A 69,070-nucleotide genomic window follows, 5' to 3' on the forward strand; every position below is an offset into this window, starting at 1 on the left:
TGACTGGGTCCAAGAGAGGCCTCCTGACCCAGGGAAGGGGAGTCGGGAGTGGGGGCGGGGGGAGGTCTCCGAGGCTGCAACCAGCCTATTTCGAGCTCCGAGAGGTTAGGGGTGCGGTGGTCGAGCGAAAAACCCCATCTATGACCTGAAGGGAGGTGGGGGAAGAGGGCAAACGCGGCTGAAATGGAAAGGGGATAAAGCCTGGCTAGGTCCCCTCTCTGGACCCAAGAAATAGGTGCGCCCCGGCACGAACCTCGCGTTCCTTCCCCAGGCTGGTCCGGAGAGGGGCCATCAAGCTGCGCGGGGACGCAAGGGCAGGGTTGCGTTCCCGGTGCACCCTGCGCCCAGCCTCGGGGAACCAAGGAGTGTTTCTTGTAAAAGCCACAGGGATGGACCAGGAAAGGGGGGTGCGGCGTCCTCCCCTGAGGCCCGGACCCCAACAGTGGCGGTTCATTCCATCCACGGCACTTTCCGGGGGAACAACTCGGGTCTGCAGGCGCCGGGCCACCCGGTCTGCGACGCTCGCTGGGGCTGAGGCAACCCTCGGAACCTCGCCACGCGATGGGGAGGTGCCCCCGGCCAGGGACACGCGCCAGCGCCAGGTGGCTGGCCCTGGGGGAACCGCGTGTGCTGCTGCGCTCCTGGCTGTCCGCGGCTCCTCTGCTCGTGTTCTCCACTCTCCTCTGGATCTCTCCTCTCTCTTAAGCCGCCCGTCTGCATTCTCGGGGTGAATTCCCTTTCCTCCTCTAGCCCCGGGTCCCTCAAACTCTCCGCCCCGCGTGGCTGCGCGCGCTCTCAGGAAGCCGGGCTTCAAGGACCCAAGCAGCCGCCTTAGTCTTCCCATCCCCCGCCGCTGAAACCTGCTGGTGGCTCCGCCCCCACCCTCACTCCGGAGACACCCAGTCCTCCGCTCGCCTCCGCCCCCTCGCGCGGCACCCACCGCCCCTCCTGGGCTCCCTCCGCGTGCGCCCCGCGCCGCGCTCGCTCTGCTGCCGGAGCTGCCGCGGCTGCCTCGCCAGCTGGCGGCGGACCAGGAGGGAGGTGGCGCGCCCGGGAGGCTGCGGGAGGGAGTGAAGAAGAGAGGGAGGAAGGCCGGGCCTCCGCGTAGCCCGGCCCCCGCCCCCCACGGCCCTCCCGCCGGAGCGGGGCTGCCACGCGCGCGCACACGCACACACATACACACGCACACACACTCGGGCTCCCTCCGGCGCGCACGCACGCAGCGCCCTGGGCAGACCAGCGCCGCAGCCGCCTCCCCAGACGCCCGGACGCCGGAGGGCCCCGACCCCGGCGCGGCTGATGCGCCCGCGCCCGCCCCGCAGCTCCGCGAGGCCCGCGGGACCCCTCCCGCCGCCGCCGCCGCCGCGCCCGCCGCCCTCGGAGGATCGGGCTGGACGACCGCCACCTCGCGGTCCCCCGGCCGCCCCCGAGGCCGCTCCGCCGCGGGCTCTGCCACCGGGAGGCCGCGCCCCGCTCCCGCGCCTCGGGGGCTGAGAGGAGCAAACTTCGTGGACCGGCCGACGCCCGGCAGGGACCCCGCCGCGTCCCTGCGCGCCCTGGTGGGCCCCGGGCGCTCGGACCTTCGGGCGTCTGGCTGCCCCGCTCGCTGCACCTGCTCGGGCCCCTCCCCGCTTACTGGGGACTCCAGAGACGCCGCCACTTCGAAAACTTTTACGCACCCCCTCGGGGGGGGGGTGAAGAGGGGTAAAAGGAGAAGGTGGTCCCACCCGGCGCACGAAAACCTGTGGGCTCCTAGCGGGGCGCCACCGCCCGGGAGCCGGACCCCAAGGGGCGCGGGCCCCGGCGGCCGCCCTCGGGCCTCGCGCCCGCTCCTGCTCCTGCTTTTCTGGCGGGAGCGGGGGGCGGGGTGCGGAGGGCAGCGCGGTGCCCGGCGGCGCCGCCGTGCATGGCCCTGCGCAGTGGGGCGGGCTGCTTCGGCCGGGTCTGGCGCAGGGTGTCGGGGCTCCCGGACGCCTGGCCTCGGCGCTCGAGCAGCCTCCTGTGCCTGTCCGCCTTCTCGCCCGAGCCCGGGCCCGGGCTCGCGCCGCCCCTGCCCCGCCAGCCGCCTCGCGGTGGCGGCGGCTGTGGCGGCCGCGGCGGAGGGGGGCCCCCCCAGCCTCCCCGCCCCCCGCCTCCCCGCTGCTGCTGCTGCTGCTGCTGCCGCCGCCGCTTACAACTTGGAGGCGGCGGCGGCGGCGGCGGCGGAGGAGGCGGCGGCCGCCGGGCGCTGCAGTGGGACGCGCGCGGCTGCGAGCCTGCGGGACATGCCCCCCGCGCCGGCTCCTTGCTGGCGGCCATGAAGAGGCAGAACGTGCGGACTCTGTCCCTCATCGTCTGCACCTTCACCTACCTGCTGGTGGGCGCCGCTGTCTTCGACGCCCTGGAGTCGGACCACGAGATGCGCGAGGAGGAGAAACTCCGGGCCGAGGAGACCCGGATCAAGGGGAAGTACAACATCAGCGGCGAGGACTATCGGCAGCTGGAGCTGGTGATCCTGCAGGCGGAGCCGCACCGCGCCGGCGTCCAGTGGAGGTTCGCCGGCTCCTTCTACTTTGCCATCACAGTCATCACCACCATAGGTAAGGGCTGGGCGCGCCGCCGGCTGCCTGCGCCCGGGAGGCGTCCGGGAAGGCGGCCGAGCGCGCGGTGCGGGGCTGGGTGCGGGGCGCCGGGGGGTGGTCCGCGCAGCCAGTCGCTGGGGCTCCTCTCGCAGCGCCTCCTCCTTCCTCGGGAGCCCCCTCCTCTCCGGCGCCTCCGCACCTCACCCCGCGTGGACCCCACCCGCGGCTTCTCTGCGCCGGTGTCTGTGTCTGGGCCGGGCGTGCGAGCCCCGAGCGAGCGTGCCGGATCCCGGAGGGCGGAGGCGCCACTTTTGCGAAGAGAGTGGAGCGCTAAGAATAATCCTATAGCAGACACCCACCCACCCACCGCCCCGGCGCGGCTGGGCTGCACGGGGCTCCAAGCCTGCAGTTACTACCTCTCTGGGACTTGCAGGGGGCTGGCCTGCCGCCCGCGGCGTGGACAGGGGCTCAGGTGGCCAACGGCTGCTTCTGGAGCGTGGGGGGCGCTGACCCTCAACAGCTCTCAGCGTCTCTGAGGCCGATCTCAGCCATCCTCTCTGCTGGCTCCTCTTCCTGCCGTTCTGGGGCCCGTCACGCCAGGCCTGGAGGGGGGAGAGAGTTTGCTGTCTGGTGATGGAAGGGGGTGGCCACCCAGAAACTGGGCTGGAAGCAAGGTCGAGGACAGAGGGCCATCGGGACCCGCCCACCCCCAGTCTGAGACAGGGGGCAGGATGGGTCTGCATGTTGCCTGGAAATGGGAGAAGTTCGGCCCCAACTGGGGAGAGTCCTGTTGGGACGCCCTGGGGACTCCCGTGGGTTCCCCAAAGGGTGCTGTGCAGTGAGCTTTCAATCTCTAGTGGGTGTCAAGGGCAGCACCCCCACTGCGGCCTGGGGTAGGGGGGATTGCAGATGTTATACTTTGAGAAAGACCTTTGGGGACTCCAGCAGGGCGCTTCATCCCAGTGGATGAGGGGTGCTCTCAGCACAGGAGGCAGGCCGTGTCTCTGCCCCTTGTCTGCCCGCCACAGCCCTCCCCAGGGTCCAGCCAGGGCCCCGCGTTGGCTTGGGGTGGCCTCTTTCCTGCTCCCCACAGTCCTGTCTGTGCCCGGTGGAGGCGAGGCCTCCTCCCCCCCCCCCCCCCCCGCCCTGCATTCGTTCGCCTCCCTGAGCTGGCAGAGCCGGCTCCTCCGTGCCATATGCAACAGGAAGTCCTGGGCAGGACGGCCTGTGTTCCCTTCTGGGGTGAAGATACTTCTGGAGAGTCATCTTGTTTGCAGTGTTTAATTCATTGCTGCAGGTTCTCATGGTTTGGGAAGGAAATTGGCCTTCTGTCGCCTCCATAACCAGCTCCGCTCCTGCTTGCCCCAGGCTGAGGCCCAGTGGCCAAAGCCCAGAAAGTCCTTCCTTTGCCGCCATGTGTTTCCAGGGCCCGGAAGGGCCAGTTGGTCGTCACTGCCCTTCTGTCTTTACACTTCCAGGGTGAGCTGTGCTCATAACACGCAGCTGCACAGGGACAATAGGGGTGGGGGCGCCTGTGTGCCGGGGAGCTGGGGCGTGCCTCCCGAGCTGCCCACCCTGGGCATGGGAACAGCGGTGACCCTGGCATTGGTGACCCTGACCCCAGACAGGGGACGTTTGGCGGGCCCTGGGGTTGGACTCCGATAGGAAAGGACTGGAGTTCAAGTCCAACCCAGGGACGTTCCAATTTGCCTGCAAAAAGAAACTGTGAGCCTGTTGATAAAGTTCCTGTGGAGAGGTGTGGGTTCTGATCCGTGGTTCTGGGCGCAGGCCTGGGCCGGCGGGAATGAGTGGCCCCCTGAGGGTTCTCAGCAGGGGCGGTGCGGGTGCCGCTCGAGGCAGCCCAGGACGCAGGGGCATCTGAGGTCTGCACTGCTTACTCTCACTGCCTCTGCTGAGTGGTCAGCTGGTTGGGGGGAGAAGGCCGAGTAGCCGGCAGGGACGGGAAGGAAGGTTGTTCTCACTCGGCTGCCCGCCAATGGAAGACCCTGGAAGAGCCTGAGGGGGTCAGTTTGCAGCTCCAGGCCTCAGTTTCCCCACCGGGGGGAAAGGGGCGCTGCACAGGAACCACCTGCCAGTTTGACCCTGAGCTGGGGGGTGGGGCTGGCTCCTGCAGCTGCCAGGTACCCGAAGTGCTTAGTGGGTGCGCCTCCTGCTCTCTGCCCCAGGAAGCAGTTTAGCAGAAGCCCTTGAATTTACAGGAAATAACGCACCTTTCTAGTTAATTATGTTTGTTTTCTTCTTTTTTTAAATATAAATGCAAATGAAGGGGCTCTTAGGCCTAGAACAAAACCCAGCCCCAGGCTGGGCCCTCCGTGGACTTGTCTCTTATTGGACCTCGATATTAATGAGGCAGGTGCATCTTCTCCGTGTTCTTCTGTCGACCCTAACCCCGAGTGCTGTCCCTCTGTCCCTCCGTCCCTCCGTCCCTCTGGCGTGCGTGCCTCAGCTTCCGGCTCAGGCATCGAGGTGAGGCAGGAGCCCCGGGCGCTCTGGTCCGCGGGTGAACACGGGTCTCCGAGGCAGCTGTGAGCTCCGTCTGTGAAGTGGATTTCAAACGTGTGTAATTAATTACCACTTCGTGTCCGGTCTGCGGCCGCACCTTCACGAAAGGCCTTGGAGGGACGTCACTCTGAGGCCTGCTCAGCTCTCCTGGGAGTGCTGGGCCCGGCCACCCCTGCTCAGGATGAGGGAGGACCTGGGGTGTGGGGTCTGGGGTGGGGGTTCTGTGAAAGGGCGGGTCCAGCCCCATCGGGAAGCTAGTGGCCCAGGGTGCCTCTCGTCCTCTCCTGCTTCTGTGACATCTGCACCACTTGTCACCACTCTCCGGGGATGACGTTGTGGGGTTCTGAGGGGGCTTGGGGATCCTTAGACCTTCGGGGACTCTCCACCGTGTTAGGGGCGGGAAACTCTCACATCCACACCCTTCCGTGCTTGTCTGGTCAGCAGGACGCTGGAAGCCGCCCGCTGCCCCCGCCCCGCTGTGGGTTGGTGTGGGGACACCAGGGCATCAGCTGTGCTCCCTGGGGCCTGGTGGGGCTGTGCAAGGCTGGACTTGAGTTTCTCTGCCTGGGACCCCCCAGCACACTGGTCACTCCCCTGCAGGAAGCTCTCGAGGCCAGAATTGGGCCCCATCATGAGCTGCCCTCAGGACAGCAGCGCAAGTCTCCACAACACTTCTTTTTTGAATCCAGCATCTGTGACCGAAGTTGTTTTGAAAAAGAAACCACGCTTAGAATTCAGAGCTCGCCTGCCAGGGCCAGGGGGGCGAGCTGCGGTTTCGGGGTGGGGATGGGGGGAGACTTCCGCCTGGGCCCGGTTTCCCCAGGTCCTGCTGGGCCCATCTGAAGCCGGGGGTGGGGGCAGTGGTAGCTGCTGCGGGACTGAGCTAACTGGCTTAGGAGGCAGGCTCTGCTGGTTGGGGCGGGCTCACCCCGAGGAAGGGATTTGGGGCTTCCGTGGTTTCCTGGATCAGATTCTGTACCTGCTTGAGTCCGTAATTTAGACGACGCCTCCCTTATCTTGTCCTGGCACAGACCGGGAGAGCTTCCCACTGCCCTGCATGCAGGGGTGTAGTTTTCCACCCGTGCTTTACGCTCTGGCTGCACGGCACCAGCCCCTGCCGCGTCCCCGCTGCTGCGGAGGCTCTGGGGAGAGTCTAGATGACAAGATAAGGCCCAAAGGCAGGAGGGGAGCTGGAGACCAAGCACTCGGTCGCAGTCCAGTCCAGCGTGAACAGCAGCAGGGACAGCTAAGCCCAGTTAACCCCTCCCCTGCCGCCCTCCAGGAAGCCTCCTTGGCTTTCCTCTCTGCGCCTCCCTGGGCTGTGCCCCCCTTCCCTGTCTCCCTCGGTTCCAGCATCGCTGACGACAAACTGGGTCTCCTCCCTGCACCTGCTGGCTCAGCACAGAGCCCGGCACCGAGCCCTCCCGCCTTCTGCCGCCAGGCCAGAGAGTGTACAGCCCCCCGGACGGACAGATGGGAAACCGAGACTCAGGCGGCAGGCAGTGGGCCTTGAACTCAGGATCTCCTGTCCTCAGGCACCCATGCAAGACGCGTGCATTCGTCTGCGGTCCTGCGCAGGCCTCCGCTCACCGCTTCATCCCGCCCTCCCTCCAGCGGTTTCGCCTGCTCCTGCCCTGTGTTCAGGCGGGGCTCCCAGTGCAGGCGCCCCATCTGCATCTCAGGGCCCTGCTGGGAGGCCCTGCAGGGCGTCCCAACCTCCTCTCCTCCCTGCCAAATGGTCAGCAGCTCCCAGTCACTTCCACTTAGGAAATTATTAACGAGCTGTCACGTTCATGCGGAAAAGCGCTCGCGTCACAAGTGCAGTGGTCAGTGGTTCTCGAAAACAAACCATTCCCATGTGACTGCGTTCAGGTCACAAACAGAACAGTGCCCGCAGCCCAGGACCTCCCTCCTCAGTCAGTGTCTTCTTGAATGTCTCTAGAGACAGGGAGCTCATCACCTCACATGTGGCGAAGGCGGTGTATGTTTGGGTGAATGTTGAGATTATCTCGTGAGGTTCTGACCTGGTGGAAAGGAGGGGTGGGGGGGTCGTCTCTTACAGAGGCATTGTGTGTTCCCCTGAGGGGCGGGGACAGAGGGGCTCCATTTCTAAACTGGAAATGGGGCCCAGGCCTGGGAGAGGAGAGGGAACTCAGCACACTGATGTGAGGTGGGTCTGCAGAGGGAGGGTCTGGCGAGGTGTCCCGGGCATGGCTGGTTGTGGGCACCTAAGACAGACTGGCTGCCAGCCCTGGGGACCTGTCCCTCTGGTCAGAGCCCAGAGCAGCCCCGTGCCCTGTTGACACCGGCCTTGCAGGAGCATTGGGGAGAACATGGGCGACAGAAATGTCATGCCTGGTCCCAGTGGAGCCTGGGGAATAGGAGGCGGGGACCCCGACTGGCCGGCCTCAGGGAGGGGGACAGGGGCTCTCCTGAGAGTCTGCAGGCAGGGAATTCTGGGACGTGAGGATGCTCGTGAGGGGTTCTGTTAGAGGGTCCCTTTACCGGTCTCTCCGAACTCTGGGACTCCTGCCTGTGGAACCTCCTCCTTTTTGGCTGAGCCGACCCACCCTGTACTGTGGCACATTCACAGGAAGGGCCGGTGGCGGTGGCCCCGCGTGCTGTCACGGCCTGGGCCCCCGAGTCTGTTCAGCAATGCCCCTCGTGAGCCGGTCCCCTCTCCTCTGGGCGTTTTTTGGTCTGTGGGTGCTCTCCAAGTCTGGGCTGGCGTGCGTCGTCACTGTGCCCTGAGCGGGGTCACACGGCCAGCTGCGGGGTGCTCCTGAGCTGGGGGCCCCGTCTCGGGTGGGCGGAAATCGAAGCGCAGGCCCTAGATGTGTTCTCTGAGCACAGAGCAGAATGACGTGCCATGGACGCAGGGCAGGAGGGATGGCGACGGATGGAACATTTGCAGCTGGGGAAGACGAGAGAGTCAGGGAGCGTCTGTGAGCACGTTGGCCTGGTCGGGGGACATTGTGCACGGATCGCAGCCTCTGAGCCTGGGGAGACCGGGGTTCCCAAGCTGGGCACAGCTCTCGGCACTCCCCCAGCACTACCCCTTCCTGGGCGCTGGCTGAGTGCAGGGGCTTGTGAGGCGGTGCTGGCCTAGAGGGGGGTGGGGGGTGTGCCCCAGCCCTGGGAGGAGCCAGCGAGTGGCCGTGGGTGAGGGGCGCGGCCACATTAGAGGAGGCCGAGCCGTGGCTGGCGTGGGGGCTGGGGCTGGAGGTGATGTCAGTGTGACACGGTGTGAGAGGGGCGCTGGGCCACACGGTGTCTGGAGCGTGGAGGGGGCGGGGCCAGGCCTGGCCACTGGCCTCTGGCTTGTGACCCCAGGGACTCAGGGGAGCCGGCGGATCGCAGGGCCCCCAGCCCTGGGCAGGGCTGCTGACATCCTGGGGCAGTCCGAGTCTGGGCTCGTCCTGCAGAGCTGATTCCAGGTGCAGTCCTTAAGCCTTGGCATCCTCGTCTGTGAAATAGGGACGTGGAGTGGGGTGGCCGTGGCATCAGGGAACGTGCGGGGGAAGGGCCCCTCCCCTCACGCCCGCCCTTTGTTGTCGAGAGGACCATGGAGGGGTGGGTGCCGTTGGGACCCCGTTGGCTCCTGGGAGAGTTGGAAAGTTGTTTTTCTCGGCTTCCCAGCCCTGCTCTCCTGCCCCCACTCTGGGGGCATCTGTGCCCTGCTTCTCCCCAGTGCCCACCCCCAGTGCCCCTGCAGCGTCTCCCTGCACTTAGGAAGCGTCCTCAGAGGTGGGACAGTTCTGTCGTCAGGCGGAAGGACGCTGTCGCAGTGGGAGCCAGGCCGGGGCCCTCGGGGCTGCCGGTCCAAGCCTGGCTGGTAGATCTCCTCAACCTGGCCCTGCCGGGAAAGCATGGCTTCCCGGGACACCATCCTCCACTCTGCCACCATGGTGCCATTTCCGAGGCCCACGCCGCCATCTTCCCCTGCCATCCCCCACCCTGGGGGCCTCCGTGCCCTCCTGAATCCGAGTTCACGCCTGTCTGCCTGGCCCCCTGCAGCCACTCCTGCCTCTTCCCCTGTGGGTGAGGACTGGGCCCAGCCTGCCAAGTGGCTCTGTCCTGAAGCAACTTTTGCATGACAGCCCAGTTTTGTGTCTAGGCAGCAGCCTCCCCAGAAGACACCTGAGTCCCCAGGACTGGATGCTCACTGGCCTCCAGCCCCAGGGCCCAGCCACACTCCCTGTGGTGAGGGGGTCGGGAAATGAGAGCTCAGGTGGGGCTGGCTGGACCACTCAGGTGGGATGGGGGAGAGTTTGCTCAGGGGGCTTGGGGAGAGCTGCGGTGACACTCTTGCCTCGGAGACAGAGGCTCTTGGTGGCATTGCACGTGGAGGTGGCGGGCCTGCCGCAGCTCGGTTGCGGGGCTCAGTGTCCGCACCAGCAGCCTGCGCCTGCCGAGTCCAAGTCTTGGTGTCTCTTGGCCTCTGTGTGGAGTGACTGCAGGGGACACAGTCCTGCCTGGGCCCCAGGGACACTGTGGGCTTGACACATTCTTGCCGAGTCTGGTCACAAGGAGGAGTCTGCTGAGGTGAGTGCTGTTTCTGGGGTGGTAACCACCCCTCTGGTGGCACCCCGAGTGCTGAGGGACGCTGGTGGCTGCCAAGGAGGCCTAACACCCAGTGGGGACAGTGTTCGGGCCGGAGGGACTCCCGCACTGGTGGAGTGGACGCCGCTGTGTGTGGGCCCGCAGAGAGGAATGTCCTTCAGGAAAGTGTCTTTTACCTGCTGTACCTCCACTAAAGGGACATGCAGTCAGCTCCGTAACAGTTCCTCTGTTTGTGATGATTTAAAGGGTTCCCCCCCCTTCTTTTTTTTTTGCCAGGAGAGTTGGGCCTCTCAGTGTGTGGAATCCGCCGGGTTTTTACTTCAGCAACTCTCGATGATGTTGGGGATGTTTTTGGTGTCCTTACGTTTCAGAAGGTTTTCTTTGCAATCAGGGCTGGAAGGCTGGTTCAAGGGGTCTGTGCGTGCAGTTCTAGGCACCTGGAACCCACAACCTCCCGGGCACCATGGAACCAGGTGGGGTGGGGAGCCCTTGGGTCTTGGTCTAGCTCCAGGGATGGAGAGGTTTCCCCTGGTCTGTCCGATCCGGACAATTGGCTATGGCCACCGGAATACTGAACCGAGGAGCAGCCCTGGTAGGGAGGAGTGCTGTGTGTGATTGATTAGTCATGTCTGCTTTGGCTATACAATAGGAAGTGTGCTGCATGTGATTGATCGGTCATGTCTGCCCTGGGTGGACATTGGGCAGTATAGCACTCTTGCCACACACTTGCCCACCCATGGGCAAGTGAAAGAGAGAACTTCAGAGGGGAGACCCTTCTGTCAACATCCGGGAGGGATGTCATTATGGACTGCATACGGATAGTGCTTGTTTATTGTCTGGTCTGGCTTGCAGGCCAGCTCCCATCCACTTCCATCGTCCACCCAGGTGCCAACCCTGTGAAGCAGGCAGGGCCCGGGACTAACCCAGTTATGCTGGCCAGGCTCAGAGCTCCGGTGGCTGGCCCAGGGTCCGCAGTGCAGCTGGGGCTTGAACCCAAGCCTTCACTTTCTAGCCCAGCGTTCTGGCCATCATACCTGCGGCCTCTCCCTGTGCTGCCCCGACGCCGTCCACCTACCTGGGGTGTTGGGGTGGAGACAGGGAGCATCAGTCTCAAGAGAACCGAGAGGTCATCTGTTTCTGCTCTCTTAGGGTGGCACTGTGGCTTGCCCCTCCAGTGACAGGGTGCTCCCTACCTCGCAAAATTAGTAGGGAAAGGCCAATGTGGCATCAGCGTTAAAACAAAAGAAGAAGACGACGGGCCTCATCTGCTTCTCCCGGCCGTGCTGCCTGGCACTCCCTGGACAAGTCAGCCTCCCTTCTCCACCCCACAGCAGAGCCCTCGCTCGTGGGCTGTCCCTGGGCTTCGGTTTCCACAGACACATTTCCCATTCACTTCCTCCTCTCACTCACCCTGTCAGGTAGCTATGCACATGTGTTTCCATTTTACAGAGGACATGGCAGATCAGAGGGGGGAAGCAGCTTGCCCAAGGTTGCACAGCAACCTCGTGGCAGAGCCGGGAGTCAGGCCAGGCAGGCTAACGTCAGAGCCTGTGCTCGTAACCGAATCGTTACATGCTGCTTCTTTGACCTTCTGTAGCAGCTAGCTAGTGACGGGTAACAAATCACCCGCTGACACCGAGGCTGAAAGAACCATTTATTATGGCTCAGTGTCTCAGGCTCAGCTGGACTTGGCTGCTCCAGACAGCTCAGCGGGTGGCTTTTTTCTGCTACTGGTCTGCGGGCTGCCTGGGGCAGCTCTGTCCAAACCATTGTGTGATTTTCTCTCGGCAAAGGCGGAGGCGCAAGAGGGCAGGGGAAGCAAGCGAGGTCTCCGGCCAAGCCTCCTGTTAGGCTGTATTTCACCCACATGCCATTGGCCGAAGCAAGCGACATGACCAAAGCCAGAGTCAAGGCCTGGGAACTGTCCCGGCCCACAATGAGGCCAAGGCCGTGGCACAGGCTAGTCATGCTGCTGCTGACCCAGCACCTGTCCACTCCCTGGCCCCACTTCGTCTGCTCCGTGTGGTCAGCTGCCTGCCGCAGTGGCCGGGGCACAGGTTGGGACTCTCTCTTGGGCTCCAGTGTGGTGCGTTTCTGAGCTGTTTTCTCATTCGTAAAACAGACAGGGCACTGCCCGTCCGCCTCCATACAGTCAGCCCAGGCTGGATAGCGAAGCACAGCGTCCACGCGGCGTCCATGACGGGCGTTGGTTTTCTCACCGTTCTGAGACTGGACGCCCCAGGCCCGGGAGTCTGCAGGGCGGCCTCTCTCCTGGGTGTGCAGACGGCCGACTTCTCCCTGTGCGCTCACACGGTCCTCCCTCTGTGTGTGTCTGTGTCCTTCTTCTAAGGACACCACCAGTCCTGTGGAATCAGGGCCCTCCCCAGGGACCTCTTTTTAACTTGATCGCGTCTTTAAAGACCCTTCTCCAAGTGCACTCACTGGCTGGGTGCTGGGGGTTTGGACTCCAACACAGGAATTGGGGGGAGCAGAGCTCAGCTCCAAACAGCCGCCTAGGGCTGCCGTGAACATCTCGTGAGAAATGGAAGTGAAAACACCTTGTCCAGGGCTTGTCACGCAGAAGTCACCCCGCAAATGTCCCTTCTCTGCTGGGCCGTGCGTGTGAGTGTGAGGCCATCAAATTATGGCCAGGGGCATTTTGTGCCCCCCATGTGCTCAGCCTTCTGTCGTTATTCTCAAACTCTGGCTGTACGTTGGGTCAGCAGGCTGCCCTGGTGGCGTGGACTCCACCCGGGCTGTGTCACTGGGAGACTCGAGCTCAAGTCCCTGCAGCTTGCTGTCCAGGGATGGTGGCCAGGCCCCTTCCCTGGGTGGGGACCATGGGTGCTCCTGCCTCGGGCAGCGCGTTTTGGGGAGTATGTGCCTCTTTCAGTCTTTCTCGACGGGGTTTTCCAGCGGCGAGCGCGCCATCCTCCTTAATTTAAAACACGCATGCGTCTCTGTGAAGTCCTCGGTGCTGTTGTTTTACCGTCGCCGCACGTAGTGACCGAGCCCTTACATCCTAGAGCGATCGATACGCTAAATCTCAGAGACGAGATGGAATCACCCAAATTGCGGGGGATGTGGGTAGGGGTTCAGACGAAACGAGATTGGCCATGGACTGTTAATTATTGAAGTTTAATTATTTGTCTCTGGGGTCTTTCATACTTTTTTTCTATATTAGTATGGATTTGAAAATTTGCATAGTACAAAGTGGAGAAAATCAGACCAGTCGAGGTGGCATTCTCCGGGTGCCGTCCAGCCACCTGGCCCCGCTTCTGGGAGGTGACAGTTGGAGCAGGTGGAGGAGACACGTGGCCCCAGGCAGACTCTGGCCTGGGCCTCCGTTTCTCTTTGGCCCGCCCATGGCCTGAAAATATTTGGCATTAGTTTCTGACGTACATGCATCTTTTAGAAGAACTAGCTCCTGGCTTCATTGTATTAAGTTCTCTAGCTTACCAATTTTGCTTTTATGTTCGTTAAATACTTATTTCACTCTGTTTAGGTTTATTGTCCTTTCTGTACATCAGTGCACTGACTTTCTGTTTTTAATACGGGTGTGAAAGCCTGTACGTTAGGGCCCTCGTTATCACTTATTTGCAAATACTTTGCAAGTGAGTTCATTTTTTCTGTAATGAAAGAGTTAATCAAAGTGTGCATTTTAAAAGTGTGGTGATACATGTGCACACACACATGCACACTTTTGTTAGCACAGGGATTAGGAGCACACACTTTGGGTCTCGACTACCTGGAGGTTACCCTGTCTTGCTGTTGACTGTGTGACCACAGGCACGTAATGCAGCCTCTCTCTGCCTGGGCTTTGACCCCTGGAAAAATAGGGATAGTCACAGTGATGACAATAACATCATGGGAATGGCAATGAGAATAGCCCTCTTGCCCTCACCGGTGTGGCTCAGTGGGCTGGGCATCATTCTGCACAGTGAAAGGTCACCAGTTAGATCCCCAGTCAGGACAGGTCCCTGGGTGCGGGTTCAGTCCCCAGCTGGGGCCAGAGGCAGCCAGTAGCTGTTTCTCGTTTGCATCAATGTTTCTCTCCCTCCCTTCTCTCTAAAAATAAATAAATAATTAATAAAAAAGGTAATAGCTCTCAAAGTTTTCTCATCGGAAAAATTAAAAATAGCTAATAGTCCCCGTGCGTTTGCTGTCTGTGAGCATGTCTCGAACACCCAGTTTCTGTATTTCAGAACTGAACGGGTTCTTTCCTTGCAGCTCGGTGCTCCCTTTTGTAGAGTTCCACGGATGTTCGGAAAGAATGCTCACCTCTTTGCTGTGCGTGCACACTCACACATAAAGTTTTATTTACATCTATTATATCTAATGGGTCTATTATACGTACCTATCATTTTGTCACTTAAATCCTTTCCACGGGTGGAACACATGACTGCTGGCTAGACCGCCCTGCACACGTGTTGGATTAAGCACGTGTGTGTGTAGTCTTAAGTGGTCATTGCTCAGTTAACGGTTACGCCTTTAAGGGGCCTGTCCTCCACTCAGTCCACTGCGGCCACCACCGCGGCACCACCCCACTCGCCCACTCAGCGCTGCTGCCCACGTCCATGTCTTTCACTGATGCCCTCGCTTTATGATGATCTGATTCTCGTTTCTATTTCTACTTAACTTCCAGGGGAGATCTAGAGCCTCTTTCTGTGCTTCATCACTTCGGTTTGCCGTGTTCCTTGCATTTCGGACCCTTTCAGTTGCAGACATATTGAAGGTCCGTGGTCAGATGCAGAAGGTTCCTGTGTGCTGTCCCCTCTTGGCAGAGACACGTTTCGTCCTTACAGAACAAGCTTCTTCATCGTTGCCTGGAGTCCTTTCTTTCCTGATGTTTCCGCACCTCCTTTCTTTTATCAGCATTTGTTACACACGCGTCTTTATGTTTTTAGCTTATTTTTCCCCTTTCTGTTCTAGGGAGATTTTGAGACAGCTTATCACAAAAGTCATAAAAATAAGGTATAAAGCCCAGCTCCCCGAATCCGGGCTGTCCGTGTGTGTGGTTCACACGTATTAACCTTCCTGGTGGCAGTGCCGGAAGCTCACCGTGACTGGGGGTTTCCTAGGAGAGAGGACAAATGAGAACGTGTCAAATGTTGTGGCTCGTTATCGGAAGTGCTTGCCCTCACACCTTCGGTGGGGACGTCATGAGCACCGCAGCGTCCGGCATCTCCGAGACCCACGCCGAGGCGTGGCTGACCTGGAGGCACCCAGAGGTTGTGAGCTCCCAGGGGACCTCTGGGTGGACTGTCCAGGGGTGACAGTAGTTGTCTCGGGGTGTGGTGTCCAGGGCCACCGGGGGGCCCAGGCTCCTTCGGCTTCCAGCTTCATCTTCCTTCGTATGTTGGCATTTGTACTCCTGTGGGTCACATCTCTGGTCCAGGCCGGGAGCGAGATGGGGCAAAGGTCAGAGGGTTGTGTGGGATTGTCCTTTAACACATTCCTGGAAGCCCCGCCCAGCAACTTCTGCTTCTCCCTCATTGGCCAGAAGTGGGTCACATGGCCACGCTTAGACCTGTCATTGGAAGATGATGGAGATGGGGGATGTGGCTGCGTGCCTGGGGGCCTAGGAGACGTGGAGCCTGGACTCCTGGGGCCTGAAGGGCCCCCGGCAGCCTGTTCAGGGGCTGCAGGCTCTGCTTGCACACGCTCTGTGACCGGGACAGCCCTCAGCCATGGCCAGGTCCCGGGTGTCAGGCCGTGGGACTGGCTGCCACTTGGTCTGCTCCAGCCCCTTGGGCAGGTCTCCCTTCCTGTCCTGCCTTCATCGCCCACGTGGGGAGTAGTCCCAAGGATGAAGCTGGCTCCAAGGTCTCCAGTGGCTGCCAGCGGACGGCCACCTTGGACCTGCTGCCGAACTGTACACGGCCACCAGCTGCTTTATTTGGCATCTCAGGGTGTCCCAAGAGTCCCTTGGAAAACACTCAGAGGAGAAGACGGGGCCGGAACGGGGGCTGCTCTCGGCCAGGAGGGAGCCGCCAGCAGGGCTGGTCTCTTCCCGCAGGTTCTGGACTCTGACTCCCCACCTGCGGCAGCTGGTGCTGGTGCCACAGGGCCTCACCTCCTCACACGTGCCCGCCAGCGCCCAGCAGAGCCCTGACAGGAGGCCGCCCAGGGCTCGGTGCCTTTCCCCTCCTTCCCCAGGTGCGCGTTGGCCGGCTGTCAGACCTTGCCCTCACCCATGGGGGCTCGGTCCCCAGCGTGCCGCCCCAGCCTCGGGAGTCACGCCCTGGGACATGCTCTGAGTTTCTCCTTCAGGTGCTGTGTTCCAGCCCAGCCCGGCCGAGGCCCTTTCCAGCTTGGCTTCCCCTGGCAGTGAGATGATCTCAGCGTTTGTTTTCAAAGGGCTGGCGGGGGGCCACGTGCCTGATGCGTGCCTTTCTGGGGGGTGCTGGGCCGAGCTGCTGCACACCCCACTGCCCAGGGCGCCCCCCGTTAGACCAAGTCACTCTCCGACTCCGAAGCCCCCAGTGGCACCCGGGGGCCTACGGCAGAGGAGCCCCGACGTCTGTGCCCTTGGCTGCCACCGCACTGCACCTGCTCCATGCAGACCCAGCCACCCCACCACCAGAGCCCCTTCTGAGAATCCCCTCTGGTTGGTCCGGTGCCCCTCCTGGGTGCCTCCAGCTCCAGGGCCCCCGCCAGCTCAGCGCCTGTCACCCCGTGTTGTGCCCAGCTCCCCCTGAGCCCCCAGGGCCGGGACTGCCTTCCGGTCCTCGCTGTGGCCCAGACGTTGGTCCACACGCATCTGGCACATAGCAGGGCCTCGGAGAGTGTTTGTTGAATGAACACAGGCATGTAAGTGGAACAGCTTCACGGGAGCTATATTTAATTGTTCTGGAATATTCTCCAGCTCTTTCTGAAAAGCAAACGCTTGAAAAGCAACAGCCCACAAATCAGAACAGCAGGTGTTCGGGAGAAGTGGTGGGCACCCCAGTCGGGAGGGCAGTCCCGCTGCGTGGGAGTCGGGGTTCTCCCGCACCCGCAGCCGCCCGCTCCCTCCCTGGGGCCTGCCCAGTTGGCTGTTTTTCTCCCAGATTCCAGGGCGCCCACAGGGCCTGACCTGATTTCCCCTGGGCTGCCGGGAGCTGTTTTATGAGCGGGCCTTGGAGAGGGAGCCCTCCCTCCCACCTGCGGCTGGTCCCGGCACAGGGACCCCTCTCCTGAGCCCCACGCCAGCCCTGGGCAGGTGTGCAGAGTTCTTCGGGCTGACCTCTCTCAGCAGGTGGGTCCAGGCGTCTATTCCAGGTTGCCCGCCCCCCATCCCTCGAGGCAGGATTTACCCACTGCTGCCACGCGAGGGAAAGTTCTGGACTGTCCTTCACTCCAACAAAGGGAGTGGTGCAGCCTGTGCTCCAGCTGTGCCGTCTGAGGCCTTGTGGAGCTGGTCACCTTCCTAGAGTCAGCAGCCCTTGTCCCAGCTCCCAAACCTTCAGGGCTCTGGCAGGTCTGCAGGGTCAAGTCCAAGGGTCCAACAAGGGTGGTCCGCCCCCCTTGCCCCTCCTCCAGCATCTGCCCTCCTTCACGCTGAGCTCCGGTTTCTTCGGCCTGGTCCCTGCCTCCTGGCTCCCTTTGGCTCGGGCCTGTCCCTCTGCCCGGCGTGTCTTCCAGGCCACCCCACCTTCTCTTCACGGTGTGGACCGGGAGCACAGCCCGATGGTTGGAGCTGCCATGTGCGCAGGTGCAGTCCTCGTTTCTGGTCCTGGGGCACAGACAGACCGTGTAGCCCTGAGTTTTCACAGGTGACTCGGCTGAGCCGGGGCTGCCTCCCCGAGAGGTGGGGAGGAGTCGACGGGATGCTCGGGGCGGGAGGCTCCTGGCCCGGCCCACACCAGGTGCACTTGGTGGAGTGGCAGGTGCTCGGGCGGCGCTGTGCTGGGCGTGTGCGGAGGCTGCGGCTCAGAGGTGGTGGGGCCCACGGGAGGCCCCGAGGACGTGTTTGGGGACAGGGTTATGGAACAGTAAGGACTCAATCTAAGCTGCAAGCTGTGGGCTGTGCTGTGGAGAGCAGGGAGCGAGCGGTCAGGACGGTGGCCTGGGGAAGAGCCGTGCAGGCTGGGGGCCGGCGATTGAGGGAGAGGCTGCTTGCCAGGACGAGGGACCAGTGTGGGCTGTGCCGAGGCGGTAGGGCAGGAGAGGACTGGGGAGGAGGCCGGAGAGAGCCCTGGCCTGGGAGGAGTAGGGGGAGGTGGTGTAGCTCTGGGCTCAGAGAATGCGCGCAGCTCTGTTCAAATCCCGGCTGGGCCGTTCATAACCGTGTGGCCCCAGACGAGACGCTTCGTGTCCCTGGGCCCTCGTTTTCTCAGCTGCAGGGTGGGATGGCAGGAGGATCGCCTTAGAGGACCAGGTGTGGGTTCCGAGAGAGAGAGAACACAGGTGCGGAGCCTCGCCTCCGCTCGAGACTCACAGCCCTGGGCTGAGTGGCGCCCGCTGTGTTGCAGGAAGCACACCTGGGCGGCGGGGTGGGGAGGTCCGCAGCCCTCACGCCTCGGTCGGTCGGGTGAGTTCGGCCAGGGGTTCTGCGTGGGGTGGCGGCTGTAGAGGGGGGAACAGAGGCAGTTCCGAGACACTGGTCACAGGAGGGCAGGGCAGCTCCCCCAGGAAAGGGGTCTTTCCCTCCTGCCCCCGCTCCTGTCCCACGACCGTCCCAGGGGGGCCCTCGTGTTGTCCGACCATGCCCCTCTGGTCGTGTACAGGCCCCAGCCCACCTCTGAAGCTGCAGCCTCTCCCTGGGACAGGGCACTCAGCTTGACTCCCTGGGGACATGAGCGTGGGGATTGGATCGGGAGGCCTGGGTGGAGGCTCCCCTCTGAAGCTGGCCCTGCCTGCACCCTGTGCCAGAGGACCAGGCACTGGGACTTCGGCCCCTCCGTGTCTGCACTGCTGGCCAAGCCAGGAGCCACACTTGGCTCTCCCTGGGCAGAGGCCGTGCCAGCCGGGAGGGGAGCTGCCAGCTCTCTCTGGCCTTGGGTGTGATGCACCGAGTCCCTGCAGCTGTGAGGGGCCCAGGCAGTATAGGAGATGAGACCCAGGAGCCACAGGCCCCTGACCATACTTCTCAGAAAGGCCCCAAGCTTGGCAGGTTGTGGGGTGCCCACCTCATCCAGGACACTTGTCATCCACCAGGTGGCACGACTGGGAAAGAGCCTCTGGCTGCCAGTGAAGTGCTGGCCGCTTGGCCAGAGGTGAGGTGGTGGGCTGCTGGGGGCTGCAGGCTCCATCCTTGCTTCTTCCTGCCCCTGGGTCCTCTTTTGGGGCTTAATGAATGCTTGCTGTGAATGAGAGACTCTGCTGGGAGTCGGCTGTGCTCCGGGTGTGAGCCACCTCCCTTCTGGCTTCTGTGCCCCCTCCTGTGAAGGGGGCCTGGGTTTGAATGCTGACCTTTGCCCGTACAGGCTGTGTGACCCTGGGCAAGCTCGTGAACCTCGCTGAGCCGTTTTCTCATCTGGAAGGTGGGACTCTTAGTGTGAGGCTCGCGGTGACTTTGTTGGCTTCCCACCGAGCAGTCGAGCAGTCGCTCAGTCAGGCCCCAGACCCAAAGACTGACCTGTGTTGGGGGGGGGCTGTGCTGCCTCCGAAGTTTCTCCTAAGAAAAATCTGGTCACAGCGGCCTAAGCAGTTGGAATTTTTCTAGAACAGGAAGTTTGGGTGTCAGCAGGTGGGGTCGTCACAGCTCCTCTGGGAAGTTGCCCAGGACCCAGGTCCCCAGACCTCCTGCACCCCTACTCTCAGTGAGTGGTTCGCATTGGCCGTTCATTGTCCTGCCTTCTAGGTGGGAAGAGTGGGGGACCAAGAGTACGTGCCACTGGGGCCAGCCCTGTGTATCTGGCACAGACTTCCACTGTCACTGGCCAGGTTGGGGCCATGTGGCCACCCCTGGGGTTTCTGGCTGGGCCCGCAGCTGCTCCGTGTGGAACTGGGCTCTCTCAGTGGGGAGCAGGGGTAAGATAGTGGGCAGACAACCTAGGTGCGACCCCCGAATCTAATGCTTGTACCTCTGAAGTGGGCTCCTTGCAAAACAACCCTGCAAGTGCACCCGTGTGCTGTCCCAGGCTGCCGTGGCCCTGTGCCTCGGCTGCCAGGCAGGTCCAACGTGGGGCAGCCATGCTCTGGGGAGAGGCTGTTCGTGGCTGCATCGAGGGCGGGAGCCGATACCCCAGCGAGGGCCTCCTGGTGGACTCCGAGTGGCCCCGTGGGCCGGAGGGCAGCTCAGTGTCTCCAAGCCCACAGGTACTGTCCCCATGAAGTGGGAGTTCTGGCTTGACAGGCAGGCCCACCAGGAGAGGCCTCTCTAAGACGCCATGGAGTCCTTCCAGCCCAAGGGAGGGGAGCCCGTGCCTAGGGTGGTTCTGATTCCAGAGGCTTCCAAGGGTTCCTGTGGTCCTGAAACAGAGGGAGCAGGTGGAGCAGGAGTGGGCGGGGGGGCGATCGGCCAGGGCCCCTGGAACTGCTCAGTGGCCGTGGGGACTTGGGAGCATTTGCTTTGCTTTTCTTCCTCCAAGGGGTCCGACCCACGTTCCCCACCTGTCTGAGTGCTTGGCATTCAGAAGAATTGTGGTCTTGGCTGGCCTCGAGCTGCCTCCTGGGGTCTGAGCAAACCAGCAGCCCGGGTCGGTTGCTGGTGAACACTTCTCAGCATTTGGGGTCAGACCAGCCTACAGGATGAGTGCTATAGAAAGATCCTGGAGTTCGGCAGATCTGCTCACAAGTGAGATTCAGTGCCTGGTCCTCAGTTTCCCCATCTGCTGCCAGGGGGCTCACGTGCCCACGGTGACAGTGAGAGCAGCTAAGGCCCAGCACAGGTGCTGCTTCACCCGTCATGCCTGGTGACAGACTGTAGCTGGCGGAGGTGCGGGGTGGGGTGGGGCGGGGGCCAGGGCAGGCGAGGGGCGGCTGTTCACAGGGTGCAGGAATCAGCGTTTCCACTGTGGGGCACCTTTTTGAGAGTTGCTAATGACGTGGCGCCCACTTGATGGGACAGCGGTGCCTGTGAGGCATCTTGCATGCAGAGGGCAGGCTCCTTGTAGGTCCCCTTTGGTCTCTAAGCCCTTGGGCAGGGTCCTTGTAGGTCCCCTTTGGTCTCTAAGCCCTTGGGCAGGGTCCTTGTTCTCAAGCCCCATGGGACCCTGAGCAGAGGGGCCCAGGGTAGGGGGCTCACCCTCCCTCTCTTGGATGCCTCCCGTTTGGTTGGCCAGGGGCGGCTCTTGTTCCTACTTCCCAGAATCCACACCCCATGGAGTTGTGGTTGCACAGCTCACCGGGGTGGCTCTGGGGACTGTCAGCTCTGGGGCTGAATCACTCAGGACCTTCTGGGCACGTCCACAGGAGGAGGTGGGACGGAGGGGCCAAGCATGATGCTGGTCTGCCTCTCAGGGAGGCACGGGCACCCGGGAGCCCTGGCCTGGGCCTGCACCCTGGCTTTGCCACTTGCCAGCCACGTGCCTCGGCCACGCATGTCTCGGTTCTATGAAGGGTGAAGTGAACGTGGCCTTGGAAGTAGCTTACAACGGTGCCTGGCGTGTGGCTCATACTGGTCATCGCTTACTTTGGGAGAACCAGGGGCAAACTAAGGCTGGAGGGTACTCTGGGGACAAATGTCATTTTCCAGGTGGCCCTATTCTGATGCAACTTTGATGTCTGCATCAGGCAACATTCGTGAGGGCCTGTACTACACCGGCCCCAGCAAGCGGGGCAGAAGTGAGTGAGTTGCAGGTCGGAGGTCGGTCCTCAAGGGCTCACAGCCAGGGTGGGAGGTGGGCAAGACCCTGCTAATGAAGGTCTGGGGGGCCAAGGTCTAGGAGGGGCTTGAGGAGGGAGCCACGCCTGAACATTTCTATTGTCGGGAGAAGCCAGGGATGCGCACTCGTGAGCTTGGGCTGACCCCCGTGACAGCTACCACTGATGTCGGTGGCTCAGCACAGTGTCCCCTTGTTTGACTGTCAAACTGATGCAGGGAGTGAGAGGCTCCGCCGTGCTCCACCAGGGTGCTCAGAGCCCCAGGCTCCTTCCATCTCGTGGCTCTGCCCTCCTCCACGTCCCTGGTGTCCTCTCCATTCAGCCAGCCAATGGGAGGAAGAGCCTGGAGCCTTGTGTGGGGTGTTCTTCATGGGAAGGGCCTGGATGATGAGTTTCAGTTCTTCTCACATCCCATTGGCCGGTACATAGTCACATGCTCCCTGCCTTACTGCAAAGAAGTCTGGGAAATGTAGTCTGGCTGTGTGCCCAGAGGAAGCCCCTGTGGTTTGGGCAACACCAGCAGGGTCGGTCACAGGAGGCTTCCTGGGAGTCACTGAGGTTGAAGGTGCTCACCTGCCAGGTGCTGCTCAGGTGTCCCCTCCTGATTCCTGGCACAGGCCTGGTGAGGTTTTCTTTCTTCTGTCTCCACAGTCAATTCGGGAGCCTACTCAGAAAGAAGACTGTGTGCCTTTTAGCTGTCCCCCGCCCCCCGCCTCCCATCCCCCCAGGCCAGAGCAGCTGGTACACCCCGGGCTACCGCTGTCCGTCAAGGATGGGTCCTGCTTCTGCCAGTTGTCCACGGGGCCACTTAGCGGGGAATCAAGTCCCTAAGGCCAGGGACCACTCCATGCTGGGTGGGGTGTGGGGCCCTGCCCATGGTGTCTGGTAGAATCAATGTCTGTTTCTTCATTTCTCTCACCTTGTCTGTGTCCCCCTCCTCAGCCCCCACCACTGGACTGGCCCACCTCCGTGCCTTGTCACGGCCATGTCAGCAGGGTAGGTCAGGGAGCGTCCGTGACGGCCCCTGGGCTTGGAAAGCTGCCCCCCGAGGCTCTTCCCAGCCCCACATTCCAGGGTGAAGATGCAGGTCCGCTGCAGGAGGACCCCAGGCTCTGCCCCTTGCCCGCTGGGTCATGGGCTGGAAAGGGGGCTGGGCCCTCTCTGTCCCCAGGGTTGGCCGGGTCCCACGAGCCCGGGCCCACCCCACCCCGTGTCCCCTCTATTCCCTGCTCCTTGGGAGGCAGCCCTCAGTCTCGGGCCGTTGCCATGGGGATTGCATATTGGAATCTATTTTGAGACCATTTTGTAGCGTGATTTTTAATATTGCCTGGTGTTGGCTGTTGAGTTTTCTACTTCGCCCATGTGAACGAAATTTGCCCAGACAGAGGGTTTGTTGGGTTACAGGTGACAGGGGCCTTGTGAGGACCAGCCTGCTCAGCCTGGGTGACACAGCGCCCCTCTCCCAGCTCCTGCCTCTGGCCTGGGGGGTGACGTCAGTGGGCGAGGCCTGGACCCTCTAAGACAGGTGAGGAGCCCCCACCCCAGGGGGTCAGGGAGTGGGTCCCCTGGGAGGGGTGAGCCAGGAGGGGGAGGGAAGGAGGGACACTGACCCTTTGGAGACGGTCGGGCGGAAGCCTTGGTGCCCTGTGTAAAGGGGCTGGATTTGCTGCCTCTGGCTGCGGGGGCCAATGGCAGGTGACCCACCTGAGGCCGTACCACTGGCCGTTGCTCTTGTGGGCAGACTTTCTTCTCACTACTGACCAAGGTGGCAGACCCAAGAGGGAGACCCACGGATGAGCAGGGCGTGCAGCTGGGCAGGGTGCTGACGCTCCCTCGTCCGGTGGCTCCTAGGAGACAGTGTCAGGGATGAAGGCCATATGGCTGCAGGCAGTGCCCCTGGCCAGCTCCAGCCTGTCCCTGCTTGGCGACAAGCATGTCCCCAGGGCAGCCACCAATTCCCAGAGCTGGGGGAGATGGAGGTGGGAGGTCAGGCTTCCTACATATGACCTACGGAGGTGGTCCCAAGTTTTCATGATGAAACATTTTAACCAACAGCACATCATCATTGTAAGAAAAGTTGGTAAATGCCAGTGAAGGAGAAAGGTGTACTGACTGCTTCCTCCCGGCACTGATGTCCTCAGACCCCGGATGATACTGGGCCACTGTTCTTCCCAGACACGCACACGGCTGGTGTCCCTGGCAGCAGCGGCGGTTGCCACTGCTTCTTTCTTTATTTAACTGAAACCAGGTTCCTATGACAGTTGCTTTCCTGTGACTTTGCTGTTTGCCTCTTACTGTGTGCAGACCCAAGTCCGTGCTGAGAGCTGCGGCGCGGCCCTGGTGGTCACAGGTGTGGAGGAATCCGAGTCGGCCAGAATCGCCACTCTGTGCCGTGGACATGCCGGCAGTCTGCTGCATGGGGAGTGCGGCGATGGCCACCTGGAGCACTTTCCTTCACACGGTGTCCGATTTTCCCCTCAGGACACATTCCTGGGAGTGCACCTGCAGGGTCACAAACCGCCCCTGCAAGCCCGTCCCCCTCCAGCGTCACAGAGAGGCTTTTAGGGCGCCACCAGGACTGGGAGGGTGCAGGTCCCTTTGCTGGACCCTTGCGCGGTGCAGGGGCCCCTCCCCCGGCAGCTGTGAAGCCTCTGGGCCCACAGGGCAGCCGTACCCATGACCGAGAGCCAGAGTCTCCACCGCAGCAATGGTGGCTCACCTCACATGTTCCCCTGCAGGAGGGGTCTCCCAGCACCTGTGTCTTCCTGGGGTCAGGGTGCTGGCCTTTCTAAGGAGAGTGTTTGGGCCACCTCCGAGGACAAGGACAAGGTGCCAGCTCAGGGTGGGCCCTGGGCCCTCACTTCCTCCAGCCCCAGAGAGAGCCCCGCCCACAGGGGGACCTGCCCAGGGCTGACCTGGGAGTGGCTTTCCCTGCTCAGCGCCCTCAGGGTCTGAGGCCAATTTTATGGCAGAAGGGGTTTTGCCAGGATGACCTGTGGGGGCAGGTCCCAGGGGAAGATGCTGTGTCCCGGTCAGTCAGAACCTTTGGGGCCACCCTGGGGCTCCTGCAGAGAGGAGAACAAACAGGGCCCTGTTGGGCAGCTGGGGCCATGGCTGCAGAAATGGGGTCATCACTGGGGTGGGTCAGAGGCCCCTGGAGCCTGAGGGTCTGGGGTTGCCAGTCTGCCCTCATTGAGGAGGGAAAGGTCGGGGGCACTGGTGGGGGGCCCAGCCGTTCCCAAAGAGGAGAGAGAGGTAGACGCAGGTGTGGGGACCCTGGGGACAGGTCAGGGCTCTGATGGCCCAGGAGTCCCCGTCCCCTCGAGGTGGGGAGTCAGGTGCTCGCACACCTGTGTGCCCCCAGGTGGTAAGCCGTGCTTGGTTCCAGCCCTGCCCGGCGTCCAGGAAGGACTCTGGGTGCCAGTGCCATCAATGGGCCTGATGGGAGGTCCAGGCGTTCCTGGCTGACGCCAGCCACAGCAGCACCTTGGGAGGGGTGTGAGGCCCGGCTGGAGGCCGTGCTAGGGAGGGGTCAGGTACTGGGCCCACGGATCCTGTCCTGTGCTGGCCGGCGCACTCTGGGTCCTTCTGGGACCCTGGTGGGGTCCTCAGCACATTCAGGTTGAGGTACTGGGAGGGCTGCGGGACAGGAGCAGCCACAGGGCAGGGTTAGGGCCATGCTGAGCCCAGTCCCTGGGCAGGGAGGGCAGCACCCAGCCTTGCCTGCTTTGCCCCAGGGCCACCCTCCTGTCCCTACCTCCAAGGGGGTGGGGCTGCAGAACTGTCTGAGGGCAGGGACTGGAGGAAGTGGTGAGACAGGCTGCTGGGCGCTGAGCCCAGGCCCCCAGGGAAGGGCCCCGGACCGCTGTGTGCGGGCTGTGTGCCCGGGGCCGCAGTACCAGCTTTGAACTCCAGGCAGCCTCAGCTTGGGCCCTCAGGTGGGGGCTGTGTCCACCTTGCCACCTCCCATTGGGCAGCAGGGTGCTGGAAGGTGGTTTCCAGAGCAACCGGGAAGCAGGTGGGGCAGGCTCCTGTAAGGCTGGAGGGTGGGGTGATGGGCTCAGCCTCCTCAGGCTCAGCTCTTGGGCGCCCCCTGGGGGCAGTGGGGTTCAGGCCTCATTCCCAAGGTCAGCCTGGGGAGGTGAGCTTGGGTCTGTCTCAGGGGTCCAGGCTCCAGCCTGGAGCTGCCCCTGGCAGGGGTTTGGGACCTTGGACTAGTCCCCTATGACCCTCAGGGCCCCCACTCACATGGGGCACCTTGGGTCACAAGCAGTCCCTTGTCCGTGAACTTGTTTGGCCCCCCGAGGCTGCCAAGCTGTGGCGGCTCTGCACACGCCGCTCCTGTCCCCGAAATGCCCTCCTTGGTAGCGGGTCCTCCCTGGACGTTGCAGTTTTTGCCTCCAGTAGCTTCCAGTCTCACTCCCTTGAGGAGCCTTCTGGACTGGCCCTCTCCCCCCCTTGGAGAACGTTAGGCCTTTCCAGCCTGTGTTAACCTCTAAACTTGGGGGTCTCAGCACCTCAGACAGCCCCTGAGTCAGGCGGGACCTAGAGGGCAGGTCCAGGGCGGCGACAAGCCTGGCACTTTGGTGGGACGGGCCGGAGGGAGGGCTGCTCCCCTTCGCTGATGGGCACGCAGAGGTGACCGGTCACGGACAAGCCCCTCGGAGCCTGGGAGGCTGTGCCCAGCCTCTGTACTTGGGCTCGGAGTCTGTCTGCCCCTGAGGTCCCCCTGGGCTGTGACAGTTGTGGCCGGAGCCAAAGCCTTGCTCCTGGGAGGGATGGCTGACCCCAAGGAGGCGAGAGCCTGGCTGTGCTCCGCCACGGGCACGTTCCCGTGTGGGAGGGCCTGCCGCAGGACCGGGTGGCCAGGGAGTCGGCTGGGCCCGTGTGGCGGAGGCCTGGGTCGGTGCCCATCCAGCTTCCGGTGTGTTCTTTGAAGTATTGCGGGGGCTCTAGATGAAAGAGCTGGGGATGGCTCCAGGAAGGTCCGTCACCCCTGGGGGCGGGCTGCTCCTCCTGCCCGCCCCCACCCCCAGTGCCCGTCCCATGTCCCTGCCCCTCCCGGGCCACAGCTCTCACTGGGCTGACCCTGGCCGTCGGGCTGCAGGTGGTCACAGCTTCACCACAACTCCTCCCTTGGGCCTCACCGCCCACTTGGTGCCCTGCCCCTCCTCTTGCCTCGGCTGGCTTGCGTCACTCAAGGGCCATCTGAGCGGACTCCTGTTTCAGGCCGTGACCTTGACTGAAGACAGCCGAGGCCTTTGACGTTATTCTAAACCCACCAGAAAGCCGCAGCCTGTGCCCACCCAGCGCCCTGGAGTAACCGCGCCACAGGGCTGGCTCCTGTCCTCGTCCACCCGGTTGGGCTGCTGGGATGGCCATGGTGGGACAGCTGGAGAGGCCCTCGCCCCCATAGGGCGACACAGGTGGGTCACATGGAGCTCCCAGCCCGGCCTTGTTAGTGGTGACCACCTCCACCTGGCAGGTGGGGAAGGGGCTGCGTGGCTGGTGGCTGTGCCCTCAGACCCAGCTGCCCCTCATCCTGCGTCCGTCAGTCCAGGTACTCCTCTTGGGCTCGCTGGCTCACACTGTGGCTTGAGGTTTTAGCCTGGGGAAGGCAGCCCGAAGTTCAAGGGCCAGCAGTGAGAGGGCACACACTCCACCCTTCCTCCCTGGCTCCTGCTCTGGCCGCGGGGCCTGACCCCGGCCTGCCTGCTCACCCAACCCGTGCTTCACGGGAGCCTCTGCACTCCCCACTCCTGGCTGCCTCAGCTTCTCCGGCCCCTCTGTGACCAGGGCTCTGCACGGTGCCCACCTGTGGGTCCTTGTTTCCTGATCAGACCCGTGAGAGGCTCAACTCAGAGAGGTTGAGCAGCCTGCCCCAGGTCACACAACTCACTCAGAGCACCAGGTTGCCCGAGTTGGTCCTGGCTCACACCACCACCTGACTTCCAATGGCTCTGGGCAACCTGGCTTCCCTGGGGACACAGGGCAGGCTTCCTGGAGGCAGCGGCCTTGGAGCTGAGTCCCAGGTTGAGAGCAGGACTTGTCCAGGAGGACCAGGCCAGAGAGGACAGGCGATTTCCACGGGAGGACACAGCACGTGCATGTGCCGATGGTGGTTTGGATGGGTCCCGGGGTCGGAGAGCTGCGGGAAGGTGTGGCCGGAACGGGGCGGGGAGGGCATAGTGTGCTGGGGTGGGGATGGGAGTGGGGGCTGAGCCCAGGAAGGGGAAGAAGGGTGGTCCTGATGTCAGTGCAGGGCGGAGGGGCGGGCAGCGGATGAGCAGGGCCGTGGCATGACCCAGTCTGGGCTGCAGAGGTCGGTCTGGTTTCCAGGCCCAGCGAGGGGAGGCCATGAGGAGGTTGTGCCCAGGGAGAGGGGGTGCTGGCCCGCACCAGGCCGGCCCATGGAAACCAAGAGCAGAGGCGGGTCTGGGAGAGGATCCTGACCACGTAGGAAGTATTTGTGGCGGTGGGCAGAGCAGTGGATGGGTTGAGCCCCTCCAAAATTGGAGAGGAGAGAGTTATCTGTTGTTCCCGGGGTGGGTGGGGGGAGCAAACGTCTTCCTAGAGGAGGGGCCCTCGGACGGGGCTCCAGGAGCCTCTCAGGGGCCCATTTGCTGCTGGCCCTGCCTGAGGTGCTGCGGGAGCGACAGGAGGGCGGGAAGTGTGTTCTGGGCAGGGCACAGCGTGGGCGAAGGCCCAGAGAGGAGAAATGCTTGCTGCACCTGGACAGTGGGGTGTGGGGAGATGCTGGCCCCATTTTTGCTTTTCTCCCTCTTCCCCAGAGGCCAGGCTGGCTGCCGCTCTGCTTAGGCCTGGCACCCGGCAGGCTTCATTCACCTGCACGGGGTCATTGGGCAGCCCCAGCGCTGGCGCATTTAAGCTCCCTGGCTGCGCCTACAGTAAGTGGCCGTCAAGGCGTTGCCCTCCCTCCCCCTACACTCTTTGAGTCATACCGGTCCAGCCTCCCTGGGGCCCTCCCAAGGAGGGTTAGGCTTCTTGCTCCCATCACTCAGATGAGCAAGCTGAGGCTCAGTGTTTCAGCGACTCCCCCAAGGCCCTGCAGGGGTGCTGGTGCATTGCCTCTCACATGCTGTAGGTGGAGTCCTCTTATGAACCCTGCCTCCTCCCCCAGGCAGCCTTCCTGGACTGCTCTGGGCTGGTCCCCCACATCTGCCTTCTCTGCTCCAACTCTGGGTGGCTGAGCCCTGGGATGAGGAGCCCGGGGTGTGGGGAGGCCAGGACTCCGGTCCTTACTGTGCTCGCGCGAGAGTATAGATGGCATGGCCTCCTCCCAGGGCGGATTTGGGGTGTGCAGATCAGGAAGCCCCCAGCACGGGCCTCGGTGTGCTGCCCAGCTCCCTGCTTCCCCGAGGAGGGGACGCCCACCCTGCCATCTTCTCCCTGGGACCCGGGGGGAATCATAGCCTCTCCCATCACCGATCCTGCCCCCACTCACCCCCCAGCGACTCAGGCCCAAAGCTGTAGAAAATCTGCCTTGTCAGGTTTGAATGAGGGGAGCCAGCCAGCCAGAGTGTCTGGGCAGCGAGAGAGGCTATTCTGGGAGCCAGCGGGAAGGAGTGTTTTGTTTTGTTTGCTCCTCATGATTACAAGAGGTGGCGAGCCCTGCCTCCCTGGACGCTGAGGGAGGGCTGGGTGGCATGGGAAGGGGCGGAGGGCCGCCAGACTTCCTGACAGCCAGAGGCCACATGGCTCTGCGGCCTGGCCCCGTCACTTGTCACTGTCAGCCTGTTCTCAAGCTGTGCCTGAGAGAAGGGGAGTGGAGGAGGGGCGGGGGGAGAGTGCAGGGAACTTGGACCTGGAGTGTCGGGGCTGTACTTCCCACTGTGTCCTCTGCCCGTGTGTCCAGCCGGCCACCTACCCATCCGCCCACCCGCCTGCCTGCTGTTGATCTGAACCATCGACTCGCCTAACCAGCGCTCCGTCCGTCCATTTGTCCACCCACTCACCCATCTCTTACTCACCCAGCCACCCCTCCCCCGTCCCGGTCATCCAGCTGCCGGTCAGACGGCCTTCTCCCCACCCACCCACCCAACTACCCGCCCACCCACCTCGTCAGCACCCACCGAGTCATCCTCTGCTCTCTTCACGGTCGCCCACCCACTTGCCTACCCACCTGTCCGTCTCGCCACCTGCCCACCCACCTGTCCACCCCTTCATGGGAGATGCCACAGGTGCTCCGGCAGGACAGAGGGGTGCCGAGACTCATCGCAGCTGCGATTGAATGGCTAACAGCATTTAATGCTCATCCTCTGGGACCTTGGCGTGTCCCTAGGTGTTTAGAAGGATTTGAACTAGTAGCAACGAGAGGGAGCTGCACAGGGACAGAGATGAAGGCTTTCAGAGGAAGTGGCATTTCTGTTGTGATCCGAGGAGGGTCCGGGGGTCTGCCTGGCATGGACCTCCAGTCACTGCTGCCGCAGCTGAGGGGTTGCCTGGGAGGCTGTGAGGGGAAGGGGCTGTTGTCAGAAAGCCCTGGGCCTGGAGCTTGGCGGGGGGGGGGGGGTGCGCAGGATGGGCGCTGGGGGCTGGAGCGGGTCTGCCTGCTCCCGGGATGCAGGCATTTAGAGGGGTCTGCACATGTGGGCACATGCTCGGAGCCCACTTCCTGCTCAGAGCAAACTCTTGACCAGGCAGAGCTGTCCCAGCACGAAGGGGACTGGGGCCCGGGCACCCTGGGGCACCTGGGCGATCTGGTGGCTTGCGTGTCCACGCTCCAAGCCCTCCCCGAGCCAGGAGCAGAACATGCAGGTGCGCCTCAGTCCCCCCTCCCCCCCGGTTACACTGGGTCATGTTTATGTCCTCTTTAACAAAAGCATCATCCTCTGCCCCTGAAGTGCATCACACTGGAAAGCCGTGCCCGAGCGCGGGGCTCTGGGCTGGGGCTCCACCTGGCCCGGGCTCTGACCTGCTGGGACGCCTGGGGGTGCACACTTGCCCTTTCTGGGCCTCCTCCGCCCCTTGGGGAGCAGGGCGTGGGGTCAGATCTGGCCCTTCTGCCTTGGGGTGCTGGGTTTGGGGCCTGGGGCTCGGGGAGGCCCCCCGCAGTCCCTAGCCAGCATTCTCAGGAGGGAGTCGCCAGAGCAGAGGGGAGCTGGTGTGGGCAGGAGGGAGCCCCTGGCCTCCGGTGTGCACACCCAGTCCTCCGAGAGCCATAATGCCGCCTCGCGTTTGTGCAACGATTTGTAGGTTTTGGAGGAGTTCCCCTGTGTCCTCTGGGTGGAGTTCTGAGTGTCTGTTGGACAAACATCTGCACCTGGTGGACCGTGGTCCGGGAGCGGGTGGGGACGGCCCTGCCCCCGGGGCCTCGTGTTCCATGGGGGCCTCAGCTGCACCCCAGAAATGTCTGCAGAGAGCAAGTGTAAGGGTGGGCCGCTCATGGTGGTTCTGAGCATGGACCTGAAATGGGGAGGAGGGTCCCCGACAGGGTGGGGTGCAGGGGCCCCAAGCGCAGGGCTCCCTGTGTGATTTAAGGTGAATGGGGCACAAAGAAATAACAGATTTGGGGTGTTTTCCTGTGAGGTTAAGGTAAAGCCACATGTGTGAAAATTATAACATCTTCCATTGCCTGGCATGTATTTGTAATCTCATTTTAGAATAAGATATTTTTAAGAGTCTTGGCTGCTGACCCCTTGGAAATCAGTTTGGAGTCAGAGGCCCACAGGGCTGGTGGCTTTTGTCATGGCTCATCACCGCTTCACGCAGCGAACAGAGCAGCAGGGGAGTGCGGGGCACCCCCATCGGCGTCACAGAGACATCTGAGGACAGACTGGGGGGGGCGAAGGAGGGCCCCAGGTGGCCCCCAGGTACCAGCAACGACTCTCCTCAGCGCCCGCAGTGCCCCTGGGCTGTGGCTCGGTCACCCCCGGCTCCCAGGTCCTGAGCTCCCCACCCCAGAGCAGAGGTGGGGACGGAGCCAGCCTCAGAGGGACCCTCTGCCTGTGCCCACTGGCAACCGGGCACCAGGAGGGTCCAGAGCCTGCCTGTCACCTGCGAGCCGGCACCCCGGCAGCCAGCGGCTGGCAGCAGTGGCTGCACAGCGTTCGGTGTGTTTATGGACTTGGGAGACATTAAATAATCATCACGTAGCGCGTTCCATCCTGAAAGCTCCCAGGGCCCACATTTCCCCTCTTTGCAAAGCAGAAGAAGCAACCGTTTCATCAACTTCCAGCTCCCAGCATGAGACTCGGGCCCTAGGGTGACGCCAGGGCACTACCCCCCAACCCACGTCCCAGGAAGTCCCCTGTGTTTCACAGGGAGGGTGCTGGTGGCAGGTGACAGGCAGCAGGCCAGCAGCAGAGCTAGGGACGGCACCGGGCCCTGGAACAGCCGAGGGACCAGGGAGGGAGGGTGGTCCCCCACGTTGGGCGGCCCCCAGGTGCACGTGGTCAGCTCGCCGCGCCCAGCGTGCTCAGGGGTTCGCCCTTGGACACGTGTTCTCACGCTCGAGGATCCAGGGTTGCGGGGCCGGGTGGGCGTGGGGGGCAGGAGACCAGCGAAGGAACCCACACAGCTGTTCGCTCGGAGAGTCGGGGCTGTGTGTGCCTGGTTCCGGGCCATGCCGGCGCCGGTCTGCTGGGTGGGCCGGCACTTTGTGGGGCATCTGGGGTGGCATTTTATGTTTTTCAGACTTTATCTATTTTTAGACATGAAGGGAGGGAGAAAGAGGGAGAGAAACAGCAGTGTGTCGTTGCCTTTTGCGCCCCCTTGACGGGGGACCTGGCCCGAAACCAAGGCGTGTGCCCTGCCTAGAAGTCGAACCGGTGACCTTTTGGTTCGCATGCTGGCACTGGGTCCACTGAGCCACAGCAGCCGGGGCTGGGGTGGGCACTTGTCACCCACGCCCCACAGGCCTGTGCTTGCGATCCCGCCACCTTGATCTGTTCAGAAACAGGGATCGTGTTAACCTGCTTGTGGGTGTTCCACAGGGAGGGCAGGACACGCGAGACTCACACTGGGGACGTGGGCGGTTCGTGAGGTGGGGGTTCAGGGGAGCCGTGTGCCGCCGGGAGGACCTGGCAGGTGGGACAGACCCTCCAGGGCTCAGAGCCCGGTGTTCGTCCAGCGAGTCCATCGCAGCGAACGGCTCCGGAGCGCAGAGGCGGCATCTTCTGGGAAGTGCCAGGGACAGGCTCCGGCTGCCACCGGAAGCCCCTACCGGCCAGGTCAGCAGGTTGGGTGCGTCTCTGACCCTGTGGACAGGGGCACCTGGTCGCAGAGCCTGGGTCGGGATTGGAGGGAGTCTGATGCCTCCACCCTGCCCTGCACGTCTCGGGAACGCCCCAGAGGGGCCCTCGGTCCTGCAGCTGGACAGACGCACAAGTGGAATTGAAACGCGCTCGCTTGCCTGCAGCCCGGCCTTCTTGCATCTGCGTTCACCCCGACGTGCAGGGAGCTCTGCGTGTTCATGGGAGCAAAGGTTTTCAGGGTCTGCTGGGCACCGATGGCCCCTTGGGAGGGGCCGAGGGGCTTGCTGGGTGTCCAGGCTCGACTCGGGGCCCAGGGGAGGCTGCTCCCAGGGGCTGTCCCCAGCTCTGGTGGACTCTCTGCCTCCCACCGGGCAGAGGACCCTCACCAGCATCTCGGGCAGGACATTACATTTCCGAGGGACCCTGGCTGTCGGCAGTCTCCCTGGGCCACTCACGGATGCTCACTCTGCATCCGTCCAAAGCCAGTCTGTCCCTTGCTGCTCTGGTCACATGGCAGAGACCCCGAGGCCGGAAGGGATGTGGTCCTTTTGCCCACCCTTTTTTCTGGGGTTTGGCCCCTCTGTGGGGAGGATGGGGAGGAGAGGCGGCGAGCAGAGGGCCGTTCTGCTCAGCCCCTTCCCCTGTCCCGGGTGAACACCTGCCCCCGCCCTGTCCACACTCAGGCTCCTTGGGGCTGGGATCATCCCGTGGGCTTGGCAGGTCATCGTCTGTGCCCAGCTGCGGCAGGACGGAGGCTTGGAGGGCTGGGAACTGCTGGTGTCCCATGGAGCTGTTGTGTGGTGACCCGTCACCAGGCGCAAGCCAGGCTTTACTCGTGGGAATGGAAGGTGCCCCCACCTTGCCCCCTGCAGTCCCTCCTTCAAACGCAGCCAGAATGACCCCCGGCAAATGAAGCTCAGAGTCACCCCTCCGCATCTGATTTGGGTGACACGAGAGGCCACTCCCTAGTTCTGAGCCAAGTTCTTCTGTGACCACAAAGCCCCGCTGGGATCTTGCCCCACCCGGCGAGGCTGCTCCTGGCACCAGGCCTTTGCACGGGTCATCCTGCTGCCCACGTGCTCTCCCCCGGCCGTCTGCCGTCAGGGAGCTGAGAACAGAGGGGCCTTCCCTGTCTCCCCTCCACACTCCCAGTGACCGTAGAGTCCCCGCCCAGCACGCGTGGGTCCCCCATTCTTGTGGGGATGATGTTTAACACTTACGGCAGGTGCTGCTTTGTTCTCTGCTGTACCCCAGATCTAGAACATAGTAGGTGCTCAGTAAAGGTTCTCTTAAGAAAGGACTGCAGCAGAGAGGTTAAGTGACTGGCCCACACAGCGAAGGGGAGTGGAGGTGGGGAGTCGGAAGCCACACACGCAGCCCTGGAACTGGGCAGGTTGACGTGCAGGTGCTGGAGAGCCATCAGAGGCGCCAGCCAAGCGCAGGAGGAAGGCTGGGGTGGGGGGGCGCGGCGTGCATGTGGGACGCATTTGGGAGTAACTTTGGCACATGCGGTGGCTCCTCATTGGTGTTGAATCCACGCTCTTTCTCCACTCGCAGCATCTGCTTGCTGCCTGCCCCTGGCACAGCCTCTTCACCGCGGTGGCAGTGTCTACTTTTCCGGGTCGGGTCCTACTTGAAACGTCTGTCGTTCCCCACCAGCTGAGTAACAGTGAGAAAGAACAGTTTTTGCGAGTGCCTCCGTCCCCCGTGGAAGCGAGCCGCCAGTCTGTTCGAGGCTGATGCCTGTTCTCAGGGAGGGGAGCGCCTCGGCCTTTGATTGGTGGGGGGACGGCTCACAGAAGTGACCCATGCAGAGCAGATGAAGTCATTCCTGGGTGTACGGGGGCTGCTTTCCCCTCATGAGTAGGTGGCCGCTGGCTGCAGTGGGAGGCAGAGGTTGAACTCGGGGAAGATGGGGACCAGGTGGCCATCGTGGCCAGCACGGGGTTGGGCTCGTGGCTGGAGATGCTGCGGTCACCAGGCTCCAGGGACTGCTGGCGGCATCGAGGGTTCATGGCTAACACTGGAGCTCCTGATTTCGTGTGTTGAGTGGCCACCCTTCCTCAGAGGGTGGGAGACGGAGCCCCATGTTCACATTGGGGGTGACGTGACATCGAGTGTGAATTGCTGTGGTGGCCTCCCCTCCCCCCACTTTGGGGCAGAATTCACACAAACTCACCAGTTTCAAGGTGTGCAGTTCAGTGGCACCTAGTGCATTCGCAGTGCGGGGCAGCCTCACTTCTGTTTAGTTCCAAACGTTGTCACCCCCACGGCGATGCCCCGTTCCTGCGCCCCCAGCCCTGGCACCCCCTCCAGTCTGCTCTCTGTTTCGCGGACCTGCCCTTTCCAGACGCGTCATGGAAATGGGCTCATACGCTTTGACCGTTTGCATCCGGCCCATTTCACTCGGCGTCCTGGTTCGAGCTTGTCCACATGGCAGCTGCTGTGAGACCTTCCGTCCCGCCCATGGCAGGAGGACATTTCACGGTGGGGCCGGACCAGGCTCTCTGCCTGTCCATCGCCTGTAGATGGACGTTTGGGTCCTTTCCGCCTTTGGGCTGTGGTGGACAGCGCTGCCAGCAACACGTGTGTCCAGGCATTTGAGCTCTGTTTTCAGCCCTTTGGGGTACAGACCCCGCAGAGGAACTGCTGGCTCTCGTGGCAACTCACGGTTCGGCTCTGCCGGGGGCACCCCGCTGCTTTCTCAGAGCCGGTTCTGTCTGCTGGCGGTAGAGCCCCTTCAGCTCTGTGCGTCAGTTCACGCTGTACTTTCCCCCCAAGTCTGTTCGCTCCTCAGCCAGTTTGGGTCTTTGACTCTAAAGCGTGTCTCCCATAGAAGCTTATGGTCAGGTCACTTTTTGGTGGTTCATTCTGCCAGTTTCTGCCTGTGGATTGTGTTGTGTATCCATTTATATTTAATGTCATTATTATTTTTGAAAGAATTTATTGATTTTAGAGAGAGAGGAAGGGCTGGGGGGAGAAAGGGAGAGAAACTTCAATCGGTGGCCTCTTATGTGAGCCCCATCTGGGGGCTGAACCCAGGCACGTGCCCTGACTGGGAATGGAAGCAGTGACCTTGCGCTGTGTGGGTGATGGTGGACCCCGAGCCACACCAGTCAGGGCTAATGACAAGGTAGGGTTAGAGTCTGCCATTTGACCCTCGGTTTTCTTTATGGGCCACGTCTTTTTCCTGACTTGACTCCCCCCTCATTGCACATTGTGTCGAAATAATTTCCAGTGCTCAATTCTGACTTTTTGGTTATTGCATTGCAATATTTATGTATTTGAATTATTTTCTTAATGATCGCCCTGGGGATTGTCATTAACAGCTTAATTTCTAAAAGTCCACTTTGGATTGATACCAACTTAACTCAGTGGTAAACAAAAACTTTGCTCCATTGTAACTCCGTTCCCTCACTGTTCCTTTGTACTGTCAGTACCATGTCGACACTGTTTTCTTTAATGATCTTTTACATCAGTTAGGCGGAGAAAAAGGTGGAGAAAAAGGTTACCGATAGAACACATTCCTACCCCTTGGAGATTTGCCTCCGGCCCGGCGGTCCTGACACTTTTTTCTTCTCTGTGAGGATCTGAGCTCCTGTTTTCCGTTTCAGCCGAAGCACCTCCTGTGCTATTTCCCGTCCAGTGCATCTGCCAGCAATGAATTCTTTCAGCTCTTGCTTATCTGGGACATGTAATTTATTTTTTGTTTTTGAAGGACAGTTTTGATGGCTGCTGAATTCTTACCTGGCAGCCTTTTTCTTTCATCCTTGTGAACACGTCATCTGACGGCCCCTGGCGTCCTCGGCTCCATGTGAGAAGTCAGCCGTTGAACTTGCAACGGGTTACTGCCTCTTGCCTCTTTCAAGAGTCTTTGTTTTTGACTTTCAGTAGCTTAACTAAGGTGTGTCTAGGTGTGGAGCTCTTTAGGTGTATATGTGTTAACCTTCTTTGATGTGCAGATAAATGTTTTCACCAAATTTTGGGAGTTTGGGCCACTATTTCTTTCTTTTTTTTTTTTAAGATTTTATTTTCCACTTTTAGACAGAGGGGAAGAGAAGGAGAAAGAGAGGGAGAAAAACATCAATGTGTGGTTGCCTCTTCAGCGCCCCTTACTGGGGACCTGGCCCACAACCCAGGCATGAGCCCTGACTGGGAATTGAACTGGTGACTCTTTGGTTCACAGCCTATGCTCAATCCACTGAACTACAGCAGTCAGGGCTGGCCACTATTTCTTTAGAAATATTTCCTGCCTTTTTCTGTCTTTTCCTTGAAGAATGCTAATGAAGTAAATGGTTGATCTTATATTATAGTCTCACAGGTCTTGGGGACTCTGTATTTTTTAATACTTTTTCCTTTCTGTTCCTCAGACCAGGGACTCTCAACATGTCTTCAAGCTCACTGAATCTTTCTTTTGCAAGTTCCAATTCGCTGTGAGCCCTCTGGTGGGTTTTTCACACCAGTTTTTATACTCGTCAACCCCAGAGTTTCTGGGTTTTTTTTAGATGAATAATTTCTGTCTCTTTACTGGTACGATTTAGTGGGACATGGTCCTCATGCTTCCCCTTCATCCTCTCCACACAGTTTCCTTATCGTTCGAACATATCTGTAGTAGCCGACTTAGTATCTCTGCTGATCTCGGGCTTCCCGGGGACACTTTCCCCGACCGCTTCTTATTCCCATCAAAGGGCCATACTTTTCTGCGTGTTTCTCATCTTAGAATTTCCTGTGAAAACTAGATGTTTAAAATGACACAACGCGGCGGCTCCGGACATCGAACCCCGGTGTCCCCAGCGTTTCATTTGCTTGCTCTCGCCAAGGCTTTCGCCGCTGCTGCCGCCTGTGTTGAGAGACTTTCCTGGAAGGGAGTCAGTTCATTGGTTCACGTGTGGCCAGGGGGTCTCTGCCCGGTTAGCTCAGGGGTCAGCTAATTATGGGACACAGATTTCTGTGGATGCCTTGCGTCCGTAACTCACCCAGTATTTGTTGGGGTACCTCTGTGTGTGTTGGGGTGCACAGTGCTCTGGCAGGCTGGTTACAGCTCTAGCTCAGCCTTCACTTCCTGCTTGTGCAGAATGTCAAGGTCAGTGAGCGACAGGGACATGTCAGGTGTTTCCTGGTAATGTGCACAGCGCCGTATGTAGCCTTCTGGATTCCCCGGAATGTGGCAGACCCTTCCCCAGGTTTTCCTTCTTCCTGTTTTTCTGATCAGCCTCTCCTAAGCTCCGACTGATAATGCCGCACTGGGCAGCTACAGTTGTCAGCAATGGCCTCTGTGGCCACCCCTGTCCAGGGGGTGGTTCTCACTGGGAAGCTCTGAGTCAGGTCGAGTGAGGCTGCGCCACGGGTGCGGAGCCTGCCGGGGAGCTGCCGAACAGGTGGGGCGGCGGCAGTTCTCGGGGGACAGGCTTTTCTGGGAGCTCCAGGGCGACTCCGCCCCGTCCGTGGCTGCTCGGGTGCGGTTTTTCACAGCCATCATGACCGCTGGGCTGTTGGTTTTCAAGGCTGCCGTGGGGCTGAGGTCAGGGAGATGTGACCAGGACAAGTTCAAACACTACCAGGCTTTTCTTTCTCACTGAAATTTGCTCACTTTTCTACAGCAAACTCTTTATGGGATCATTGGAAGCCTTTCTCGACTTTCCAGAACTGGAAGGGTTGGTGCTGACACCTTTTGGGGCACGTTCATGGCTTTTATGGAGACGCAGGTCTTTCGAGGCCCTCCCTGTGGCAACTGCGCAGTGGGCTGCCGGTCAGCGAGGCTCTGTGACCGCAGGAGGCCTGTCCGGGAGGGAGTCGGTTCATCAGCAGTAGGCAGGACCCGCCTCTGTTGGCCCAAGGGCCGCACTGCACTGGGGAAGGGAGGTTCTGCACCCGACCAAGTGGGAGGCCGAGGAATTGGCACTGCCCTGGCGAGCATGGCCGGCCCCTTCGCCCCAGCCTGCCGTTGGCACCCTGGCTGTGACATTTGTTGCCCCGGCTCCAAAACCGCTGGGGCGTCCAGGTCAGAGAGCTGAGGATGGCATCCCGGCATTGCTGCTCACTAGCCATGCTGCTGGGGCAGACCACGGGGCTTCTCTGAGCACCCGGGGACGAAGGTCATGCTCACAGGGGGGTGTGCCGGGGGTGTGCTGGGGGCGAGGCTTTTGTCGGCCGGCCCCCCCCCGGGAAGGAGACACAGTTTTGAGTTGCTGCCCCGGTCCTGGCGCTGCCTGGGTTTCTGGTCTGTGTGTGTCTGATCTGGTTTTTGTGTTTGTCGATACTGTCTCCCCGGGGGGCTGGAGCTGGGTGCTTGTGGCCAGCGCACCAGCCGTTGTCTGCTGGACACGCACTGGGGAGGGGGAGGGTGACCGTCAAGTCTGCTGAGCCTGGTTACTTGGAGAAATTAGAGCCCATGCACTTGAAGTTTATGAAGAATGAAAGATGGCGTTCATGAGGAATTTTCAGTGGCCGAATCGCGGCACACTTTCTTTTAAGTAGAAAAGAGAAGGCTGTGTCACTGCTTACTCCGGTCTCCCGGCCGCACCGGGAGCTGTTGGGGGAAGAGGTTGAAGAAAACGCCAGTGGGTGGCAGTTCCCTGCTTCTGCAGACTCCTTTTTAAAGGGACTGTGTGATTCTCTTCAGTGAGCGAGCGCCACTCCTACAACTAGCAGTTTATAAAACCGAAACGTCTAAGAAGTAGACAATAAAACAGGCGAAGTGGCTGGAAGTGGAGGGGATGAGCTGAGGGGAGCGGGTCGGTGTGGAGTGTCCGTCTTGTTTTGCGTTTCAGAGTTTGGTCTCTGTGGGGCTTGGTCACTGGCCCGAGGTCGCACGGATGCTCCGGGGCCGGGACCTGGGCTTTTCTAACTGTTACGACGGTAATTATGAGTGTAAAGCTTGTTCTTATGCTGGACAGTGACAGAAATGGGAGGCGACAGATTCAGGAGACAGTCCACCCCAGCGAAGGTCCCACGTGACTTTTTTGGGAGGGGTATCAAGGGCAAGGCTCAGGGCAGGAATGGCTGCTCCCTGTGGGGCTGGGATGGAGCGCAGGATGGTGGGTCTTCACCTTCGGGGGGCCCTGTGGGCTGCCGTCTAAACGGCGCAGCCTTTGGGGGGAGGTCCACCCAGTGTCCCTGCTCACCGCCAGGCCCAGACATGGGTGGGAAAGCAGAGCCCAGCCCGTGTCACAGCCACCACGCTCCACCCGCCGTCTGTGCTGCTCTGTAATGCAGATTCCAAGGCCTGCCCGGGGGTTCTGATCCCACATGTCAGGGACAGGGCCCTGAATCTGCAAGGGCCCGGCGCCCCAGGGAGCCCTGTGAATGGTCCCTGGCTGTGCTTTGAGAAGCACTTGTCAGGGAGCACGTGAGCGGTTGGCACTACAAAAGGAGCCTGGTTTTGTGAGAAGATGTGGGGGTTGAGGGGCCAGGGCTGGCTTGTGAGAGAAGGTGACCCCCCTTGGGGACGTGTGCTCAGCCCTGGGCTGCGTGCGTCACAGCGTCCCCCTCTCGACAGCCTGGAGAGGGGGTGAGGGTTCCTTTGCTGTGGTGGAGGAGGAAACCGAGGCTCAGCCTGGCAGCGTGGCTCAGTCAGGTGACGTGCGAGCCCCCGAGTCCCATTCCGTTGGCAATGGCGGGACAGGCTTTCCTCCTGCAGCGCTGACCAGGCTGTTGCAGCCGGTCCTCTGGGGCATAACAGTGTTCTGGGGACAGGTTTCGATTGGGGGGGCGGTGGGGGAGGGGATCAGGTTTCCACCCTGTTTGCTGAGGGCCTACTGTGAGCTCTTTGCAGTGCTGTCACTTCACGCGGACACTGGCGTCCTGAGGAAGGGGTCATGGGACAGATGGCAGCGTTGTACCGGTCTGGTGTGATGCGGCGATCTCTGCAGAGCCGGCACCGCAGTATCAGGGTTCAGGTGCTTCTCTGGGTCACCCCACTGAGCCCTCCTGGCACCCCCGGCAGTGGGACTAGTCTCGTTCTCACGCCACAGGGGAAACTGAGTCCCCGAGAGGTTGGCGACCCTCCTGTGAGCTGAGCCCAGTGCTCCTCCCAGGCCTGTCCCCGGGGGTCGCCTCTGCCCATGGGGCCTCCCGGTGGCCTGTGCTCAGAAGTCACTAGGGGAGTGCTGGGCAGCTGGGAGGAGCCCAGCCGCGTTTCCCCAGGGGGCTGAGTGTGCAGAGTCCCCCGCTCAACCCCCGTGGCGGAGAGCAGGGCTTTGGGGGAGGCTGGCCAGCTCGCCCCGAGGGGCAGGTGGCGCTCTGTGGCCTGGCGGCCTGGCAGAGGCTGCCTCCTGGCCAGCACAGCAGCTCGGGAGCCGAGCCGCTAACAAGACAGATGCAGGGCCGCTCTGCGGTCCAAGGGCCATTCCTCATCCGCAGACAGCTGGGCAGCCGCTTTAATTAAAAGGGCTCCATGGCTCTGGGGACAGGACTCGAGGCCAGCTCCGTCCGCAGACGGTCCCTGCAGCGGGGTGGTGGCTCCACAGGATGGGGCGGGCGGGCGGGCACCTCCCTTTCTCCCGAGGCCGAGCCCAGGGCTGGGTCCCCACTGCCAGCTCGTGCTGGGCACATGAGAGCCCTGGGTCAGGGGCAGCCTCTCTGTGCCCCAGGGCCTCGTCTGTGAAGGTGGGCGACGGCAGGGTGCGCGGACGGGCTCCTCTCATGGACCGAACGCCACCTCCATGGTCACTGTGCCTCCTGCTGGGGGGGCCACAGATTCACAGCCCCTGTGGGTGGTCTCCCTCCTCATCATCATGCTCTTGTCGTCACTCTCCTGGGCTCCCTGGTGCCTAGCACAGGGCCCAACCCACGGCAGGGCCGAGCAGGCCTGTTGAATGGGTGCCGGGACGGACATGGTGTCCAGGCACCGGGCATGCACAGGTGAGAGGCAACCATTTAATCGCCGAGATGTGGAGGGAGATGCATCCCTGGACTGTCTGTCCCTACGGAGGCGGGGAGGGACACAGCTGAGCATCACGGAGCAACACTGGGGTCCATGAGAGCTGGCACACGGCCCGGGCATGCAGGGGGCTGTGCTGTGCAGACCTGAGCAGTGTCTTCTGTGACGCGTGCCCGGTGGTGGAGTCGCCCCAGGACACGTTCCTCAGGACGTGTCTTGGTTCAGCAGCGCGGCTGCACCAGCCGACAGTCCCCTTTCCCCACATTTGCTCTGACACTGTCCAGCGATGACAGCCCTTCGAACAGGTGTGGGCGGTGCCGTACTGTGGCTGTGGGTCGCATTCCCCTAATGGTGACGCTGAGCATCCTCTCAGGAGCCTGCGGGCCCTCTGTATGTCTTCCTGGGAGAAGCGTCTGTTCTGGTCCTCTGCCCATTTTAAAATCAGACTGTCTGTCGTTAAGTTGTGTGAGTTTTGCATATTCTGGCCATTAGCCCCCGCCAGATACTGGCTGCGAACGCCTTCTCCCACTCAGCGGCCGCTGTTTTGTTGCTGCTTCCTCTTGCTGAGCAGACGCGTTTTAGCTTATGTAGTCCCACCCCCCTCATTTTTGCTTTTGCTCCCCTTGTTTTTGGGGTCAAGGCCACAAAAACCGAGTTCCCTAAGTTGAGAGCCCATGTTGTTTTCTATGCATTGCATTCTTTCAGGTCTTACGGTCGAGTCTCGAGCCCCTTTTGCGTTAGTTTGGCGTGTGGTGTCAGAGGGCTGGCCCATTTCCCCGGCCCCACTGGTTGGAGAGACGTTGGAACAGAGAAGGCTGGGGAGCCGGGTGTTTCTGTCCCCTTTGCTCTGGCGCTGGCTGGCGGAGGCTGCCGCGGGGCCGGATCTACCTGCAGGACTGCGCCTGCGCCTGCGCTGGCCGGAGTGTTTGCTGCTCCACTGCGGGAGGAAGCAGAACACTGGGGGGCCGCGGGGGGGCCCCTGGCTTCCCTCCTGGAGTCGCTCCAGCCCAGCAGGTCTAGGCTCCAGGCGCAGGAAGTTCCTGCCTGGCTCCACCCAGCTTCCTTGAGCCACGTGGGACCGAAGCCCGCGGAGGTAACTTTCCCAGAAGACTTCTTTCTGTGCAGCTACGACAGATCCATGTCAGTAAGGCTGCGCTGCAGGAATGCTCTGGGCCTGCTGAGGGCCTGCTTACTGCTTGAGGGTGAGCAGGGCCCCATCCAGGTGCTCCGGCCTACCTGCAAGGTCAGTTTGGGACACGTGGCGCCAGCCCATTCTGCCCTGCAGAGGGGGCATGGCGTCCCTGCGTGTACCTGGCTTCCCCACCCAAAACAGCCGTGGCTTCTCAGGTTAGGCTCCCACATGCCTCTGGCCGCCCACCTGCCCAGACCACCTGCACACAAAGCTGCAGAAGACACCACAGAGCAAAGGGAAAGGAGCCCCAAAGCAAGTGCTAAAGAAACCAGCAAACAACAGGGGCAAGGATCAGGAGAGGAGGGGAGGGACAGAGTGGTGAAAAAACAACGGCAAAGCAACAACGGCAGTAAGCGCACGCTTGTCCATAGTTACCTTAGACACAAGTAGAGGGGGCGCTCCAGGAGGAAGGCGCAGGGTCGTCTGGACCACAGACGTGGCCGGTCCGCATGCTGCTTGCAGGGGGCTCCCTGTAAGTTGAAAGACCCGCATAGACCGAAAATGGGGGGTGAAGGTGACCCCCTTGCAAACAAATGTGAAAAAGAAAGCGGGGGTAGCAGTGCTTGAATCAGATAAAATAGACTGTAAAACAAACAAACAAAATGTGAGAAAGGCAAGGACATCCCACGGCTAGAAGGGGCCACCAGGAACACCCCCGCACGCGGCAGAGGGGCCGCTTCGGCACTGGAGCAGTTGCTGGTGGACGGGAATCCCCAGGCACGTGGTGGTCGGGGTTTAATACCCCACTCACGGCCGTGGGTAGATCACCCAGACAGAATATTAAGGTGGCATTTAAGGCCATCATTTCTTTATTAAGTGTAATGAAAAAAACCTCCCAAGAAATAAGTGTTGGGAGGACCAGGAGGCTTCACACATGAATTCTACCGAACAGTCAAAGAAGAATGAATATTTATTCTCCCCAAACTTCCTATCCTTTTTAAACAATTATTTCAAAAAAATTGAATGTGAAGGAATGCTTCCGAACCCATCCTACGAAGTCAGCACCACCCTGATACCAACATCAGATAAAAGAATTGACAAAAAAGGGAAATTGCAGCTGGTATCCCCAATGAACACAGACACGGAAGTTCTCAGCAAAGTATTCGCCAACTGGACAACGATAAACTAAGCGGATGCAGATCATGACCAAGAGGGATTCATCCCAGGGCCGCGGGGGTGATCGGACATCTGGATGAATCAGCGTCAGAGTGAGAAATGAAAGGATGAAACACCACATGATCCTCTAAACCCTTGTGGACAAAGCATTTCCCAAGATTCAACGTCAACAAAGCCAGTGTAGTAGAAACACGGCTCCACGGGACAAAGGCTGTGTTTGACCAGCCCGCAGCGGACACTGACGCTGGACAGCTGTCCATGGGAGACCGGGGAGCAGGCGGGGGTTCGCAAGACCGGGGGAGACAAGGAAAGATGGAAAGGAAGAAAGAGTCTCGGTATTTGCAGATGACATGAAAACCCTAAAGCCTCCACAAAAAAAAACAAACAAACTATTAGAACTAATAAATATATTCAGTAAAGTTGCAGGGTACAGAATCATTATACAGAAATCTATACACCAATAATGCTTTTCTCTACAGCAATAATGAACGATTAGAATAAGAATGAAAGAGCATCTTTAATGCTCTTTAGGGCTCTTTAATGCTCTAGAATTAAAAACACCTACGAACAAGTTTAATGGAGAGGTGAAAAACCTGCACTCTGAAAACCTGCACTCGATGTAAGAACCATTGATGCCTGGCTGGTGTGGCTCAGTGGGTTGGGCCTCAACCTGGGAACCAAAGGGTCATCAGTTCGATCCCCAGTCAGGGCACATGCCTGGGTTGTGGGCCAGGTCCCCAGTAGGGGATGCATGAGAGGCAACCACACATTGATGTTTCCCTCTTTCTTCCCCTTTCCCTTCTCTAAAAATACATAGTAAAAATAAAATCTTGAAAAAAAGAAACATCAGTGGACTGGAAGGATTAATAATATGTCCTTACTACCTAAAACAATACACAGATTCAATGCAATTTCTATTAAAATACCAATGGCATGCTTCTCAAAATTAGAACTAATCCTAAAATTTATATGGAACCACAAAGACCCTGAACTGTCAAAGAAATTTTGAGAAAGAACAAAGTTGGATGTATCACAGTACTAGCAAACTGCACTGTGAAGCTATAATAATCAAAACAGTATGGTACAGCCATAAAAACAGAGGCATACATCAATGGTATAGAATAGGGAGCCTAGAAATAAATCCTCACTTATATGGGCAATTAATTGATGACAAAGTGGGCAAGAATATACAATGGGGTAAAGACAGTCTCTTCAATCGGTGTTGGAAAAACTGATGACGTGCAAAAATGAAACGAGACCGCCTTTTTACATCATATACAAAAATAAACTCAAAATGGAGTAAAGACTTAAATGTAAGATCTGAAGCCAAACCATACAACTCCTAGAAGAGAAAAATAGACAGTAAACTCTTTGACATCATTCTTAGCAATATCTTTTTGAAACTGTCTCCTTGGAGAAGGAAAATAAATGGAAAATAAACAAATGGGACTATATCAAACTAAAAAGTATCTGTATGGCAAAGGAAACCATCAACAAAACAAAAGACCTACTGAACGGGAGAAGATGCATGCAAACAATACGTCCAGTAATGGGTTAATGTCCAAAATGGAGAAGGAGCTTACACAACTTAATACCCAAAAGTTCAATCCATTCAATTAAAAAATGGGCAGCGGACCTGAATAGACATTTCTCAAAGAGGACAGATGGCCAATAGACATGAAAAGGTGCTCAGCATATCCCTAATCATCAGAGAAATGCAACATAAAACCACCATGAGATACCAACTCACACCTGTCAGAACGGCCACCCTCAATAAATCAACAAACTCTAAGCGTTGGTGAAGAGGCAGAGAAAAGGGAACTCTCGTGCACTGTTGGTGGGTTGTAAAATGGTGCGGCCACTGTGGAAAGCAGTGTGGAGGTTCCTCAAAAAATTAAAAATAGAACTACCTTCTGATTCAGCAATTCCACTGCTGGGCATTTATCCCAAGAAAATGGAAACACTAACTCGAAAAGATGGCTGCACCCCTGTGTTCACTGCAGCATTTTCAGCAGCCGCCACGGCAGGGAAGCAGCCTGGGTGCCCGTCCACAGGCGAGTGGGTAAGGAAGCTGCGGTACATTTACGCAGTGGAATGTTACTCAGCCATAAAAAAGAATGACAGTTTGCCATTTACAGCAACATGGGGGGACCAAAAAGGGTATTATGCTCGGTAAGATAAGTTAGAGAAAGACAAATAGCATATGGTTTTACTTCTACGTGAAATCTAAAAAACCCCCCCAAAAAACCGCACAGCCAGATCGACCAGAAACATACAGAGAGCAAGCTGATGGTTGCCGAAGGAGAGGGTGTGGGAAAGGGAAAAGGAAAAAAAGAGAAAAGAAAAAAAAATGGCGTAAAGGTTTTGGTGCTAGGAAGGCCTGTACCTGCTGGTTGGTGTCTGTCCCCAGCGGTGCTCACAGCTGGCTGGTCTGCAGGGCAGACCTAGGGTGAGGGGCTGGTGCATCTCCCTGGGGTCACGCAGAGGGACAGGAGCTGGCCACTTGGGTCTGCCTCTCAGCCAGTGTTTGCACTCGGCCTTGAGACTCGGAGGCACCGGGCCACGGTTAGGAGAGGGGATGTCCCTGCAGGGGCTGGCTGCAGCCCTTGCAGAGGGAGGCCAGCCCAGGGTGCCACACATTTCCTTGTGTGTCCTTGGGAAAGGGACTGGGCCGAAGTCAGTCACTCATCACAGTCTGGGAGCTGTACTTTTGTTCTTCTCCAGCAGGGAACATAGGACTGGAGGCCTCGCACTGAGCGCTGCTCCCGGTTTTTATGAGCATGTTCACTGTGTGCTGATGATATTTAGGCACAGAGCAAGAGTGCCTCCAATATTGCTCACCCTCACATTCTTTTTTATGACTTTCCAGTAGAGTCTTGGGCCACAGAGGGGTGTGTGTGTCTATTTGTGTACATTTGTGTCTCTGTGTGTGTCTTTGTGTGCACTTGTGTCTGTGTATGCGTTCACGTGTCTGAAGGTGTGACTGTGTGCACATGTGTGTGCACACAGGGCCACCAGCCCCATGTAGCAGGCTGCCCTGTGCAGTCACCGCCGCATTCCAGGCCTCATCCCACTGCTGACGGGACACCTGCAAGACCACAGCCAGCATGTTCCTGAGACCCAGTTTTCTTACCTGTGGTGGGGATGACCCTCCCCGTCCTGACCTCACCTGGTGGCCAGGAGGATGGCCCAGAGCAGGACCTGGTGGGCTGTCCGCATCTGTCCTGAAGGCCACGGTCTCCTCGGCATCTTCTGGACGCAGCGACCAGGGTCAAGGTGTCAGTCTGCACAGACCTGCTGGGTGTCCGGCCTCTCTGCCGGCAGAGGCCTCTCCCTGAGTGCGTGCTGGGAGCTGTGCGGGCACTCAGGGACCCCTGCTCCTGCCATAGCTGCTGGGGCGCCTGCTCCCTGCACCCCGGGACCTGTCTGCCTTCAGGCAGAGAGAGAGGGGGGTCTGCCGGAGTCGGTGGGGGAGGGGCGGGAGGAGGGGGCAGTAATAATGAGACTGTTCTGTGGGCCAGGTCTGGAACCCTGCTGGCTGGCACAGAGTCCTGCTGTGGCCCGATGGGGGTGGGACATGAGGGGGTCCAACCTGTGGGTGGCCACCAACAGTCTTGGCTAGAACTACCCGCTCCTGCTGCTTCTTGAACAAACGAGCGTCTCTCAACACTCGAGGCCCTGGAAGCGAGCCTGCTGCCCCGAGACTCTACTACTTGACCCGGCAGGAAGTGAGCTCAATTCTAACTGCCTGAACCTGCTTCGCACAGGCTGGCGGCTCCCCAAGGGCCAAGCACGGCCCCGGACCAGCTGCACGTGCCCCTGATCAGCCCCACGTGCCCGCAATCAGCCCCACGTGCCCGCAATCAGCCCCACGTGCCCGCAATCAGCCCCACGTGCCCCCAGTCAGCCCCACGTGCCGCCTGTCAGCCCCAGTGCCCCCAGTCAGCCCCACGTGCCCCTGCTTCTTTTTAGATCCCTTCACATGTGGCAGGAGGTCTGGGAAGCTCATTACAATGCAGAGTCCCAGGACCTGCCCTGTAACTCCACCCCTGTCAGTCACACCCACCCATGGGAGGTGCCTTCGGGAAGCAGTGCTTCCGAACCCGCAAACCCAGCGCCACTTACCTCCATTCCGGGAGTCCGGGCTCTCTGGCGTGGACATTCGAAGTTTATCATTTTCAGTGCTCACAGCGCCATGGCCTTAGGTCTCCCGGCCCCGTTGACCCCACGGGCTTGAACCACGCTCATTTCACAGACGAGGAGGCCGGGCTTGGTGCCAGGCCTCCGATGTCCTGTCATTTGGGTCCCTGTGCCCAGAGGCCCTTTGGGAGTTCAGAGCAAGAAAACAGAGCTGTCTGGGGAGGGTGGCGTGGAGCCGGGCCCCGAGGGAGGGAGGCAGCATCGGCATCGCAGACCCGGGCCTCTCTGGTTGAATTCACCTCCTCCCTCTCACACGTGCCAAGGTCACTTAGCCCTCAGAGACTCGGCACCCCTTCCTTCACGAAGAGGACCAATAATTAATGAGTGGGTATTACTGGCTATTAAGCTTGACTTAAAATTTTCTCATTCTGCCAGACTTCAGAAGGCAGCCAAATTTTATATAATTTTCCCCGCGAACTTTAAAGATTTTATTTATTTTGAGAGAGGGGAAGGGAGGAAGAAAGAGAGGGAGAGAAACATCAGTGTGTGGTTGCCTCTCACACGCCTCCTACTGAGGACCTGGCCTGCAACCCAGGCATGTGCCCTGACTGGGAATCGAACCAGCAACACTTTGATTTGCAGGCTGGCACTCAATCCACTGAGCCACACCAGCCAGGGCCTGTGAACTTTAAATTTAGATGTGTTTCCCCCTATTTTCCGGTAGTTTTTTGGGTGGAGGGGGTTATGCCCCATTGGAAGGATGGAGAGTAGCATGGGAGAGAGAGGAGGGTTTGTTGGGAGGGTGGCGCAGCCCAGGCCCCCTGCAGATGGCCCCTGCTGGGACCTGGCTGGTGGGCAGCAGGGACTGAGGACTGGAACCAGGTCGGCCTCACCTCGGGGCTTGGAGAGGTAACAGCTCGCTCCATTTTCCACCCCTGTGCTGGGGACAGCACCACTCACCTGCAGAGGGAGGTCCCTCTGTCCTGAGAGTAAATGACTTAAAGACTAAACATTTTGGCTTAGTCTCTGGCACAGTGGGTACCCTCAAGAAATGGTTGTGGCCATCATCATCATGATGATGTTTTGCCACAACTGCCATAGATGGATGGCAACTTCCGGGGAAGGACTCTCCACGTAGCGCCGCCATCTCTGACCAGGATGGATGGCTTTCCCCTCTGGCTGCCTTTGCTGTCCCAGGGGACCAACTGGTGGTCTGTGCGGCAGACGGGGGTTTCCGCAGTCGTCCGAGTGCCCGCCAGAGGGCGCTGGTGCCTCTTCGGTCGCTGACCCCCGCGGTCTCTGCTCCAGAGCCAGAGGGCCTGAAAAGAGCTGGGGACGTGGGTTTTCAGCGTCATCTCTGCCCATTAGACTCCTTATGGGCCACACGTGTGCATCTCTTCAAAAGCAAATTCATCTGGTGCACAGAGGACTTCCAGCGGCTTCTGTGTTTCCACGCCTCCTGTATTTGATGGCTGGGGCTTGGAGGGGCTGGCTTGCTCAGGAAGAGCCGTTCCCAGTGGGTGCCTGGTCGGAGCCCCACAGGCCTGTGGAACGGGCGCATCAGCATCTCAGGGGTGGAGAAAACCGGCGGGGCTGCCACCCTCCACCCCTTGCCCAGAGGGCTTGGCTGGGGGCCGGGCCCGCCTGTGTCCAGGCCCCCCCCCCCCCCCCGGGCTCCAGCCCATGTGTGCACTCCAGCAGGCCTCCCACGGCGGGGAGGTGGCCCCTGGCTGATGACTGTCCCCTGCCTGTGTCTGGGAGCCAGAGTAGGGGGCTGGTCAAGGGAGGGTGGTAAGCTGCGGACATTCCCTGGGGCAGTAGTCCCTGAAAGGGGCGTGTCCCCCCCAGGGGGGAGGGTTAGAGCCAGGGCTCTAAGAGAGACCCCGCAGGGAGGGGCAGGGACTCTGGACCCCGCAGGGCAGCCTCAGTGCCCCCCACATGTGGAGAAGCCCAGGCAGCTGGCCCCTTCCTCCCAGGCCCCCCCAAAAGCCCCAGGACCTTGGCCCCTCCCCCAGTGCCCTCGCCCTTCAAGGCTCCATTTCCCTGAATGCAAAAGGGCTAGGCTTTAGAAACAGCAGCTTTCCCCAGTTTCCACCGAAGTAAAATTCACATCGCAGGGAACTCGAGTTTCACAGCGCACAGCCCAGTGGTGCGGGCGCGTCCCCAGGGCGGTACAGGTGCAGCCGCTGCCAGCCTCCTCCTAGTTGCAGACACTCTCCTCCCCACAGAGGGACGCCTGGACCCCTCAAGTGACGGCTCGTCCCCCTCCCCCACCCGGGACAGCCACCACCCCTTAGTGGCCTTGTGAATCTGTCTTTCCTGGGCATTCCCTGTAAACAGAACCATACGACACGTGGTCTGTGTGTCTGGCTTCTTGCACTTTGAATAATGTTTCCAAGGCTCGTCCACAGTGTGGCCCGTCAGCATCTTCGTTTTTAGGGCTGTGTGGTGCCCCACTCGAATGTGAGAGCCACGCTTGTTGTCCAGGTGCCCACTGGTGGGTGCTGGGGTGCTGCCTCCCCCACTGCAGTGGTGGGTGGGGCTGCTGGGAACTCGACTAGAAGCACTCGAACACCCTTGGTTAATCCTTTTGTGCACCGAGGAGTGGGATCGCTGAAACTTCCAAGATCGTTTTCTTCGCTACGTGGGTCTGAGCTGGGAGTGGCGCTCGTGGCTGAGCACACGGCAAGGGCCTGCCTCTGGCTTTCTCCCGGACATCCGTGGTGGCTGAATGGTCCGCTGTCCGGCATCCTTCCCACCCTCGGGGTCCCGTGGCTGGCAGGGACACTGGGGGCTTGAGGGGAAGCCCATGTGGCTGCCCGGGCTCAGTGTTCTCATCCACCAAATGGGGATAACAACACTGGATTTGATCTGCATAGTGGTAAGGGCGTGGGGCCCAGGAGATGCAGCCCTGGGGAGAGGCCCCTTGGAGGCCCCGGGCTTATGGCACCTGGCGCCCCTCCACCCAGCGTCCCTGGCCCTCTGGGAAGGGGTCTTCACACAAAGCCTCCCAGGGGACAGAGGAGAAAAAGGCCTGTCATGAGCTGCTGTCAGGAACCTCTGCCTTGCAAGCTTTTGCATCTTTAAAAAAATATTTTTAGGTCCCCTTTACTCCTTTAAGACATAAAATGAAGAGAAACCAGAAGGAACGTTTGGAGGGATTAGTAATAGAAAGCCTACGAAGGGGCTGCTCTTTTGTTAAGTGGGGCTCCGAAGCTGGCGGGTTCCCTCCAGAGAACGCAGCTCACCCGGATGCCAGCCAGCAGGCCGCTGGGGCCTCTGGGCACTGAGGGACAGGCCTAGGGCCTGGAGTCCACTGGCCCCGGGCAGAGCCTCAGCTTCTCGTCGGGGAGATGCGCTCGCACATCCTGTGGGGTGCCGGTCCCCGCGGGGATCGTGGGAAGGGGCCTCAGTCTACCCAGAAGGACCCAGCCCACCTGGGTGTGGCTCTGCTTGGTGCTCCGTGGGGCAGGGCTGACCTCAGCCCACTTGGGGGAGGTGGTCAGCGTGTGAGTTGCCTCTTGTTGCCTTTGTTTGTGCATCTGTGTAGAGCTGGTTGTGGGCTGACAGCGGGGGAGGGGAGGGGAGGCAAATGAGGGGAGGGGCTTGGTCACTGGGAGCCCAGCACTGGCGGGAGGCTCACTCACCCCCTGCAGGCCCTGCCCAGCCACCGCTCCCTGCCATCTTCCCTGCCCTCCTGTCTCTCCTGGGCTCTTCCCCTTTTCTTTACTGCAGGAGACCTTTGCTTTAGGCAAACAGATGGTCTGTTTTGTCTTATTTTGTTTGGCCTGTGCCACATTTAAAAATGTCTAATTAGACACCAATTAGATCCCACAGTTAAAAAAAACCGTATTTCTAGCTTGTCTTTTAAAATCAGGGCATTGGCTCACCCTGGCTGGCAGCCCCAGTTGCCTGGCTGGGAACAGCTGCCCCTTGAGGGGACCTGGACCCCCACCCCCCCACCCCGGGCTGCCCCTGTCTGTCTGCACACCCGGTTCTCCTCACCTGCCTGGTCCCCCTCACCTGCCTGTCTCCCCTTCGACAGATCTAGAGCAGCCTGTGTGAGAGACCTTGTGAGGTGTAGGGAGTTTGAATTGCAGAGGGCTTTGTTACTAATAGAAAACTGTTATTATTTGTAGTCACGCTGAGGCGCAGGATATGTTGAGTGTTAATCAATTGCCACCAAAACCACTGGCTGAAGCCGAAAGACTTACTGGGAGACAGACTGGAATGTCTGTGATTGGGGCTCACTCTTGGCTGTGCTGAGACATGGGGTAGAACAATGGCCCTACCCCATCTCAGGACAGCCTCCGCTGTTCATGGGCACAGCCTCATGGTGCTACAATGACTCCAGTGGCTCCGGACATCACACTCTGAGTCCCTTTAGTTCTGGAAGAAAAGCACAAAGCCTCATTGGTTCAGAGCTTGGCTGGTGACTGAATCGGAGCCCAGAAGAAGCACCATCCCCTCTTTGGGAGTGAACGGAGACCTGCCTGGAAGCCCATGGGGTGGTACCCACAGAATTCAGGGGTCGGTTATATTTTGAGAAGGGTAACTTGACCCAAGGCAGCCACAACACCGGATATTCCATTCAGATAAAAGAAGGAGGGCAGAAAAGCTTTGTGAACTGAGTCAGTGACCACGTGTGGTTCCTTCCGGGGTGCAAGCAGGGCATGGCTGGGCAGGATGCACCAGTGTGTGCCACGGGCCGGAGTGGGGAGCCGGCCAGGAAGCGTGGGCGCTGAGGGCAGCTTTCTGCCCCTGCACCTGCTTCTCCAAAGCTGCCCTGAGTCATTCTGTCATGGAATTTGTGCTACTGAATTCCTACCAGCACTAAATCCTTGCGTGTCCTTTATAAATATTTCACTCTCTTCCGGCAGCAAATTTCCTGGTGCCCAAAGGCCTGTGCAGCCCTCTCCTCTTCTGGACTGGCAATCTGTCCCCCGCGCTCCGTGGCTGTGGGCGGGAGGAGACAGTCATGCCCACCCACACCTGGCACCTGGCCTTGACGGCTGCTTCTGCTCAGGGAGCACCCGAGCCTCCCAGGGAGACTGGGATTGCGGCGAATTTGGCAGAAATTGGGGGGCCCTGGAGGCGGGGAGGTGACCACCCACGGTCCCTCAGGGGCAGAGTCAGTGCTCACAGTCGGCTGGCCTGCTGCCAGGGACAGCCTTGTCCACGAATGTGCAGTGCCGAGTGGGGGTGCAGAGCTGGGTGGGTTGCTGCTGGAGCAGGGGCCAGGCAGGTTTTGGGGAGGGGTGCCCACAGTTAGCGGAGCTTCACAAACTGAAGTGTTGTGTGAGTCTGGAGAACTCACTCACAGCCGTGGACGGGTCTGGGTTCCCAGAGGGCAGGGAGGGGCTCCAGACTGCCCTCAAGCTGGACCCTTGGGGCCTCTTCACTGAGGTGCTGAGCCGGGCCTGGGGCATGTCTCCTAGAGTGGCCTTGTCACGCTTCTGCAAAATCGTTCAGGAGCCAGCGAGGAGGCACTGCTGGCTGATTGGGGAGGCCCAGACCCCGTTAGTTGCGATGCCCTCCCACTCTGCCTCTCTCCCCTCTGGGAGGTGGGGCCCATGCATCTTGTTTGGTTAGCCAGCTGTAGCCCAGAGATGCAGGCCTCTTCTCTGTGCAGCTTCTCCCACAACAGACCAAAGAGACCCACCAGGTGTGTTAAAGGGGCCAGGCACAGCAGGCTGCGTACTGCAGGGCCTGTGGGGAGCTGCCCCCGCCACGCCAGGCTGGGCGGTGGGCTGGGGCTTCCAGGCAGTTCCGGGAGACGGATATCATTCACACGTGATGCATCCCCCTAAGTGCTTCCTCTCTGCCAGGCTCTGGGGTCCACAGAGCTGAGTCCAGAGGGGGCTCTGTTTTCCTTGGAGCTTCAGATCCGACCAGGGGGCAGTGGACGGGAGCTGTGCGTGTGTGTTGTGCCCGCACGTCATGTGCACACGTCCAGGTGTTCCACCTGTCACATTCTCTGTGTTCGTGAAGTTCCGGTGAACACGTGGGTGTTCCTATGAGGGCCCATAGATGCCATGCCTACACAGATGCTTTATAAACACTGGGTGTGCGTGGATCCCTTTGCACAAAGGGCCCATGGGGTTACATCAGTATCTCGGCAGACACTGAATGGAGGACCCATGTGGTTTATCATTCAGGGTCTTTGCAGGAAGCAGCCCCTCAGTGTGAGCAGTTACTTAGCAAGCTGTTCATACATCTTCCGGAATGTGTAGGTAGGGTGGAGGGAAGCAGGACGGGAGGGCATGGTACCCCAGGGCCAGCAAAACTGGAAGCCAGCAGGCTGTCTGGGAACTGGTTCCCAGAACTCATGGACAGTAGCTCGTGCCATGAACCCACTGGCCGATACAGCTCATTACCAGGGCCCTCTACTTCCTCCCTTCCTCAGACCTGCTCCTGGGGCTGGCTGTCCACTGGTGAACTTAATGGGAAACCAGAGGACCAAGGACCACTTGGTGTGGCGTGTATAGGCTGGCCTCCTGGGCAGAGGACCAGGGGAGAACGTGCGTCCAGGTGGGGAGCTGAAGACATCCTGCCCGGCCTGCTTTTCCTGGAAGACACTGCAGCTCATCTCTGCGGCAGGAATAGTCCTGCGCCCTGGACCACAGGGAGATTTACGTTGGCTGGAAGGCCCTCAATGTGGGTGGTGTCCCCTCTCACACTGTCTCCTGAATGTGTCTTGGTGAGGGATGTCCTTACCATGATGGGCCAGGGAGATACACGGTGAGGCATCACTGCCACCAAGCTCTGTCATTCTATAGTGGGACAGAAAACAGGAGAAGTGATGCATCCCCGGGACAGGCTTCCAGGCATACTACTGTCTCGGCCGTGGGAAGAAGTCTGCTTCTGGTCATCTTCACTTACCACAGTGGGCTTGGGGCCAGCCTGGGCAACATGGGTGCAGTTTCTGACCCAGAAAATGCTGTTTTGGCTTCCTCCAGTAAATATATCACATTTAGAACTGTTAGCTAATATTAAATCACCTTGTTAAGTTTCTAGCAGCCTGCTGTTCTCCAGCACCCACCTGGCTTTTGCATCAGCTACACAGGTGAGCTATATGGGGATGTTGTGGGATTTCCACCCCTGCAATGTGTATAAATATAAACCCACTTGTTTACCAAGATGTATTTCCTTCTTTCCTGAAGACTTAAGTCTCCATCTGGCATCATTTCCCTCTAGATGGAAGAACTTCCTTTAGCAGTGATGCTGTGCAGATCAGCTGGTAGCAAATTTTCTTTAATCTGAAGATGCATTTTTGCCTTCATTCTTAAAGAATATTTTCTCTGGATAGACAATTCGATGTTGATGGCCTTTAAAAAAAGCTCTTTAAAGATGTTATTCCATGGTTTCCTAGCCTCCATTGTTCATGATTGCCAGTAAGCAGTGCTCACAGTTGTTCCCCTGGATGTCATGTGTTGTTTCTCTCTGGCTGCTTTCAAGATGTTCTCTCTTTGGTTTGCAGCAGTTTGATTCTGATGAGTGGTTTTCTTCATGTTTTTCCTGGGATTCACTTGGCTTCTCAAATCTGTACATTTGTTTTCTTTACCAAATTTGGTTAGTTTTGACTATTTCTTTACTGTTTGTTTTATTCTCTATTTTCCTGTTATGATGCCTTTTGATATTCTGCAGCTCTCTGAAGCTTTATTTATTTTTGGTCTTCTGTCTGTTCTTTAGGTTGGGTGATTTCTATTAATATATCATTGCTTTCCTCTTCAGCTTTTCTATATCCCCATTCTATTCTGCCTGGCCTGACACCCTCTCTGTCCTGTCATTTATCCTGGGGTTGCTGAGGGGTGAGAGCTCAGTGCTGGCTCAGGGGGACTGAGGGCCAGAGAGGATGAAGAGAAGGCCACCTGGAGACAAACATGTGATATCACCTTTATAGAGAGAGCGTGGCTTCTGGGGCAGGTGAAAAGTGGCACATATTCATGCCAATAGGGAGACAAGCAGACTGAACATAAGTGCTGATGTCCTGGAAGAGAGGAGTAGGCTTTCTGTGGGAGACCATGGGAAGGATGGAGGTCTTGGGGTCTGGTAGGTCCCTACTGTGTGCTGGCCCTGGGCTAGGTGCTCTTTTTCATGTGCATCTATAGTATTCTCCCCATATTTCAAAGTAAAAGCATTGAGAAAGAAAACAACCCAACCTCTTGGAAATGAACATCATCCCATTCTATACTATACCCCGTCTAACAGACAATGAACATGAGTTGGAAGAGGTCTTCAGGGGACCAAGATAATGCAGCTGGTTTGGTGACCATGAACCCATGAGAGTGTGGGAAGCCTTTCTTTCAGGATTTGAGATGTTGGAAGACCATGCTCATCCTCTGAATCCTTCTTCCAAAAATGCCCATGACCCAGGTGGTGTTAATCCCCGAACTCGAACTAGAACCTACCAAATCTTAGGTTCCTTCTGTCCGGTTATACAGACCTTATTCTGGCTCAGACGTTATCACTACCACCTGGGTGACCCTGGCAGGTAGCATGACCTTTCCGTCACCACTGTCCTCATTTCGAATGTGGGAAAACACAGGGCCAACTTTGCACGGTTGATGTGGGAGATCACTGAGGGCGTGCTGTGAAGGTGCGTTCACACAGCATCTACGCACTGAGGTTTTTCAGGGTCGCTCGTTGTTTCTTTTCTGACACGTCTGCAGGGGCACATTCCTTCATGAGAGGAAGGTTTCACATGGGACGCCTTCCTCTGGCTGTGGGGACCCAGCAGTGGACAGGGCAGACGGCAGTCGCCGTACGCATGGTATTTGGGTCGCACTCTGCACTCACCTCCTTTGACTCACACCCTCTACACTGAAGCCTTGTATTTGGTGGCTGAAAACTACGGGTTCAAATCTCAGCTCTCCAGAAATCAAGTTACCCTGCTATTAAGTAACTCGGTTTTCTCCACAGTGGGGTTGGCCCCATTACTCTTATTTTGTAGGGGCCCGAAGAGGTTGAAAAGAGGCGATGGTGACTGGTGTGAAGCCCTGAGCATGCTCTGGTCCTCACTGTTGATGTGGGTCCACGGGGGGCATGGTTAATTGTCTTCTTTGGGCCTGGTACCTTTGCAATTTTCTTAGGAGCAAGTCTGCTGTTTTTCTAGGTTTTTTTTTTTTTAAACCTTGTGTTGCTCTAAGAAGAACTGTGAAATGGCCCCAAAACTCCCCCCTGTCCCAACTGAAATGCCCCAAGTCACCCCCTCCCCCACAGTCCCAAACTTGAAAGGACATGTCTTCACAGATTCTTCCCTGCTGTCCTCTCCCACTCCCCTCAGGATCTGGGCACACTCACGCTCCCTCCCCACGGACATGCCCCAGTCTTCAGGGGGCGTGTTTGTGCTTCTCCCCTCCTCCCAGGTCCTGGGCGGGTTCTAACCCCTTCTTCCCATGGGAACTCCCCAAACCCCATCTGGTAACCGAAGGGCCCCCGAGCCCCTGCCCGCCCAGAGCTCACTCAGGCGACCCTCTCACTGGCTCTCCCTGTGCTCTCGCCCCTCCGCAGGTTACGGGCACGCAGCCCCAGGCACGGACGCGGGCAAGGCTTTCTGCATGTTCTACGCGGTGCTGGGCATCCCACTGACGCTCGTCATGTTCCAGAGCCTCGGCGAGCGCATGAACACCTTCGTGCGCTACCTGCTGAAGCGCATCAAGAAGTGCTGCGGCATGCGCAACACGGACGTGTCCATGGAGAACATGGTGACCGTGGGCTTCTTCTCCTGCATGGGGACGCTGTGCATCGGGGCGGCCGCCTTCTCCCAGTGCGAGGAGTGGAGCTTCTTCCACGCCTACTACTACTGCTTCATCACGTTGACTACCATCGGGTTCGGGGACTACGTGGCCCTGCAGACCAAGGGCGCCCTGCAAAAGAAGCCACTGTACGTGGCCTTTAGCTTTATGTACATCCTGGTGGGGCTGACGGTCATCGGGGCCTTCCTCAACCTGGTGGTCCTCAGGTTCTTGACCATGAACAGCGAGGACGAGCGGCGGGACGCGGAGGAGAGGGCGTCCCTGGCGGGCACGCGGAACAGCATGGTCATCCACGTGCCGGAGGAGGCGCTGCAGGGCCGGGCGCGCTGCAAGGCGGACGGGGACCTGCAGTCCGTGTGCTCCTGCTCCTGCTACCGGCCGCAGGCGCGCGCCGGCCGCCCCGCGGGGCACCGGAACTCCTTCGGCGCCCAGCTCGGCCCGCAGTACTTCCACTCCATCTCGTACAAGATCGAGGAGATCTCACCGAGCACACTGAAAAACAGCCTCTTCCCGTCCCCCATCAGCTCCGTCTCCCCGGGGCTGCACAGCTTCCCCGACGACGTCCACAGGCTCACGCGGCGCCGCAAGTCCATTTAGGGAGCGGGAGGGGCCGCGGCGGCACAAGTCGCCTGCCACGCTGGCCCAGCTCGGCGTTTCCTCCTTGGTTACTTATTGTCCTTTATTATTATTGTTAGTATTGTCATTCACTATCACTCTCTCTCCCTCTTGGTTTTATTTCTTCCCCCCCTTTCCAGCAGACGGAGCCGGGAAAGCCCTGCTCCGACACTCACACGTGAGCATGAAGCATGGATCCCGCCTCCCCCCGACGTATGCCTTACATCCCCCCAGCTGGCCCGTCGCGGGGCAGCTTTCCTGCGCGACAGGTGTGAGGCCGAGCCCACCAGACCGAGCTGAGAGGACACAGACCCAAAGTTGCACGCCAGGCTGAGAGCCGTCGAGCGCCCACCCACGGTGATGTCTCTGACCAGACTCCCCTCATTTTCCCCCAAAGGAGTGGGCGGCTCTGTGTGTGTGGGTGTGTGTGCATGTGTGCTTCTGCGTGCGTGCGTGTGTGTGTGTGTGTGCGTGTGACCCCGTGGAAAGTATCGGGTATTCCTTTCGTTTTTCCGTCATACAATTCTGTTAATAGCCTGCTTTTGGCTGCTTCCAAACAAAAAGGGAAAAGCAAAACCCACGAGGTTTTTGATTTACCATCTCGCCAAATCGAGCATGTTCCACAAGCCGCCTTGACCCCAGACGCGTCATGCCCATACTTTTAAAATGCTAGGTTCTAAATTCTATTAACTTCTTTTGGGGGGGTGGGGGTGGGCAAGACAACATGGATCATTTTAGCTTGCCCGTTCAAAACAGTTTTTTACAAGCATGCACTTTGTTAAACTGGTACGCATTATCAACACAAGAAGAGCTCGTGGAGGAGTAAGCAGAAGCTCACGGTGACACAAATGTATTAAAGACGTGTTTAATTTTATCATCTCCAGTTCCGGCAACTTCCTGTGCACCCGGAAGTGTCAGGGTGCACCGGAACATTGTGGGGACGGCGAAATCCTTTATTATTGCCCTCTTATTGACATGATGATGGTGGTGATGGCGGTTTGCTGAGCATCTCATCTGCACGAGTCAGGATCGCCGTGAGGGACGGGTGGATGCTGACCGGGGTGGATGAGTTGGTCAATGTGGGGTCTTCTCCTAAAAAACAAAAAGACAGGGCATTCCTCATTAAAAAAAAAATCTATATCTGTATCTACATATATTTCAAGAAAGAGCGTCTGTAATCGCATTTGATTTGTAAATAGGGGAAAAGTCACGTCGGTCTCAGGAAGAGTTTACAGGCGAGGAGCCGTGTCTTGGCCTGCTGGGAACTTGCTGGTCTCAGGGGACGATTGTTTGAGGAGTGGGGACATGTCCCCCCACTCCCACTAGAGGATGACCCAAAAGGGAAGGCCTGCTTGTCTCCTGGGGGAAGTTCAGCTGTAGATGGTCCGTTGGAGGGTCCTTTCAATGACAGGAATAAAGGAAAGCCTCCCTTCAAATTCACAGAGGGGACCCTCACTTCCCTGGTAACTGCCCCTGCCATTTCCCACAATCTGCATCCTCCAGCTCCTTCAATGAAAGGGGCGTTTGTGGCTCTTGGCTGGAAATGCGCTTCAGCTGCCTTGCTCGGAAGGTGCAGTGGGAGCCCCGGTGGGCTCTCCCAGAACGGGGGGCTTGCACCCAGGAAGAGTAAACCCGCAAAATTTCTTAAAGGAGACACCACCAAGTGCCACTGTCCCCAAGTATTTGGGCCATTGGACTGAAATGCAGCCCTCAAGACCCCCTGGAAAGGAGTGTCCTTTATGTCACATATGTGCTGAAAATGGCCCCTTCGTATAGGACACAGGGCCTTGGAGTCTGGGGACCTCAGATGCTCTGTGTCAAGGTGGACATGTATCAGTCTTCACAGTCTGTATCTATTCACTCGGCTTTAAGATTTTGTTCTTTTTTCCATGCCCCCATTTTAGGGCTCTAAAGTCTGCACCGAGAACAGAAGCGTCGCTCTTTCTATCTCTTCCCTGTGGGGGAGGCTGTTGGCTCAGGGGTCAGAGGGGCGGCCCGGCTACGGGGTGCTCGCCCAGAGCTCCGGGCTCTGCGGGAGGCTGCTGGGAGTGAGGGCAGGGTTTCTCCCGGAAGTCTTCCTGGCTTTGCCCTCCCGTGGGGTGCATGCCGTGATCTTTGTTCCCTAGGAAACCTAGGCACCCAGAGGATGAGCCATTTGCTCGGTGTCACCGGGCTGGCCCTCCCCAAAGGTGAGAGAATGGCCTCAGTCTAGATCCCAAAAGGGTCCAAGAAGCTGACTGCACCCCACTCCAGCTTCCTAACTGGGCCCCCAGCAAAGGGAACCCACTTCTCTCTCTCCACAGGTAAAGGTGCCGGGCCCTCGGAGTCGGTTTGAGGGACTCCTGCCCGACCCGCCTTTGTAGGCTGGTTCCTGCTGAGATACCTGCATGGTGCTCAGGAAGGGCCTGCTTTCGCTGGAGCGCCCCCAGTGGTAGGGAGGTCTGGAAAATGCCCGGTCTCCTAGACTTGCACAGAGGTGGCTCTTCTTCGTGGGACGGCGGATCGCCGGAGGCTGGCCGTTTTCTGTGTGTGTCACCACCACCCACTTCGGTGTCTGAAGCAGCTTGAAAGTGGTCTTAGTCTGCTTTCCTCCCATTCTTCTGCCCTCAGCAACCCGTTCCGCCCCGTAAGGACCCTCCCTGGGTCTTCTCTTTGGAAGTCAAACAGCCCTGTTTATGCTCGGAGTGTTCAGGGGCGCAGGCGGACCTTGGTTTGCTTCCCTTGTGATGCCATCTCTTTCTCAGGTGGCCCGTCTCTTCCCTACCATGGTCTCTGGCCAGGGAGTTCTCTGGGCACATCCATGAGGTGCTGTCATGGGGACGAGGAGTCGAGGGTCCCCAGGGATCCCCTCTCTCATGGTAAAACGGGACGGGGCATTTCCATCCAGAGCGTGGCCCCTGAGACCTGCCCACTTGGTCGGCATTAGAATCCTCGCCTGTGTCTCAGATCAGAGGACCAGAACCAGCTTGTCCCTCATGCTCCCTTCTGCCGTTATGGCTGCTTCATCACTGTTGACCACACCCCCGTCATCCCTCTGAATGTCTTGGGCTCGGGTGTCTCTCCCTCGTGCTCCTGCTTGGCGATTTCTGTCTTTCTACCCAGTTACCCGCGCCCACTCAGGCAGGCTGTGCGGCCGTGGAACTCTGCCTCCATTAGGAGGAGCAGGGGGGCAGCCGCGCAGCCGCCCGTTCTCCTGCCAGCAGTCAACGTGGATCATAGCTACTTAGGTTCCAGCCTCCGGCAGAGTGTTCTCCAGCTGGGCCCTCAATCCATTCCTCCTGTCAAAGGCAGGAGAAGGAGCACCATGGGACTGATGGCCTCAGACAGCTCTGGGCTCAAGGTTTTGTAGAGACCCTCCTGTTTTTATTTCCATCACACCCACCCTGGGCGGAAGGTGCTGTCACGCCACTGGACCCTTAGACTGCGTCTCACCCAGGAGTGAACCCACCTGTCTGGCTTGTGAAACACCTAGTTTGGCGCCAGAGCTGGGATCGGATCTTTTTTCCACCTGCGCCCTTCGGTCCTGGCCCCTCCCGTGCGCCGCTTTCTCTGCATGTAAATGCCTCTCTGAAGCCTCCACTTGTGCTCGCTGCCCTGCAGCTGCAGCGAGATGGGGGTGCCCATGCTTTGGGCGTGGTCTCAGCAGAACGTCTGCTGCCCAGGACAACAACCCACTCAGTCCCTAACTTTTCCAGGAGAGGAAGCAAGAGGACGCAGACGGCCGCCCAGGCGGCCCCTTCACAGGTGCTCCTTATAACCCATCTGCGAACGGGGGAAGCCGCCTGCCACCTGATCGCGGTTTCTTCCCACCACAAGGGGGCCCTAGACTGGGAGGCATCTGGACAGTCGCCTGGAAACCCACAGACAGGCCCAGGCAGTGCGTTTTGCTGCCTCACCCTGACCCGGAGCCTGTGGGGCCGATTCCCCTGATGGTCTCACTCCGCAGCCCCAGGGAGCTGGGTGGAGCGCAAGGAGATGCTCCCGGTCTGACTGTGTGCTCTCTGAGCTCCCTCTCAGCTCAGTGCGCCAAGAAGGGAGTCGCCACCCTGAGGTTCATGGCCCAGCCTCTGTCTCCGATCTTTGTCTTCAGTGACAAGCCTGGGTGAAGCCCATCAGGGGCGTGCACAGAGGCGCAGGGCGGAGACCCGGGGTGTGTCTGTTCTGTTAGTGACGTGCAGGCCGTCCTCTGAGAAGCGTGCGGTCAAAGCCAGAGGAGGAGTGTGACTTGAGACCCGTCACGTGCAGGCCCACTGCCTGGGTGGGGGGAGGTCTAATGTGTTTCTTTCTCACAACGTCATGGTTTGTGGGGGACCTTGGAAGCAGCCCCCAGCAGGGACCTGGCCTGCAGTGCCTGCATCACTGGCTCCATGAAGACATCACCCCGCCCCCCGGAGCCTCTGCAGCTCCCTTGGCCACTCGGGACAGTGGGGACAGGGTTCATGAGCGTCAGCACAAAGTGAACTTGACCCAGGAAGGCATTTGGCCTGGATGTTCTGGTCACCAGGCACATCTGAAGCGGGAGCTGCCAAACAGAAAACCGAAAGCATCCCACACAGCAGAGCCCTGGGAGCCAGGAGGTGTCGAGAGAGTGAGCGGTGGCGGGGGCAGGGGGTCTCCTTGCAATGCATCCTGGCTTCCCCGGAGCCCTGGCCAGGGGCCTGTTTTTATGTGGGCCTTCCTCTCTCGCTCAACCACACCTTGGTAGAGGCTGAAAAAAAATCTGTGACTACACTTTCTTCCTCCCCACCCCCAACTTTCTGTTTTGCAAATTCCAGATTTACGGAAAAGCCAAAAGAATCCTGTGAGGAATTCCCACCAAGACTCAGGGCTGCAGGCACTTTGCCTCATTGGCTTAACCCTCTCCCACCCGCCCCCACCACCCCCCATTCCCACTCAGAGGTATTTGGAGGATGAGGTGATGCCTGCAACTTTCAGTTGGTCCCTCCAAAGACAAAATTAATCTCCCAGGAACAAAAGCATTCTAGATAGCAGGGCCACCATTGCCCCTGAAAATGTCGCATCCGTGTACTAGCATCTATTGTCTAAATACAGCCCCGCTGCTCCTTTCCCCAGTTGTCCCAAAACTGTCCTCCAGGGGGTTTTGGTGAATAGAGACAGCCTGAGATCGCCTGCTGTGTTGCTGGTCTGGGTGCCCCGCCCCCCCGCCCGTGTGTGGGACATCCTCCTTCACGCTTTTGCCTTCCTGACATTGCCGTTTTGAAGAGTCCAGAGGCCACTGTCCTGTGGGATGGCCCACGACCTGCTTCTGTCTGCTGGTTGCCTCAGGTTAAGGAGTTTTAGGCAAGAAAACATCAGCTGTGATTAATGCATTCAATAGGGTTGTCTCTCTGGAGACCTCTGCAGTGACTTCTCTCATGTCACTGTGGATGAATATGTCACAGTAAATGTTCTCCTCTGCTGGAGAAGCTTCCGGACAGGTGTGCACACGTCTCGCCGCTGGGTCCCATTGCCGAGGCCGAGCGAGGCTCTGCTGTGTGAGTTCTCACGTGGGCCCCCCTCCTGGGCCCCTAAACGCCTGCAGGTGGTCCGGCTGTAAACAGACACAAGCGTGGGGCTTCGCATTCATGGGTCGAAAGCTGGCTGGCCCCGGAGGCTTTTGTAAGGGTCCCAGTATGCGAGTCGGGCTACGTGGGCACCCAGGAGCCTCTCCATGAGTGGTGGTGATTGCCGAGCCCTTCCTGACCTGAATAATCATCAAAATGGGGTTCGTTGCCATGGAAGTACTCTGGGACATTACGGGCTGTATTTTCGTGACCTGCGCCTTGGAGACATTTGCGCAGGCAAGTTCTACGCCAGCTTCTCGGTTCCGACAACACAAAGCAGTCCACCTGCTGTGGCCAAGTACCCGCTCATCTCGATCAAGAATAGCTGTCCGTGCAGACTCCACCTCTGAGCCTGCGCCAGGGCTGTTCCTGCTACCTGGAAGGTCTCCCTGCCGCTTTGCCGAGTGGAGGCGGGGACAGGAAGAACCCACACACCCTTTCAAAGGCTCTCTGATCCTCTGACCCTGATGGATTCAGCGATGCCCTCTCTGCTCCGTAGTCCTTCTTTCTCGAGTGGATAACACACCGGGGAGCAGACCAGTGGTCCTGCCTGGGGAGCTGCAGGCTGGGCAGCGCCTGGAGGGGAGCACCCACGATCTGATGCCTGGCTTCTTTCCAGGGGGCTGCTCATCACCGTTGCCAAGGCACGCCTTCACGTCAGCGGGAGCCCTTCTCACCCCCAGGGAATCCATGCGCTCCCACGTGACAAAAACCCGTCAGCCCCATGTTGGCTGGTCCGTGGTGTGTGCCGAGCAGAGCTGCATGTGCTGTGGGCAGTGGGGCTGAGAGCTGTCCACAGCTGGGCACATCCCAAAACGCAGGTGACTCCGGGAGTCTGCTGGTGACACTTCGCCCTGCAGCAGGTGGGCCCTGTGAGGGGAATGTCACCAGGAGCCCAGTCAGCACTGTTTTCTGGCAGGAGCTGAGCAGTGTGGGGACAGGTGCTGTGAGTGAGAGGGTCCCCCGGCCTGAGCCCTGTGCCTGCCCAGTGGTGGCTCTGGGCCCTGGACAGAGGAAGGCCAGTCTCTTCCCACCTTCGCGGTGCGGGTGTTGTGGGCGGGGGAGGCGTGCTGCTCAGACCGGGGCATCTCCCGTACCTGCCTTGGCCGCTCACAGCAGGCAGCGGCATTGCCTCTCTGGGCCTCTGTCCTCAGCCATGGCTGGGAGACAGCGTGTGCTGACAGTCACTGGGCACCCACGTTGCCCCTGGGGCCGGGTGCCTCTTCTTCTTGGGCTCCCACTGCCCTGGAGGCCAGGCCTGCGTTTCCTCTCTGAGGTCAGTCCCGGGGCACGTGACTTGCAATCAGACCGCGGAAAGGAAGTGATTGATCCTGGTCCAGGACCTCCGGCGGGGCTTCGTGCAGGAAGTGGCTTTGGGCAACCTTTGAAGAGAGCCTTAGGGGGCCGGCGGGAGCTGCTTCGGCAGAGGCCAGGCACGGTGAAGGCACAGGCGTGGGAAGGCAGGGGACAGCTTCCGCCCCTGGTTGGTGGGATCCTGCCACAGAGTCACGTCTGGCAGAGGCAAGGCCACACCACTGTCAAGGCCATTCACGAGCTGGCCACTCAGGCCGTCCTCCTGCTCGAGAGCCTGCCCTGGCTCCCTGGGGCCCCACGGGAAGTTTTCTTCAAGGCCCTTCACTCTGACGGCGTGAGCGCGGGCCTCCCACAGGGCGGCGCCAAACCTGGCCGTCCCGCGGGTCTTCCTCCGACAGCAGAACGCTGGAAGCAGGACCTGGAGTCTCGGCGAACTTGAATTCTGTGGGGTCTTGTTCAGCTGGAGTTAAGCGGATTTTTCTATTTGTCTGCTCTCTCCCTGGACCTGAGCTCTAATTTGCATGAGGGACTATTTCGGGTAAGACCCACGTGCCTTTCCCTTCAGCAGCCTGGGTGGGGGCTGCTCCCCTGAAGTCTTCTGCAGTTTTACCCAAGATTAGCACGGGACTAACAACAGGAAAACACTGGGTAATTCTTGGGCTCACTTGCCACGAAGAATCTGCAGTTTTGTGATCACCTCCGAGAACAAGAGCTTTTGGGGCTGCCTGTGACCATGACCTCTTGAGAGCTGGAGACGCTTGGGTGACCCCTGACCCTCGTTCTGTGTTTCTGCCTGGACGCCCCGTCCAGGTGGTCTGGTGCCGAGGACAGACAGGGGCCTGTGCATGAGGCTGTCGGCAGGAGAGCCGGGGAGTCCGCTGCTGTGAGCACAGGGGACTCGGGAGTGAAGGCTGGCTGTCTGTCCTTCATACCTCTCCTGTCACCGGTGCAACAGGACACACTGCCAAGGCCCAGCATTGGCGTCTGTGGGGTGGAGCTGCCCCCAGGCAGCGTGGCGTGGACTCGATTTTGAGGCGAGGGCCAGGCTGGTGGAGGCTGAGGGGTGCCTGGCTGTGTAGAAAGATGGCCAGCCGAGGGAACGCGGTCGAACCAGGACTTGAGCCCTGGCCTTGTGATGCGCTGTGTGACCTGAGGCAAGTCGCTTCACTTCTCTGGGCCCTTGTTTCTTCCTTTCCAGACTAAGGGGTTGGCCAAGGTCCCGCCTTTCCAAGGCCTGCCCCTGCCCTCAGTGTGTGCTCGGTTCTCCCTGCCACCACCCTGCCCCGCCTGGGGACCACCGTGGGACCACTGTTCTGTGAGCATTTCCCAGATGCCTCCCGTGGCAGGTGGTCCCCTCCCGTTTAGGTTTATGAGAGACGTACGGAGCTTTAACTGGGCGGCAGCTCTGTGCGCTGCATCTCTGCTTCGTTTTCTCGACAGGCGGCCGTCCCTCCCGCCAGCCCAAGGTGCCCTGTTCTGGAGAGAAATCCTCGGCCCTCGGAGCCATGGCTGCCACAGCCACCCTTGCACACAGAGCTCACCCTCAGTTGCAAGAAGAGGGTGTGGGTCCCCAGAATGGGCTTTCTGGTTAAACCCAAACCCCAGTTGTCCTTCTACCCCGCCCCTGTCCTTCCCTGCCACATCCTCGGTGTGTCCTTATTCCATGGCCTTCTTTAGTTCCTGGAAGGACGTGTCCCCCACCTACAGGAGCCCCTGGCCCGGCAGAGACCCCACGTGACTCAGGTTCCCCGTCCGGAACCCAAAGCCAAGTGTGTCCCGATGGCGCGTTTCCGGCTTTGAGCTTCGGCTCGAAGGGAGGGCGGGTCCCTCTGGTTTTGCAGACGAGGGTGTGGGGGAACCCATCGGGAGGATTGGGGCGCGGGTGCTTCATTCTCCGGGAGGGGTGTGTTTCGGGCGGCCGAGTGCTGGAAAGGAGAACCTTCCTGGCCGTCAGGAAGCGTATCTGCTGAACCCCTTTTCTTTGTTTGGTTCTGAGAGCCGGCTCTGTGCAAAGCACCAGGGACAGCACCCGGAGATGGGCCCACACCCAGTCCAGGCCTTTGGGAGTTGTGCATCACACTCCTTTGTCCTCTGGAGCTCCTTCCGTGGCGGTGGACCCCAGGGTACACCCCCCACCCACACCCAGACACCCAGAGTGTCCCCTGCAGGGGGCAAAGGGCCCAGCCATGGGGGGTGAACGAGCTTCTGCCGAGCCCCCCCCCAGGCTGTGCCGTGTCACTGGGCGGGGCCCCTCTCCTGGGAGGTAGAAATGAGGACGACTCAGGGGAGGCCTGTGATGTTCCTGTGCGTCATCCCGGGGAGCCTGTCCCATCCTCAGCCTTTGTTCCCTATCTGTGCAGAAAGGACCGAAGTGTAGGGTTGTTCCGGAAGGATCGGGGGTGGAGAGCCCTGTCCTGTGGATGCTGCACTGGGGAGGCTGTGGCCCTCCTGTCACCTGCCCCTCCTGAACCGGTGACCGTTGGTCCCAGCACAGGAGGAATCGGGCCTGGGGGGGGAAGGAGGGGGTGAGCGAGGACAAGGTGGCTTTTCACTTGGGAAGTTTCTGTTCTTTGTGCCTTCCCGTTCTCTCCCGGATCCTTGCTCTGGCCGCTGCAGGCTCCCCTGAGGCTTCTTGGGGGCCTTTTGCATCCAGAAAGCGGTTCCATCTGGAGGCAGGGGCGTCTCGTGACGTTGGCTGTGAGCCAACTGAAAACATGCAGTCTGAGCTCCGTCCAGCTCCTTGGCCTTGGGCCTTGGTAAGCTCCCAGCCCAGACTTCCTTCCTTCTTGGTCATCAGGCTGCGTGGCCTTGGGCACGTCACTTCTTGCCCTCGTCTGTGAAGGACGAAGTGGTGGGTGAGAAGCACATGAGTCCCAGCCGGCTGGCAAAGAGGAGAGGACTTTGTGTACTCGGCTTTTGGTTGGCATTTGGGTGTGCCAGCTCCTCCCCCCTGGGGACCTCTTATTTTTCAGGTATAGTTTGTCTATGGACCTTTTCACACCAAAGAGTCTTGTCTCTGCCCAGAGCCCCCAACCCTTCATCTCTGGGTCTCTGCCGCCCAGCTGTCTGGTCCCAAAGGACCAGGATCATGGTGACGGTGAGCGTGGGGTGTTTTCCAGCGAGCCCGAGTCCCCCTTTCCCATGACAGACCTCATGGAATGTCTTCACCTCTGCCTCACCTGAGCAGCCAGAGGTGAGCTGCCGCAGTGCGGGGCCTGTGTGTCCGCAGGGCCCCCCAGGCAACGGGGCCTGCCGGCGGGCCCACCACCCCAGTGACAATTCTCAGAGCATCTGGGCGCCTGCCCCGTAGCCACCATGGTGAGAGGCCACTGGGGAGACCCGGATGTCAAGGCCCTTGGCCTCCCGAGGCCACGATTCCCACGGGCCGCGTGTTCCGAGGGGCAGGAGGTCCAGAAACAGAGTCCCATGAGCAGGTATTGGAACCCGAGCCCACCTCGGCAACCGCTGCATTCTCTCGAGCTAAGTTTCAGAAGTGGGGTGGACACATAAAAATGCAGTGAAAGGAAAAACGCGGATTGTGGGAACCCAGTGAAGCAGAACCCACAATTAACAAGATTTCTCTATAATTTGATGGCCCCTCAGGGGAGAACATACTCCTGAAAAAGGGCTAATTGCATATTTGTTTATTCAGCCCACAAATAGCATCTTGACGGCTGCTCGGGCCCGGGGGGCGGGGCCCTGGCCGAGGCCGTCCGAGTTCACCCTCAGCTTTGGCGGCAGTCTCCGGGGATGAGACGGCCCGTGGGGTTCAGGGGAGCTGGTGGCTTTCCTGAGCAACGTTTAACGAAGGACACGGACCCACGGAGGCTCTGGGGTCGTCCTGTACGCTGTACGTGCCGACCAGGTTCCCCGTGA

At 59.6% G+C, this 69,070-nt stretch overlaps 1 protein-coding gene across 1 annotated transcript; it reads left to right on the top strand.

Annotated features, from left to right (window-relative positions):
• The first annotated feature begins 2,296 nt into the window (after positions 1-2,296).
• Positions 2,297-58,700, top strand: KCNK9 (potassium two pore domain channel subfamily K member 9). The gene is made up of 2 exons (XM_037166436.2): positions 2,297-2,579; positions 57,457-58,700. The coding sequence occupies exons 1-2, from the start codon at positions 2,297-2,299 to the stop codon at positions 58,296-58,298; spliced, it is 1,125 nt and encodes a 374-aa protein (XP_037022331.2). The 3' UTR covers positions 58,299-58,700.
• The last annotated feature ends 10,370 nt before the right edge of the window (positions 58,701-69,070 follow it).

The sequence above is a fragment of the Artibeus jamaicensis genome, unplaced genomic scaffold, assembly GCF_021234435.1.
Source record: "Artibeus jamaicensis isolate MK-2021 breed Jamaican fruit bat unplaced genomic scaffold, CSHL_Jam_final scaffold_916, whole genome shotgun sequence".
In the NCBI taxonomy this organism is placed as follows: Eukaryota; Metazoa; Chordata; class Mammalia; order Chiroptera; family Phyllostomidae; genus Artibeus; species Artibeus jamaicensis.

Coding starts and splice junctions, on each gene's coding strand:
- KCNK9 (XM_037166436.2), top strand. CDS start 2,297: ATGAAGAGGCAGAACGTGCGGACTCTGTCCCTCATCGTCTGCACCTTC. Junction 2,580..57,456: donor CACAGTCATCACCACCATAG/GTAAGGGCTGGG, acceptor GCCCCTCCGCAG/GTTACGGGCACGCAGCCCCA.